At 36.0% G+C, this 71,773-nt stretch overlaps 4 protein-coding genes and 2 long non-coding RNA genes across 11 annotated transcripts; 3 read left to right on the forward strand and 3 right to left on the reverse strand.

Moving 5' to 3' along the window:
• Nucleotides 1-1,789: 1,789 nt before the first annotated feature.
• LOC115988094 (protein REVEILLE 5) lies at nt 1,790-8,019 on the reverse strand. The gene is made up of 9 exons (XM_031111731.1): nt 7,566-8,019; nt 7,241-7,298; nt 6,420-6,543; nt 6,144-6,323; nt 5,900-6,031; nt 4,728-4,837; nt 4,482-4,541; nt 2,256-2,373; nt 1,790-2,166 (listed from the first exon to the last, which is right to left on the reverse strand). Exons 1-8 carry the CDS (start codon nt 7,823-7,825, stop codon nt 2,266-2,268), a joined length of 1,032 nt encoding a protein of 343 aa, XP_030967591.1. The 5' UTR covers nt 7,826-8,019; the 3' UTR covers nt 1,790-2,166; nt 2,256-2,265.
• An 8,218-nt stretch (nt 8,020-16,237) lies between these two features.
• On the forward strand, nt 16,238-17,914 carry LOC115985472. Its single transcript, XM_031108414.1, has 2 exons — nt 16,238-16,909; nt 17,201-17,914. The coding sequence occupies exons 1-2, from the start codon at nt 16,238-16,240 to the stop codon at nt 17,912-17,914; spliced, it is 1,386 nt and encodes a 461-aa protein (XP_030964274.1).
• A 2,706-nt stretch (nt 17,915-20,620) lies between these two features.
• Nucleotides 20,621-22,553, forward strand: LOC115987378. The gene is made up of 4 exons (XR_004091070.1): nt 20,621-20,835; nt 21,468-21,507; nt 21,605-21,651; nt 21,987-22,553. It is a non-coding gene; the product is annotated as an uncharacterized LOC115987378 (long non-coding RNA).
• Nucleotides 22,554-23,011: 458 nt separating this feature from the next.
• Nucleotides 23,012-24,949, reverse strand: LOC115988038. Its single transcript, XR_004091299.1, has 2 exons — nt 24,725-24,949; nt 23,012-23,642 (listed from the first exon to the last, which is right to left on the reverse strand). It is a non-coding gene; the product is annotated as an uncharacterized LOC115988038 (long non-coding RNA).
• A 257-nt stretch (nt 24,950-25,206) lies between these two features.
• Nucleotides 25,207-32,645, forward strand: LOC115986716 (protein AE7-like). Of its 6 annotated transcripts, none has more exons than XM_031109979.1 (6): nt 25,207-25,383; nt 27,913-28,043; nt 28,693-28,798; nt 28,902-29,001; nt 30,364-30,409; nt 32,177-32,645. In XM_031109979.1, exons 2-6 carry the CDS (start codon nt 27,920-27,922, stop codon nt 32,302-32,304), a joined length of 504 nt encoding a protein of 167 aa, XP_030965839.1. In that variant the 5' UTR covers nt 25,207-25,383; nt 27,913-27,919; the 3' UTR covers nt 32,305-32,645. The 6 variants fall into 6 exon arrangements, with proteins under 6 accessions (XP_030965839.1, XP_030965844.1, XP_030965840.1 ...); XM_031109984.1 differs by having other exon boundaries at nt 25,211-25,383; nt 27,908-28,043; nt 32,204-32,645; XM_031109980.1 differs by lacking the exon at nt 25,207-25,383 and adding an exon at nt 25,542-25,622.
• Nucleotides 32,646-36,829: 4,184 nt separating this feature from the next.
• On the reverse strand, nt 36,830-51,437 carry LOC115983339 (C-terminal binding protein AN-like). Its single transcript, XM_031105984.1, has 9 exons — nt 50,422-51,437; nt 45,871-46,091; nt 42,809-43,415; nt 41,710-41,878; nt 41,485-41,615; nt 39,758-40,558; nt 39,559-39,606; nt 39,209-39,322; nt 36,830-37,210 (listed from the first exon to the last, which is right to left on the reverse strand). Exons 1-9 carry the CDS (start codon nt 51,127-51,129, stop codon nt 37,136-37,138), a joined length of 2,874 nt encoding a protein of 957 aa, XP_030961844.1. The 5' UTR covers nt 51,130-51,437; the 3' UTR covers nt 36,830-37,135.
• Between the last annotated feature and the right edge of the window lie 20,336 nt (nt 51,438-71,773).

The raw sequence follows: 71,773 nt of genomic DNA on the forward strand, positions 1-71,773 counted from the left end.
ATTTGAATCCAAAAAAAAAAAAAAAAAAAAAACACTCCAGGTATCAGCTATCTTACTCTCTCTCTCTCTCTCTCTAGTCTTTGTTCTCTGTCTATTGTCTACTAGATTTTTTTTTTTTTTTTTTTTTTAAAAAAAAAAAATTTCCAGCCTTTGCTTGATATTAGATTTTTGTTGTTTTGCAATTTCACTATTGCGTCAGTGTTCAATAATTGTTCAAGAAAGGTTTTTTTTAGGGCTACCCTTTGCCTGCAAGGTGTTTGATAATTGTTCAAGATAAGAAATAGATGAGACAAAGAAGATAATTGCACTAGTTTGTTACATTTATTATAATCTTAGACAAAGAGCAAGGCCACTATAACCAGAGAGAAGAAAAGAATGATTCTTATATTATGACCAATTTCATGGATGACCTGTAGTTTTTTAGTTTATGGTATGTGTTCTACTTATGCAGTAATAATGGTTTTTCTTGTGAAATTGATAAGGCGCTTGTAGTGGGTTATGTGATATTCATAGTTGGACCATTGCCACAGCCAGGGCGGTCAATGGCATTCTTTACAAGTTTTGGCAATTGGGACCCCTTTACTATTGTTATTTTTTAAAATTCTTAGTCTTTACTTTTGTGTTTGCCCCACTATGTTTATAATTAAAACCAATGTCTAATTACTAATTCTTATTACCCTTTATTTTCACTCAAATGATATTGATGCAACACAAAAATGTTGACTATAACACATATGAAATGTTAGGGGCCAAACCCCTAATTTATTTACCTTGTAGGGTATTACTAATACAGTCTATTAACTAAGTTTTAGGAAGTGGGTTACAGTTAGCTTAATTGATAAAATTTCTGATAGTTGAATAAGAGATCTGGGGTTCAATCTTTGTCTATACCAAAAACTGATTGGTGTTTTAGTCTGATGATAAAGAGCCATTATCAAAAGTGGATGTCATATGTTAAAACTATCTTTAAAAAAAAAAATAAAATAAAAAACTAAGTTTTAGGAAACTTTATCAATTAAAATTCTATTATTGAGAGGATAAAGGTTAGTTGTTTCAATAACCACTAAGAAAGTCTCAAAGTTAATTTTATAGTCCCTTTGCCTCATTACACGGTTTCCAACAAGGTTGTCAGCCTCTTCTTTTCCTTAATAGCACATACCATTAAAGTCATCCTCTTTTCCTTGATAGCATATACCATTAAAGTCGTAGCACATGTCATAACTCAACTGGTTCATATTTCTCAGAATTTCCAAGAAAGACATCCAATTATCGATCTATAAAAAAAAAAAAATTATTAAATTATAATTACTACCTTTTTAAGTTAGGGAATCAACATTTATGGTTACGGATAAGGTTTAGCTCCGATGCTATGGAGCACTGGAGCCAAAACAATACAAACACATGGCTAAAATTGGAAATATGTCCATATCGTATCGACTTTAGTGCACTGGAGCTAAGCCTTGTCCTACAGTTACTACTATTCACAGTTAGTACCTGGTGCTTTCATTGTCCAATGCCCCCACTCCCATGTTTCAAACCAATAATCCCTTTCCAAAGATGATTTATCTGCGTTGGCATTGCTCAAGTCCAAAAAGACATCGATGATACATCTGAACTGTTTTAAGTAATATCGCACTTCAAGGGCAATCTGTTCTGAATGGAATTACCTATAATCAGAAGAAATTGCCAGTTGAGGAGTTAATAACATCTAACAAACCAAGCTGTATTTTTTGCCAAATATTCTGTGTTACCTGCTCTAAAATAAGTCTTTTGAAGTGCAAGAGAAGAGTTCACACAAAAGCACCAGATATATTCATATCATCCAGTTCGATACAGAACATAACCCCTAGGAGGCTAGGACTAATTCAGTATGCAAAAACTTCAAAAGATATAACTTACAACTATACACAGTCATAACAGAATGACATAAAACACTCAGCACTCTATACAAGATAGCCCCTGAAATAAGCTTAAAGTGACTGAAATCTGGTTTATCCTACAACTCTGTATGTATGGTACATGCTCGACACTTGGACAGCAAGACAACATTGATCCACTGACAAGCTGTGCTATTAACTGATGGTCCTCTGAAGACTTTACATACATATATACATGCAAGTATCACTCCGCTGTAAGCAACAGGATATTAAACATGTCTTGTGCACCCTGCATTTACTGTTTATAGTCAGCAAGTGGCTGGGATAAATTGGGAGGGGAGAAATAATTAAGCCTGAATGTTTGAGAAGTCATTTTACCTTTCACTTCCTAAGCAGATAGAATGGCACTTTTTGTGTGATCAGTGTGGAAATTGGTGTGAGAGCTTCCAGATTTAGCCTTCTCAGTGTCAGCATCATATGATGAAAGTACCCTTCTCTGTTTCAAGTTCAAAAAAAGTTCACAAATGAGTATATTGCCTGAAGTCATTAATAATTACAAAATGCAAATAGTTTGATGCTTCTTGTTGCAAGAGAATGGGAAACTGCATACAGAGGTTGGCTTCGAGGTTTGACAAGATCAATAGTTTTGTCTAGATAATGACATCCAAATGTCAGATAAATATAGCATGCACAGAAAGATTATTCCCCCAAAATGCAGCCTCAAACCCTCCCTCCAAATGAAATCCCAACCCAAAGCCAAATCCCAGGAGATACAATTGAAGACATCATTTTAGAGGTGCTATCTTTCTTATGAAAAAGGAAAGTCTGATTTTATGAATAATTAATCTAGTAATAATCTTCAGGTACTACAAGGGTTATAATTTCACAAGATCAATTACAATCCCAATCAATGCAATCTAAGTAAGAACACCTTCTTTAGTCAGACGCAAAGCATAAACTTATTCTCAAAAGGCAAGGTGAAGAAATCAAGTGATGCCACATTATCATCTAATTGACACACTAATTATGCATTCTCCTCCACCCCCCCCTCCCCCTCTCTTCTTTTTTCTCAATTGATGCAGTGTCCTTGGGGAATGGATTAAACTAATAATTCTTAGGAAAAGTGTTTTGAGGAAAAAAAGAATGAACAAAAATTGTGTGCAACCAGTGTATTAGATAGATGATGATGTTGCATCATTTGTTTGTTTGACCAAAATATATCGATTTAATCTAAAACATAAGGAACTTTCATGTAATTTTTTATAAGTCGAGGATGTAAAGTGTAGCTAAGCCTAACAACAGAGAGGAAATTCTAATTTACCCAAAAAATGAAAAAAAAAAAAAAAAAAAAAACACCTTAGATCTTTTAAACTATAATGGTTCCACTGTTAATCTTAAGTGTATATAGGTAGTAATGTTTCTTTTAGAAACATTCCATTGATTAACAAATACAATTCAGGTTTATGTAAAAGCACCATGTAGACCACATGAGATTAACTCATTGATCTGAAAACAAAGTCAAGAAAAAAAAAAAGGTGTTTGTATGGCAAGAAAAAAGTATCGGATGTCTTGATACCAAACTCAAAGGTTTTTTTTTGATAAGTAAATAGTTATGTAAAAAGAGATGGGGATGCGGGGTATCGAACCCCAATACCAAACTCAAAGTTCAGTTTACCAGCTAGTCAACACTACAAAAATCCATGACATTTGAAGTTGGAAGCCTTAAACTCAATAGCAGAACTTTCAAATTATAAAAGAAAAGGGTGATACAATCAATAGTGTCAATGATGATGCCACAAACAAGTAAAAAAGTTTGGGAACAAAAATCCTGTACTATTCATATTAATATATTTATGAGGTATGAAAATTTTAAATAGATATGAAAGTTATAAACATTAAAAGCCTAGAAGCCAATATGACTTCACCTCCTTTGATTTCATATTCCCTACAGACAAACGTTGTGTATGTTATTCAATTGAAGATGTATTTAGAAGTTGAATTGTCTTATGTTCATTTGTTAATGAAATTGTATGTTCAACTGTTTTGATAGTGTTAACAAATAAAAATCTAAAGGTTGAACCACTTTGGTAAATTTTGTTATTAGGGATTTTTTGCATATTCCAATTATGAAGATATTTTATTTATTTATTTATTTCACTAGATTCATAATATTTGTTCCTCCATTGTTAGTCACATTAATGCCTCCAATATTGAGTTTTGTTATTGTGTTTTACAGGGAATAGCCAAACTTTTGGAAGGTTTCTCCTTAAAACTCATCCTCAATCATGAGGATTATCTGTAAATGTTTTTTTGAAAAACATTTTTGGCCTTCTAGAATTTTGAACAAAAAATTTATCTTGTCTAAAAGAAATCTCAAATTTTCAAAATTACTATCTTGGTATATCATGGATTTTTTACAGGACATTCTTTATAAAGAGAATGTGAACACCCTGTTGTCTAATTCCAGTATTCAAAGCTAAATCTTTATAGTTAAAATAAGCAAAAATTGTTTAGGGTTGAGAGATGTGTCATGGAAAGACATGGTACAAATGAAGAGAACGCCACAAAGAGAAAGAAATTCTGGGCATAGAAGTGACAACTTACATGATCCTCAAACTCGGGACTAGTCAAATTGACAGAGAGATTTCTCATCAACAGCAATACCTGGGATAATGCCCATATATTCCTTAAGCAAATCAGTAGCTTCAACAGAGATTATAGCAAGGTAGACAAATCTAAAGCATAAAATCTCTACAGAATAAGAAGGCGAACCATAATTCTTTTGCAGCTAAACATGATAACATGCCAATATGGTTCTATAAAGGTATTAAACTTTTAAATAGCACATACAGTTTCCAAATTTATTTGGTCCATCTGCTTCAGTCTTTGTAAGTGACCAGTGGAATTAGGATCGAAGACACTGCCAATGAAGCCGTAAACTTGAGCAAAATCTGGCATTACTGCAGCAAAAAACAGAGAAAATTTATCAGCAAAAGCAGGTCAAGAAAATAATAAACAGATGATAAACAAAGCTTCTAGAAAAAAGTATTGCATAGACGAAATTTTGGATGCATGAACACCAGAAAACAGAGGTATTTCTCGCATGCGCTCTAAAGTATCATTTGGACCTGTGGTTGACCAAGCTTTATGGTACAAAAGGATAGAAAGTCAAGAAATAACATGTTCTATGACCTCTGAAGCTAATATGCAATTTGGGAAGATTGACTAGACAAGAAAGGCTAAATTTTGTAGCCCATGCATTTATGAGTGCTAAATGGTAGAGGCACTTCTTGCATGTGTTCTAAAGTGATCCAATATGGTTCAAAGGGCAGTCAAGAAATGGCATGTGCTTCAAAGTGTGTAGCTAATATGGATTTTGGGAAGAGTGACCAGAAAATAATGTCTGAACTTCATAGCCCATGCATACATGAGTTAAGAAATGGTTACATGCAATGACATTTTAGGTAACAAACATTTAAGCCAAGTAAAAAATGATACAGTCCATTCAAGCCTATTAAAGCTGCTAAAACGATTTCTTCACACTTCTTCATTGAAAATCCTTAATGGGCTGACAGTCATGAGTGATGAAACAATGAGACGACATTCCTTCAAGAAGATTACAAGAAAATGATAAAAGCAGCGTACAACCTTGGATTGGGCAGTGAGAAAAGACTACAATCCAAGGTAAAGCAAACTGGTGAAAAAAGATTATAATTGAGACAAGGTGATGTCATGTATCACTTACAAATTTCTCAAGAAAAAGAAGAAGTGCATTAACTAATCAAGTTTACATCATCAATTTTTGTTTTGGGGATAATCTTGTTCCTATTCAACTGTATTGCACTCATGGAGATGCCACTATAACAGTGCTATTGCACCATTAGCAATTTTCAAATGTTAAGTAAACTGAGAGAATGCCAATCAATATATTCTCATACTAATGTAGTAGGAGACCTGGCACTCATTTTCTGATTATACCTGTGCAACAATTGTAAATTAGAATAAGGCACAGGAATACTAACCTCGTGCTGCTGTGTTGCCATGATCCTCTCGATTGATCTTTTCCCCTGTTGGCCACGTCTTTGGCATGCTTTCATTACTACTGCTATAGCAACAATTCTGTGCAATGGTTGGTCCAGCCAATCCTGCATCATCTAAAAACCCAGGCATATATGAAGTTAGCAGAATGGAGCTAATAATTATTTTAGAAGAAAGAAAACAAATCCGAGTTTCAACAGTCAAGACAGACTAGGAACAGCTCAAAACCTTTAGTTGCTTGTGAGACAGTAACCGGTGGCATTGAATTAAAACTCCAGGAAGACACAGCTGAACTGTTCATTGGATTCCCAAGAACTGATGATGAATCTGGCCTATAAACATACGATGCAGGCTCAAGCATAACAGATGAAGATTGATATTGCCCAGTAGCTTGGGATACAACTGGAACTGCAAGAATAAACAGATGAGCAAAGGAGTATTTCAAACTCTACTACTAGAAATTCCAACGAAAGGAAAAAAAAAAAGGGTCTTGAACATGCTAACCATTTTTAGGGGCTTTCTGAGGATACGGATGAGCTGCTTTTCTCTTTGGTCGAGGGGGTGGTACATGTTCACTCGCTCCACTTTTCTGAACCTTCAGAAAGTACTTCTGTGCATGGCTACGTATCTGACAAAAGAATATATATATAATAAGCAAAAGAATACAAGCAACCCTCAGATTTTGCACTCAAATATCTCCGGAAATGTGTAGTTCACAAGCTGTTAGAATGAGTATATATATATATATATATAGCACATGACAACATATGCAAGTCCGACCATGCCATGCCAACAATTACTAGGAGGAAAAAACTTAGATATAGTTCCTTAGATACAGAACCTTAGATTCCACAATTGAATTCAACCACGTGGTTACATTAACCACAACCACATGGTTGAATTTATTGTCCTAATATTGTTTGCATTGTAAGTCAATGCAGAATTTAATAAGAGAATGTAAAAAAGAACACCTAAAGAACTATGTACCTAACTTTACCATTACTTCGTAATTCATTTAACGACGATGGAGAAGAAATTACAAGTATCTCATAAATGCCGATAATCACAACTATTTAATTTCTCCAACAAATTGTCTTAGTTAATGACTTTCATCCTCATATTATAATTCCAGATGTATTAACTTCACTGATGATAATAATAATAATAATAAAGAAAGTTAACTACACACAGTGTTACTCCCAAAAGTTTTGTTGATGAGCGATTTTAGTTGTTGAAGTTTAAAAACTAAAAACTAACACGGTCTATCACTCCATCATAAAAAGGAATAAAAGATTAAAATGCAAATGGGCTAAAAGTGAAATTACCTGGATAACAGTTTTAGAGCCTACAAATGCTTCAATTTTCTTCCAGTCACGATCAAATCTGAAATGAGTCAACCAATAAGTACCAAAAAAAGGGTACGGAAACGACTCGAATATTGTCAAACTATAATAATTAATTAAATAAATAATAGTTTTCAATTCTGAATTTATGTGTTCAATTAATTATGATCTAGAATCTTCCATTAAAGACCCAAAAAAAAAAAAAAAAATTTATTAATTAAGGGGCATAGCTAATTGAATAAAAATAGAAGTAAAAAGTGAAAAAAAAGAAGTAGTAACACCGACACACACACACACACACACTTACAATTGGAGAGCTTCGAGAAACTTATCGTGCTCTTGCTCCGTCCAGCTTTCTCTAGACTTGGTAATCGTATACGGTTTTCGGATCTTCTTACTCGGATCATCCAACAACGACGCCGTATTATTATTATTATTATTATTATTACTAGTTGTAGTTGTAGTTGTAGTAGTAGAAGTTGGCGGTGGCAGAGAATTAAAACCCATATTCATTGGATCGAAGAAGTGAAACCCCTGAGCTGCTGGGTTTGGGTTTACAGACAACATATACGCTCTTTTTTTCTTTTTTCTTTTTTGGTAAAACAAAACGAAGTGTGTTTTTGCTGTGTTTCTGTTTTTTCTGGTTTGAAATGATGAAATTGAAAACAAACCGACCTGATGGTGGTGCCTTTTATAGAGAAAGAGGAGAGAGAACGGGTGGTATGGTTTTGGACGGAACTGTCTGTCCCTAGCAGCTTCGTAATGGCCGTACACGTGGCTGATTTAGGTTGACGATTAAGATACATGGTAACTGTGAGTAACGCAAGTGGCATCCTTGTATACCTATCTATGGCTTCAGTTCATTTTTAAATTATGAAAAATAAATATTGGCTTATTCAAGGATGCCACTTGCCTGAAGCCATAAATATTGGCTTCGGTATGTGTAAGTGTATGTTACGAGCATGTTATATTTGTTTTTTTTTAAATCGTAACAAAAATATGTAAATACTTACCATATAATTTTTTTAGATAAATACAATAATTTTTGTATCATAACTTTTTAACTCCTATCAAGTATGATTTAATCTTTAGAACATACAAATAAAATTTAAATTTTTTGAGAACAATGTCATAGAAATTACAAATTTTATTATATAGGTCATATAAATTGATGTCATGATGTGTCACTAATTATAAAAATAACTCAAACACTCATTATTATTTTGATAAAACGACACCAATCTTATTTATGTCCACAACAGACTTAGCACAAGAACAATGACAAAGAATTGGGATATGTGTTTTGTCATGTTTATTTTTTAAATATATTAGACATGACCTTTAGACTCATTTAGTGTGGGTTTGGATCCACGTTTGAGTTTTGCGTTTGCGTTTTTCTCCTCTTTTTTTTTTTTTTTTTTTTTTTGTTGCTGCACACGTTTCAAAGGGGACAAAATTCACTATTCACGTACTGTTTAACACTGTTCACTCACTATTCCGATACTGTTCACGCACTGTTCATAGGACCCATAGTCACTTTATTCGAAAAAAAATAAAAATAAAAATGGATTCCCATGGTACTATTCACACATTTAAAAATTGTTTTGCTACAGTGTTTTTAGTTTTCAGTTTCAGCAAAAATAAGTTGTATCCAAATGAACCCTTGGTATTTGACATGTATTTGTTTTATTGAGATTTTTTAATATTTTATATTCCTAATCTGACGCAACAACCAACAAGTTTCAATAAAAAGTTTTTTTTTTTTTTTAATCTGAATATAATGAGCCAATTTTAACATTGTTCGTATTTAACGCTTGTTATATGTTTAAACTTAAAGTAATGCGTTTAGTTACGTAACTTTGCAAACAGTTACATAACTATCAATGGCATGGATGATGTAAATATCAAGCGCACTTTCCTCAACTCTCCTTCCAGAACCATTGGGAGACGAAACCCTCAGAATGATGAAAATCCAAAGAATAACTTTGCAACAAGCCTTCTTAGGAGAGATCTATCAACATATGCTCATTGCCCTTGAGAAACTCTGCAATCAAAGAAAATTTCTTTCAGAAATGGAAAAGGTCCATAACAAACTTAAGGACAATGACCAAAGAAAAGATTTATAGGTAAAATGCAGTGAGAAAGGCTATGACTATTCGGTGAAAAAAAGAAGTCACTTCAAGAAGTATCCTTTGAGAAAGAAATACCATGCAGAACCAAAAAAGAGAATTTTCAAGAAAATAAAATGGAAATTCCTCAAAAGAAGGCAATTCAAAGGAAAAACTTTAAAAGTGTGTTTCATGTGTTGAAAGCCAGGCCACTTTGCCAAAAATTGCCCAAAAAAAGAAAAGGCAGCAAAGCTTCTTGAACAAGCCCATATTCTTGCATAAGACTCTCCCTTCTCTAATGTAGAATCACTATTTTCACTTGATGATGAATACTCTCTTCAAGCTCTAGTAGTTATGGGATATTCTACAACAGAAGAAGACTTAGATTCACTTAGTTCAGACATCTCAGACCCAGAAATTCAAACCATCTATACTTCCCAGCCTATTGTAACCCCCTTAATCAGTCCTACTCCCATAGCCCAAGTATGTCCTTCCTGACACTTATTCTAGACTCATTCCAATTATAGCCCTTTTTGACACTGGAGTTGCAACAACAATTCTTCATCCCAAAATCTTAAGCAAGTGATCCAGAAGTAGATCTCCTTGGAGAATCCTCTGGGAAATTTGTGGGCAGTTCGCAAGGGTTTTCATGTGGTCATTGTTGCCTATAGGCTTTTGCAGTACTTGGGCCTGTTTTAGATAAAGTTCTTGTATTAAGAGCTTCTGTCCTTTTGAGAGCTTTCTGACAACATAACTAGGAGGGGTCCATATGTACATGGAGGGAGTCATCTGGGTTAGTGAGCCAATGAACGTCTGGCGGGTGAAAGATTTCTTCTGTTTGGATGTCATTTTTCTAGTTGAGCTTGACAATCATTGATCTTGCAGTGATTTTGTGTTCAAATCTTAGATGATCTATGGTAGGATATTGCTTCCAATTTCCATTATGAGCATCATTTTTCAAAATTTCAAACCAGAATTTTCGAAAATATTTGTTTTCATTGGGGAAGAGAAGCTTGTAAAATCTTTGTTCACAATGAACACATAAGTAATACTCATTCCTAAGTATCACATGTAAAGATAATGTAATACTGTCCAGTTGGCTATCCAAAAAGCAAAATGGGTTTTCCATGGCTGGTCTAGGTCAGGATAAAGGGCAAGAAAATGGTTGTGGTATTGTTTATGGTAATCATGAAGGACTTTGATGATTTTTTTGGATCTAGCTTCAAGGATCAGGGTTTTTATTTGGTCTTTTATTTCGGGGGGAAGGCTTTCTATCATATTGAATAGAACGGAGAATTAAATATAACAAACTGACTGATATTATTAAATTGAAAAATGTTTTTACATATGACATAAGGACTTTACATATCATAGGGGAAATGTTTCAGAGGCTGATTTATGCCTCATCTTAACAATGCATGCTCCTTTTTATAGCCTACGAAATTCAAACAAGATTCAAATACAGTTTTGGCTGTCTGCACAGTGGGTGGTAGGGGGGCTGGTTGCTGGTGGGCAAATGTCTACGAAGTACAGCATGTCCTTCTAAGCAAGATAAAATCTTCTGACGGTTGTGGATAAGGTTGATAGGTAGGGGCTGCTTCAAGACGTTTTTGGGACCTTTTTTTTTTTTGGGAAAACTCTTAGTTCCACCCGTCTCTTCCTTGGAACCATTCTTCGTCGACGTCAGCATTTGGGTCATGGTTATCATAATAGGAGTCATGGTGGTCAACTAGAGGATTGGGCAGTTCCCAAGGGTCTTTAAGTGGCCATTGTTGCCTATAGGCTTCTAGAGTACTTGGGCATGTTTCACATAGAGTTCCTGTGTGTGTGGGGGCAAGTTTCACGTAGAGTTCGTGTGTGTGTGTGTGTGTGTGTGTGTAAAAGATTATGGATAAAATCAATTTCACATCTAAGAGTAATTATCAGGTACTTATGGATAAGGGTGAAGTGAAATTGGGTGTATATGTTGGATTATTAAAATACTGCGAGTGGAACTCATAGTTAAACTGAGGTCATATAGAGGCACTTCTTAGTTAAATTGATAAGAATGTATTTAAAAATTTAAACGAAATTCTTATAAAAAAATAAATTTATAAAAATTATACAAAAATGAGTAACAAATCTACTCATATGCAAAACACTCACGCATTATCGAAAATTTAATCAATTCTATAAATATTTAGTAAAATCTATAAAGCTAGCTGTTGATGGATTTGATTTGGAAAAAAAAAATTATATATATATATATATATATATATAAATGGATTTTTAGAAAATAAGTCAATTCAAACTCATGCTTAGAATAAGTCAAACTTAAATATAATAATGTGTTTCTAAACAAAGTCAAAAGAATGGGTAGAACTTAGGTACAATACTTAGGTGTTATTCCTTAGGTTTTTCTCTTAAAATTCAGCCATATAGTTACTTAATTAAAAATACACTTCCATCCCATAAGAAAAAAGCTATATGGCTAAATTTTAAAATGGAAACCTAAAGAACAATACGTAAAATATTGTACTTAAGTTTTGTTCCAAAAGAATAAGCTTTAAGTATATATAATATTATATGTTGATATGTATACGTGTGTTAAAATATAGTTATATAGTTTGTGTCTTGTAATTAGATTGTATAAGTTTGTAAATAAGTTCATAACATTTTAAATTATTTTTTGTAATCAATTGATGATAGAAATAGTTCATTTTGTAATAAAAGTTATATATAATTTTTAAAAATTAAAGGTTTGTGAATATAATCTTTATAAGTTCATAAATGTAAATCATTCTATCTAATTATTTCAAATAATCTAATCTTGATTATAATATAGTTATTAATTATTAGCACATATTCCCTTAAAAAAACAATTATTAGCACATATTTGTGAAAGACTAAAATTTATAATCATAGTGTTTATTATATTTGGGAAAAATAAATTAAATTTGAACACATAATCGAACTCGGTGATGATCACAAGCTTGAATCGGGTTCAAAATAAATTAAGTGAAAAAATCATAAACTTTTAATACTTGCCTAAGGTCAACTTGTTTACAATTGTTTTATGAGAGAGTTCTTCTACGGTCACAAGAAGATCTTACAATATTTTCAGAAGAAATTAAGATATTAGCTCACCATAAATCAACATTAAATAAAATAAAATATTTACACGGATTCACACAACTCAAACAAGGTGGTTGTGTAATATTGTGAGAGTTTGTTGTACCCATAGATTCCATATGACAAGTACATTTAGAGGGAGATTTGATTATCATCTTTTATTGAAATTATTTATTTATTTTAATAATTCAATGGTTATAATAGAGGAGAGAGGGGAGAATTTAAATCCTGAACGTCTCTATTGAAAAAAACCATAAAATACCAATTGAGCTAAGACTCTTGGCTTTACTAAACTTATATTTCAAGTTTCAAATCATGTGTAAGTTGAAAAATTATAACTTAAATTGGTCTTAACTCATAAGTCCATACTAGTGGACCCTTAAAAAAGGTTGAACTAACTACATTAATGGTCTATTAAAAAGGTTGAACTCTCAAATAAAAGAACAAAATCTTAACTAAAATTAGATATGATCTTTTGACCATTTAGAAGGCTTGCTTAGGTTTTTTTTTTGGTTCTATCTTTTAATCTTGCACGCGAAGCATAGTCACATTCCTTAATCTCTTCTAAATCAATTTTATCGAGAGAGAAATTTATTTGAATAAAAAATAGTATAATTTAGTAATTTACAAATTTTCAGAACAGATTTTGGGAGGCTTTACAATCTCAAAGACCAGAGCTATATGCATTGATTATGATGCATATCCTATCACTGATATTACTGAACCCTTATAAATCTGAAATCAAACTAAGAATATGCATCATGTACCATGGTTACAACTTACAACTTACAAGTTCGATCTCAATCTCTCACTCTTTTTTTTTTTTTCTTGGTTTAAAAAGAAATATAAAACCTTTTGCAGGTTAGATATGTTTGTTTACCTATATTGATTTTGTTGGTAGTCTATTGCCCAATCGCATTATTAACATGTTAAACAAGTGATATCAGTCAAAACACGGTTTATATGTGTAGACCACATGTTCTTGATTAGTGCATTTTTTATTGGCTATGTTGAAATTAAATTTGCAGTTAACACTTCTATATGAAAAATACTGCTATTTTGTTTTAAATATTCGGTTACCCAACCAAACGGGCAACATCTTAAAAGACAAATTAACTGAAAGCCACGAAGGTGCTAGAACCCTACAACTTTCCCACTGCACGATTTATTCGGTGTATCCTGGTAAGGTTGCAGAGCAATGTACCTGTCATTCTCAAAAGAGATAATTTATAAAGCTATAGGTTAGTTTTAAATTTTCTATTATAAGAAAAGGCACCTTTTGACTCTTCTTACCTATAAAAAAACAGTGGGTTATAAAAAACAAAAATAGGAGAGGACATGGAAAAGTCTGATAAAACTGATTTTGTCAAAGATTAAATAATGTTTTTGTGCTATGGTGAGAGAGAATGAGATCAATGAGTGAGTGTAAGACTTTTTTTTTTTGATGAAAGAGTGAGTGTATGACTTCTTCTTTTTTAATTTTTTTATTATTTTTTATGAAGTAACCAGTGTATATAGCTCTGGCCTTCGATTTGAAAATTTCAAGAATCCAATGTTACTGAACGTGAGTAGTGGAGAAAAAATGGTAGATCTATGTGAAAATAATAAGTAGCTAATTGCAGTCTATCATATAAAATAACTCAAATTGATTTTGTCACCTAATAAGCAAAAGAATACAAGCAACCCTCAGATTTTGCACTCAAATATCTTCAGAAATGTGTAGTTCACAAGCTGTTAGAATGAGCCAAAAGAATATATATATATATATATATATATAGAGAGAGAGAGAGAGAGGCATATATCACATGACAACATATGCAAGACCGACCATGCCATGCCAACAATTACTAAGAGGACAAAATTTAGATATAGCTCCTTAGATACAGAACCTTAGATTTCCCAATTGAATTCAACCATGTAGTTACATTAACCACAACCACATGGTTGAATTTATTGTCCTAATATTGTTTGCATTGTAAGTCAATATTGAATTTAATTAGAGAATGTAAAAAAGAGCACCTAAAGAACTATACCTAACTTTACCATTACTTTGTAATTCATTTAACGACAATGGAGAAGAAATTACAAGTATCTCATAAATGCCGATAATCACAACTATTTCTCCATCGAATTGGCTTAGTTAAAGACTTTCATCCTCATATTATTCCAGATGTATTAACTTCATTGATGATAATAATAAAGAAAGTTAACTACATACACTGTTACAATGTTACTCCCAAAAGTTTTGTTCATGATCGATTTTAGTTGTTGAAGTTTAAAGTTTAGATAAGGTGGCCGAACTAAAAATTGATATTGACACTGACTCGGTCTATCACTCCATAAGGAATAAAAGCAAAATCAGTTTAAAATGCAAATGGGCTAAAATTGAAGCAGTGAAATTACCTGGATAACAGTTTTAGATTCAACAAATGCTTCAATTTTCTTCCAGTCACAATCAAATCTGAAATGAGTCAATAACCAATAAGAACCACAAAAATGGTATGGAAATGACTCGAATTGTCAAACTATAATAATTAAATAAATAATAGTTTTCAATTCTGAATTTATGTGTTCAATTAATTATGATCTAGAATCTTCCATTAAAGACCCAAAAAAACAAGAACAAAAACAAAAACTTATTTTATTAATTAAGGCATAGCTAATTGAATAAAAATAGAAGTAAAAAGTGAAAAAAAGAAGAAGAAGAAGAAGAAGAAGAAGAAGAAGAAGAAGAAGTAGTAACACACACACACTTACAATTGGAGAGCTTCAAGAAACTTATCATGCTCTTGCTCTGTCTAGCTTTCTCTAGACTTGGTAATCGTATACGGTTTTCGGATCTTCTTACTCGGATCATCCAACAACGACGCCGTATTATTATTATTATTATTATTATTATTAGTAGTAGTAGTAGTAGTAGTAGTAGTAGTTGTTGTTGTTGTTGTAGTAGTAGTAGTAGTAATAGTAGTTGGCAGTGGCAGAGAATTAAAACCCATATTCATTGGATCGAAGAAGTGAAACCCCTGAGCTGCAGGTACCTCCTTCGTCATTGAGAATTAAAACCCATCTTCCTCCGTCATTGCAATCATTTTCCCTCTATCATGATCATCGCTGAAACTCGTGTGGGTGGTGATAGGGCTGCCAAGATTATTGAGGGTCTCCCTTATGATGCCTTCTTCGTTACTGAAACCATTGGTTATGCGGGGGGACTTTGGTTACTTTGGAAAAAAGAGGAGGTGGAAGTGATTGTGCTGGCTGCCACTGAACAAGAGATTCATGCAACTATTAAGGTATGTAATTTTGACCTTACTTGGCTTATTTCTTCTATCTATGCTAGTCCTCGTTTAGCTGAAAGAAAAATTTTATGGGAAAATCTATCTCAAGTAGCTTTGTTGCACACCCTTCCTTGGTTTCTGTTGGGTGACTTTAATGAGATTTTGTGCGGAAATGACAAAATGGGGGGTAGGCAGATCAATCTAAATACAGCATTAGAATTTAAATCCTATTTGGATGATTGCAATTTTTTGGACCTTGGTTTTTCGGGACCAAAGTACACTTGGACAATTGGTAGACAAGTGTCTGACCTTATTCTCGAGCGCATTGATAGATGTTTTGTAAATCCTGCTTGGAGAATTCTTTTCCCTGAAGCCTCGGTGACTCATTTTCCTAGGGTGTTTTATGATCACTGCCATGTTCTCTTTGAATTATCTCGACACCCCCCCCCCCTACTACAGCTGATAAACCATTTAGATTCCACACAATGTGGATTCACCACCCTGAGTTTCCTAACATTGTTAGAAAAGCCCGGGAGTCTAGTCCTAATCTTCACACGGCTATTGAGAATTTTGTGGACAAAGGTAAAATATGGAACATAACGGTTTTTGGGAATGTGTTTGCTCGTAAGAAAAGAGTTCTAGCCAGGTTTAATGAGGCCCAAAAAGCTCTGTCCAATGGCCCAAGTCAGTTTCTGATCCAACTGGAAAGGAACCTCATTGAAGAATACAACCTAATTTTGCGGCAAGAACAAGAATATTGGGCCTTAAAATCCCGGCTTAATTGGGCTGCTTTTGGTGACTCAAATACCTCCTTCTTTCATGTTTCTACTTTGGTCAGGAGGCATAGGAATAAGATTCAGAGTTTAAAAAATTTTGTTGGTGAGTGGATAACCAATGATGAAGGGGTTGAGAACCTTATCCTCTCGGGGTTTAAAGAGATCTTCCAAACAGAATGTTTAGCCTCTTCCCGGGCTTCTAAGATACAAGAGTTTTGCTGCTGCACCTTCACTGAAGAAGAGCGAGCCACTTTGGATGCCCTTGTTCTGGATGAAGAAATTAGGCAGGGCCTTTGGGCCTTGAAGCCTTTTAAAGCTCTTGGGCCTGATGGCTTGCATGCGGGGTTTTTCCAATATTTTTGGAATGATGTTAAAGATTTGGTTTGTAAAGAAGTTTCAAGCATTTTTTACTCAAGGGTGATACTTGATTTTTTGAATGAAACTTTAATCTCCCTTATTCCGAAATGCCCTAACCCATAAAGCCTAAACAATTTTAGACCCATTAGTTTATGTAATTCCATCTATAAAGTTGTCACAAAAATCATTGTTGGCCGCATTAGACCTCTCTTGGATAAGTTAATCCCTCCCAATCAGACTGCTTTTGTGCCAGGCGGAAGAGGGTTGGACAATGTTATTGTCGCTTAAGAGCTTATTCATTCTCTTGAAAAAAAGAAGGGTAAAGCGGGCTTTATGGCTATCAAGGTTGATCTTGTCAAGGCTTATGATCGCCTCGAGTGGTCATTCATTCACAAGGTCCTTAAAGCATTTCGGTTCCCGGAGGAGTTGATTAAGCTCATTATAAGCTGTGTTTCGTCAACATCTATCTCTATCCTTCTCAATGGAGGTAAGCTTACCCCCTTTAAGCCCACGAGAGGAATACGTCAAGGTGACCCCCTTTCGCCGTACTTATTTATTCTGTGTATGGAATACCTTGGGTTCCTCATTAATGAAAGTTGTAGAAAAGAAGAATGGGCACTGCTGAAAGCCTCAAAGCAAAACTTGGGCATCTCACACATTTTCTTCGAAGATGACCTCATGCTTTTTGCCAAATCCAATAAGGCAGAAGCTGATTCTATAAAGAAGGTGTTAAGCAAATTTTGCAAGGAATCTGATCAATTGATTAGTGTTGAAAAATCCCGCATCTATTTCTCGCCTAATGTCCCTCCAAACGTTAGAGATGATATTTGTGGGCTGCTAAACATTGCTGAAACTTCATGTTTAGGAAAGTATTTGGGCTTCCCCCTAAATCATAGAGGTGCTGGCCGAAATAGATACAACTTCATAAAAGGCACCACAATTAAAATAGCAGTTTTTTATTTTAACCCAGGGGGTTGGCCGAGTTGGTTGGGCTCTTGGTCTCAAAGTGCTTGCATTGTGCTCGACTAGGTGTACTCCCTAGTTCGAGTCCTGCTACCTGCACTTTGAAAAGAATTTCCTAGGCCAGTGCTTTACCCCTTCGTAGGCCCACCCGATACGAATAGTGATTAGTTTTTGGTTGAAAACCTTAAGAAAACACTATAGGAAACCAAAAAAAAAAAAAAAAAAAGAGAGAAAGAGGAGAGAGAATGGGTGCTATGGTTTTGGACGGAACTGTCTGTCCCTAGCAGCTTTGTAATGGCCGTACACGTGGCTGATTTTGGTTGACGATTAAGATATATGGTAACTGTGAGTAAGGCAAGTGGCATCCTTGTATACCTATGCTATGGGTTCAGTTCATTTTTAAATTTTGAAAAATAAATATTGGATTCTCTTTTTCAAATTTTAACTAGACTATATATATGACACTTCCTAGATACAGTTTAATACATCAAGTGGGTCATTCCACCTAGGGGTGACAAATGGGCGGGTTGGGTGTGTAATTATCCATTTATGACCCATTTATATATAAATAAATTATCCATTACCAACCCAACCCATCTATATATATATAAAACTGAAGCCTTTGAAGGTCTCACAATTTTTCACGTCACCACTGTTTTAATTTTCTTTTTATTTTAGGTTTTATATCTTATATATTTATTATTTTTTTAAACAAAACTACTCTATATAAAACCCTACTACAAGACCATACGCAGTAAAACCTGTCTACAAGACCATACGCAAGAAACCTAAAAACTGAAAACCCTAGACCATTTGTGGTTCAATTTCTTCCTTCTCTACTCCAGTCTCTATCTTTACACTTTGTTTCTATAGTCAGTACCATCTAAGACTTGGCTTTAAGTTGCAAATGGTTTGTGTTTGCGTCTAAATTGTGGTTTGTTAAGGCTTGAGTTTAACTTGATCTAATATGTCTTTCATCTTTGAAATTTCAAAATATATCAAAAAATCCAGAAGGGAATCTCACCAGAGTGGGAATTATCTTAGAAAGCCACGTAAGGAAGAGGAAGTCAGCGAGAAGAAAAGATAAGGCATGGGGCTTCTTTGGGAAGTTTGTTTACTCACAGCCACCTTTTATTCGACTTATAAGTTGTAATCCTACGTTTAGAAAGAGAAAAACAAAACTCTAAATCGGAAAAGCTAAAAAAAATTTCAGCAATTTAATTTGAGATTTTTTGATTTGTAGGTGGTTGCAAACCATTATGGAGTGAGCCAAGCTTCTTAGAGAGCAACCTTACTGCAAGGCTGAAGGTGATAAAATTTTTTGACCCTTATGTTTTTTTCAATACTTTTTTTTAATTGGTTTTCCCTACTCTCTTGCATTTTGGGGTTTATTGCATTGATTAGCAATGTTGATGATTTTTTTAAGGGAATGCCTTAATGAAGATATATAGAGAGAGAGATTAAAGATTGGGGAGCTCTAGTTTTATTTTTCCCTTCACCACTAATTTGAAAAGGAATTAAAATCTTTTGAATATTTTTTTGTTAGTTTATTTGTTTTTCATGATTTCAAATCCTGATGAGAATCACTTTTGCTATGGAATACTAGACATATTAGACATATTTCACCATTAATCTGTTACGAATATATTTGTATTTTAGCGTTCATATACAATGATGCTAGGTGTAATCAAGAAACAATAATAATTTATAATAAAAAAACTAACACATAAAACAATTGTAAACTTTGATTTATAACTTTGTTTTATTTTTTTTTATTGTTGGTATGTAAAGAAAAGGTCGGCTAGAGTCATGAAATACATCTTTATAGATTTGAATTTGAATTTAAATTATTAAATATGTTATTAGTAGCTCATCTTCAGCTTGAATTTAATGTCTCACCCTTTTTTTTTTCATATATATGATCAATTTATATTTTTACTCGATTAATGCTCTTTTTTGCCATTCAATTGGCACCTTTTCTTCTTTTTTACATTCATATATTTCAACATTTATTCTTTTCAAATTTGTGTAATGAGTGTTTGTTTTGCTTATTGGCTTACAAGTGTCCAAAGCAATTTTTTTAAAAATAGTTCTACTATTTAAGCCAGATGACTAAAGCAATCTTTACTCAAAATTTGATACATTTATTTGTTTTTGCTTCCTAACAATATCATTTTATTCATTTGAAGGTTGAGACTATACAACATTATTGGTGTTAGAGTTTCACTTTTGGTCTTAGTATTTTATTTTTCCTCTTAAGTTGTAACTTTTATAAGTGAAAATTTACAACTTTTGTTCGACTCTTCCGTGCAATTTATTTCAGCAATTGTGTAAATTGGCATTATATTTCTTTTTCAATCCCATTGAGGTTTAGCATCTTTGTTTACTGACAATGTTAGAATTTAGATACATCTTAAATATCAAGAATGATTAATATAATTTATGAAAAATATTTGATTGAATGAGTATGGAATTAACTATATTTGTGTAATTAATTGTATTAGAGTGTACTTATATTAGTTATATATTTTCTAAACATTATCTCAAGCTCTTGGTTATCAAGATATCTCATTGTATGTGATAGATTTTATTATTTTGTAAGTGATAGATTTTATTGGTTTGGTATATAATTTAGGGCAAAACTTAGATACAGTTCCTTAGATACAGTACTTTAGGTACCCCTTTTAAAATTAAAACACCTGTCCACTTACTTAACAGTGATACTGCCGTTTCCTTCTCCGTTTATTTATTTTCCTTTTTTTTTTTTTTTTTTTTCCCTGTTTCAGACTGAAGACTTCCAACGAGAAAACTGAAAACCCCAAAACCCCAAGCTCCTACCGTTCTCTCTCTCCCTCCCTGTTCTTCTCTTTCTCTCTTTCTTTCCTTCTCTCTCAGTCAGATTAGATGAAATAGACGAATCCAGCTCTGAATTCTCTATCTCGCTCTGTTTTCGCAGATTGGTTGGCTGGCACTAAGAAAATTCGTTGGTATGTATTGGCTAAATCTCATTATAGGTTTTCAATTCTAGTTGCTGGGTTTGTGTTATTTTGAGGTTTGGTAGAGTTTTTCTTTGTTGATTATGATCTGGGTATCAATTTTTGTTATTGGGTCTACGTTATTATTGCTTTGGTTTGTTTTGATTTGAGTTTTCAATTATGGCTGCTGAGTTTGAGTTATTTTGAGGTTTGGAAGAGTTTTCCTTTGGCTATTTCTGATGAAGGTTTCAATTTTGGTTAATGGGTTTGTCTTAGTATTGCTTTGGTTAATTTTAATTTGGGGTTTCAATTATCGTTTCTGGGTAAGAGCAACCTTAAACAATTTACATCGACCAGAATTTTTTTATATATACAGTGAGGTAAACCAGAGGAACATAGCTTTAGCAATATTGCTACAATTTGGTCCAAACATGATATACCTGTTAATGTAAAATTCAAGATTCCAAATGCAGTTGCGTTTGTTAGAAATCAACTTCGACAGCATGGAGATGTTCAGGTGTAGTGTTAGTACTTAGTAAATTGGTCCCATACAACCTTAAAGCCAGTATAAATTGCATATTCTTTTCTTTTCATTTATATTTTAAACATGGGCAGTGTTAACTTTCCTCTTGTTCTGATTTCAGCTAGCTTGTGATTCGTGAAGCACTGGCTCAGGCAGTTCTGGTAATGAATTAAGTGATCATTTTTTTTAATCTACACAGATTGGTTAGGTATTTTACTTGGGAAGTTATAATGACCTAAAAATGCATATGCCTTGTAGGACCAACGATTAGAAGATAATGTAAGCATTGTCATTGCTGATTTAGGGTATGCACCTATTCGTTCATATAGAACTTTTATATTTTATTGGTGAAGCCAATTTGAGTTGGCTAAATAAATCTAATTCATCCTCTTACCAAAAATTAAAGAATGACAATGGATCTCAAGATTCACATTTATGTGTTCTTTTCCAACTGGAGGTTTAATTGTTTACAAGCTAAAGTTCAAAACATGGTTCAAAATTTTTGTTGGCACTTATTATTCTTGAAATATTGTGTGTATAGTTATTCACTTTGTTTGATTATTTAGAAATGAAATTTTACCATCTTTTGACTATTTTTGTTAATATTTCTCATTTTGCCTTGGTTCTGACTTGTGCATAGGCAGACGGATTGGCAAAGTTTGCCACTTCAGGATTTATGAGGGATGCATCTCAAGGATTGACCATTCATTCCTGGTCTATTAAAGTCTGCCCAGAAAATCTATTCTCATTCACCAAAATGAGTTGATCGAGTTCATTAATCGGACTGATCTTGTTATATCTCCTCACTGATTGGAAAGAATATCTTAGTATCAAGATGCATCAGTGTTAAGCCCAGTAGGAGAACTGAAAGAAACAATTATAATATCCAAAAATATATGCATTGTTTGGATGAAAGATTTATACAACATGGAGACATAAAGTGATTGGCAGCTCAACCATTTCAAGCGTCTTGAGACATAAAGTGATTTGCAGCTCAATCATTTCAAACAGCAAAAAGACATGTTAGATTGAATAGGCAGTAGGACTTAAGATGTTGAATACATTCAAATTATTTTGTACAATTGCAAGTTATTTAAAAATTGCACAATAAGCATTGTATTTAATTAGTGAATTCTGATTTTACTTTAGTGTACTCTCTTTTGCAATATGCCATGTGATATTTGTAATGTGAGTTCACAATAATAAAACACTGTTTACTTTATTTCATTATCAAAACTAAGTTTTTTTTTTTTTTTTTTTTTTTTGGAGTTAAAAGTGGGGCTTTTACGCCATTTCGTTTGAATTTATTGTGAGCTTTGGCTCTATGTTCACCACAGGTTGCCTCATCCTTTATAAAAAGAGTCCACCGGCCTTCATTTTCGTGCACTTAAAGAAAATGGTGGGAACTAAGAGCTATGTGTATAAATGTGCAGTACATTTGTGTGGAAGTGCATATTTGTGTATTTGAGAAAAATTTTCTGTGATGTGAAATGATATTGTTAGTTTAGTATTGACTAGACATGTTGTTAAGCTGAGAAATATATTGGTGCAAATTTTACTTGATGAATGAAAAAATCAATGCTTTCTTTCAAGTTTTTGACATCCAAAATACCAAAGTAGGTACTATTTTTCCAAGCGGGTCTTGCATGAAGTGGAGATATGATCTTGAAGGCAAAGCATATAACCACTAAAGCAATTGGCTACATTCATTTATGATCCAATAAGTACAGCCCTCATCCAAAACCAAGAAGACCCTAAGATTTTCAAGTACACTAATTAAATAATCCACACAAAAAATTGTACACGTACAACAATTGGCAATATTCAGCTCAAAAGAAATGAATGATGCAATCTGTAATATTATGTACACATGTATTTATTACCACTTTCAACATCAGATACACAAGCAAGCCTATTCAATGAGTGCAATTGATGCAATTGCATTAAGAAAACAGCAGCCCACACGCTGCAGGCAGCAGCTATCCAGTGCAAAAATCCAGCAGTACCCAGTGCAGAGTGCAGAAATCCAGCAGTACCTAGTGAATACTTGTGGGATATGATAGTTGTTTTATTTGCCTTACTTCTGTTCAGCCAATCTCTACGAATGCTGAATCCAACATATCTAGCATATATATTATAATATAGATATGCCTCATCCTCTGAATCAAACTCCATTCCGATTTTTGGAGTTATATCTTCTTTAGTGTCTTCATTTTCTCCAATTTTTGGAGTTGTATCTTCCTCTGAATCAATAGACACAACTTCTTCAAGGTTGCTCTTCCCATCGCTCCATAACCTGTAAATTAACAAACACAAGTTATTAGGTTCCACATATTCTAAAATTAACAACTCTGTAAAATGAGTACTAAACACGACAACCACTGGTGTGGGACAATATTGATAAAGGGTTACACAACTTTTCACCAGATTTTGGTTAAAAAAATTTTATAGCACCACACCCTTTTCTTCCCTTTTTTTCCCCCCTCATTGTATGATTAATATGTTTTTGCAATATTTTTGAGCTAGTTCTTAGCTTGGCTTAGAAAAACAATGTGGCATTCAATTTACTCAAATAATTTTATACTTTAATAGCTGAAGCAAATAATTCAACATTTAAGAACCTTAAAAGAATCATAAAAGAACCATTTAATTTATCCTTGGCTCTCTGTTTGCTCCCATAAAAACCATTAATTCTCAAACTGGAGATATGTTTCCAAGAACTCAAAAAGTAGCAGAACATCATTACATTAGCATTGGTCAAATTTTCTACAATTGCCCATCACTTCAAGTATAAAGTATAGTGCTTAAAATAATCAGATAATAGGCGCATCCAAGGTGAAACTTGGCACAAATTAACTAGCTGGCCCCTCCTTTGCGGCTTATATATATTATATTCCCTTCGTTAGTTGATACAGAAAATCACTTTGGAACTTGAATTTTACATTAACAGGTATATCATGTTTGGACCAAATTGTAGCAATATTGCTAAAGCTATGTTCCTCTGGTTTACCTCACTGTATATATAAAAAAATTCTGGTCGATGTAAATTGTTTAAGGTTGCTCTTACCCAGAAACTATAATTGAAACCCCAAATTAAAATTAACCAAAGTAATACTAAGACAAACCCATTAACCAAAATTGAAACCTTCATCAGAAATAGCCAAAGGAAAACTCTTCCAAACCTCAAAATGACTCAAACTCAGTAGCCATAATTGAAAACCCAAATCAAAACAAACCAAAGCAATAATAACAAAGACCCAATAACAAAAATTGATACCCAGATCATAATCAACAAAGAAAAACTCTACCAAACCTCAAAATAACACAAACCCAGCAACTAGAATTGAAAATCTATAATAAGATTTAGCCAATACATACCAACGAATTTTCTTAGTGCCAGCCAACCAATCTGCGAAAACAGAGCGAGATAGAGAATTCAGAGCTGGATTCGTCTATTTCATCTAATCTGACTGAGAGAGAAGGAAAGAAAGAGAGAAAGAGAAGAACAGGTAGGGAGAGAGAGAACGGTAGGAGCTTGGGGTTTTGGGGTTTTCAGTTTTCTCGTTGGAAGTCTTCAGTCTGAAATAGGGAAAAAAAAAAAAAGAAGGAAAAGAAATAAACGGAGAAGGAAACGGCAGTATTACTGTTAAGTAGGTGGACAGGTGTTTTAATTTTAAAAGGGTACCTGAAGTACTGTACCTAAGGAACTGTATCTAAGTTTTACCCTATAATTTATACCATGATCTTGATTTTTTTTTCATATTGGGGAAGTTATCAGTTTTTCCGTGCATCGCACGGGTTAACGACTAGGTTAATTAGTAACCCATCCAATTAACCCATTTAACCCAACCAAAAAAAAAAAAACAATAACCCAACGAGTGGAAGAAAAATTACAGAGACACAGAGAATTTGGACAAAGAGAGCACCTTGCCTCTCTTCCCAAACCCTTTTCTCAACACTTCCCCTTTTTGATTCTGAAACTAATTTTCTCAGATCTCAAATTTTCACGGAAAATCTTCGCGGGAGCCATTTGCTAGGTGAGAAAATATGCTCCAATTGCTTCGGTCCCTGTTTGGCAACGCATTTACTGTTAATTATGTTAGTTTTTAAGGTAGCTCTGTTTGGATTTCAAAATCTTTCATGCTTTCTTAGACCCGTGTTAGTTTTAGTTTAGAAAGATAATTGAATTGGAGCTGCAATAAGTGATTAGTTTTGAATTGGAGCTGATTCCGTCTTCGCTCACCTCGTTCGCGCTCCCGAAGATCCTATCCTCGGCGTAATCTCTTTCTCTCTCTCTACTCTCTGTTTTATCTATCTATGTATATGTATGTTGGTAGATACGTGTTAGCCTCTGTTTGGTTGCAAAGAAAACTGAGAGAAAAAGAAAATCTGATTCTGCAAAAAAACTCAAAAACAGAATTCTCTCTATCACGCTTCGGACTCTATAAATATCACGCTTCCGATTCGGTTTATCTAAAGAACCCAGAATTGGGCTTCTTCTGTATTAGCTTCTTCTATTACTAATCAACCACAAGGTCAAGAACCCAGGGCAGCTAAACAAAACCCAAAGAAGAAACAGTATATATTTGAAATAGGTTTCTCTTTCTCTTTCTCTCACACGAACTTGATTTTACTACTAATATACAGATTAGTAAAGTTTCTTTTGACTATCACCGCATGATTTGTCTTTAGTTTTATTCATTGCTAGTAATCCCTAATGCTATTAATTGATTTGGGTTTTTATTTTTATTATTTTGATGATAGGAGATTTGGGTGTTGTTTGTTAACTTTGTTTCGAAAGTTGATTTGGAATTTCCGAAACAAAATTTCAATACCCATGATTGCTTTACCATAATTCTCCCCCACCACCAAATAAATAATATAAAAAAGCATAATAATAAAAAATAAAATTTGCTGTAATGGGAGGGTCTGTCTGTCAACTATGCTTGTAACAAAATGTAATAGTTGCAGACTGGGCTGGTAGAGTAAATGAGTTTCATGTCTGGCTAGAGGAAGGCTCTCCTCTGACTTCTTCAAACATTTGTACAACAAGAACTAGCCGTCTTGTTCCTTAATACAACATTTGAACTGGTAACTTTCAATTATTGTATCTCGGTGCCCAATCCCATATTATTGGGCTGATTAGCACTTTGATTCTTACTTGTGTCTGTAAAGAAATAACATTGTACTACATTAGTGAAGACTTAAGTTTCTATAATGTTCACCTTGATTCTAATGGCTTCTGTTGTTCTCCATGTCTGGCTGCCCCTTTACCCTTTATTTCAGGGGGGGAAAAAGGTGCTTAACTTTATTTTAATGGTTTCTATTTAGGAGTTTCATACCCGTGACAAGAAAAAATATTTGTTTCGCGTGTGTGTGTGTGTTTATACTATCTTATTGTTGGTATGCCACTTTTTTATTTTGTGTTTAGGTCTTAATGACAAAATGATTTACTCAATAATATTGTTCTATGGATATATTGCTCTTATCTATGAGTAAAGGTTGTTGTTTACCTCTCTTTAATATTCTTAGAAGCTCAAATTTGGAAATTCAGATGCTAAGAGGTTATTAACACTATTTTTAGAGGATTGAAGGATAGACAAGATTTAATCTCTTTTGCTTTGCCATATGTGGACCCTTGGCAAGAAAGGAATAGTTGACCTTCAATACAATGAGGTTGCTCCGGATATGTTGAAGTCTTTGTTGTTAAGTTAGCTGTATGATTGGATGATATCTTTTCTTCCTCCTTTCTATTGATACTTGTTCTTTTTGTTTTAATGTCATTGTGTCTGTGTACACAACTTGTGTACATGGTGTACTTTGAGATTTTTTTTTTATTAACGTTTATTACTTATCAAAATAAAAATAGTTTGTTTGATTTTTAGGTTGAATTGAATGTGTAGGTTGTTCTCTTTCCTAGAAAATTTGATCATTTTGTCTACTAAGCCCATCAAGAGAAAATGCCTCTCGATTACCTGCTAATTGATTTTAGCAGGTGGGGTCAGTTGCCTTTTACTAGTTAGAGGCAAGTCCAAAGGGGTCTTCTTTAGAAAGGTTTCCTGCTTTATCAAAAACAAATGTTGTGCCTATTGTGTAGGTTTGAAGTAACATGAACCACTGTGATATCCACAGTGGGATCAAATAAGATATAAAAAGTAAAAGATGATAAATTGAGGATTATACTGGAAGGGACACAGTGTTCTGTTTTAGGACTCTTGCTGAGTTCATGAACATTTATGTTAGCAACTCAGTTACTTTCATGAATATTATGTATGCATTATGTGATACTATTGGTATTTATTTGGCTTGGTAAAAAGGTTTTTAATACATTATGTGATTGAGTGTGACTACTGAAATAAATTATATGTTTGGCTTGGTAAATTTACATTTTTCATGATTCATTAGCGTACTCCTAGAATATGTAACTAAAAGGGAGTGTATTTAATTAAGTAAAGTGTCGATAATATAATATTGAAATTGATTTCTGATCATGAATTTATAGTTTACATTTTTTGTAATGCTCTGTAAATGAGAAGTTGATTAAAGGTTATTGTTAATCAGAGTAGTGGGAAAATGGTTTCTGAATTAATAAATGCAAACCCAATTGTGTATGAGAAGAAAGAGCGTCGAGCACGAAGCGTGCCAACTGCTGTGGAAGAGTATGTTGTCGAACCCATTGACCAACAAGAAGTTTTTGATATCCTTTCTCTTCAATTATTTTGGTATGGTCTATGTACTTTTAAAAGTACTTATTATAGAGGAATATCAAAAGTTGTGTTTAGGGAATTGGGATTGGATGGACACAATTTTTTTTTTTGCTTTTTGAGTTGTTTTGAGCTTACTTTGGGAATTAGTTCCTCTACTTTTGACATGGAAATGAAATGAAAGAAATAATTCTTGGTTTTTGACTCTCTCACACACATGCACGCCCACACTCATGCATGTTGGTGCAAACAAATAATACTTGATTTTAGTTCCATGTGTCTTTTTTTTTTTGTTTTTCATACAATCATCTTTAGGTTTACAGCCATATAGATTTGTGTATGTAAGCTGATACTTAACAAGTAAATAAAATATGGTTTCAGCATCAGCTAAACATGTTATTATTGGATGCTTGACATCTTAAGTTAAAATTTAAGTTCTGAATTAATATATGCTGAAATTAAAAATAAATATGTTTATATTCCATTTTCTTTTGAACATCGTAGTTCCTAAGATGCTTTCTGAAGTTGATCACTCATTTCTGGTTATGATATGGAAGAGAATGTACAAGTTCACTTTGCATCTAATTATGTGTGGGTAGTTATTCCTTCTTCTTCTTCTTCTTTTCTCCTTAACATTCTTAAATCATGTAAGAGATATAAAAGACCCAGAGCATCCATACTCTTTGGAGGAGCTCAAAGTAATAACAGAAGATGCAATCGAAGTAGATGACCAACAAAGTTATGTTAGGTAGTGACAATATTCTCTCTAACTTATTCTTGATCCTATAATGCATTCTTTGTTGATTGTGTTCTTTTCTCCTCATTCTAATAAAAAGGGTGCTTTGCTTCAGGATCACATTTACTCCCACAGTTGAACATTGTAGTATGGCAACAATTATTGGTCTTTGCTTGCGAGTAAAACTTTTGAGGAGCTTGCCCTCTCGTTACAAGGTATCGACCTTATTTCCTTATTATGAACTTTGTTGACAAATTATTCATTTATCAGACAAGTGAATGTATTTTGGAATATTAGGACTTCATACCTGCATTTTCATTTTTAAAATTCCTTAAGTTATTTTGCATGAACATGTAGAACCAGCATTCAGTTTAACAAATCACAGACCAGTAATAGAGAATCAGTACATTAGAGATTTTACACTTGTAAGCTTCCTTTGGGCCAAACGTTTTTTATTTGGGTGTGGGGAGAAAGGGGGGGGGGGGGTTGGTAAGAGTTTGACAGGTTTGTACACTGCTCTAAATAAGCTGATTAATGTATAAGATTGATAGACTTTGCCTATGTTTGGGCCAAAGGTTGTGTTTAATGTTGTGCATTTGGAGGGAACGCAATAACCGCATGTTTGAAGATGTGGAGAGTGGCAAATCAGCTTCTTGCCTCTTTTGCTGGCTCTTTATTTGACTAGTCTTGGGCTTGGGGACTCACAACTAGTGATTCCCTCCTGATGTTTATAGACTCTCTTCTTTCTTATACATAGTTTTGTTATTTTCCTTTTTTCTTTCTTTTGTACTCTTTGGCTGCTTTGTTTTTTTCTGCATGAAGTAGTCTTTTTTCAATAAATTTTTCTTACCTATCAAAAAAAAAAAAAATTTTTTTTGTTGGTCTTTTGTCTTTGATGAATGGGTTGTTGGCTCTTTCTAAGTAGAAATATATGGATAACAAATGCATGCATAGTGTAAAAATCACCTTAGAAACAGTGTAAGATCTGCAGTGTTAGCTTTAAACAATGGACAGTCTGCAAGCATGTTAGCTTTGCACATTTAACTGCAAAATGCCTGATATTTTTCCAATAAGCTCTAGCACAAATGGCACTTCTTTCTCCCATAAAAATGGCTGGAGAGTTAAGTCATGGGATCAAAGCCACAAGTGTGTGTAACTAAGATTTTGTTTTACTATTTTTGGATACATGTATGTAATTTATGTTAGATGTTATAGATTTAAATGATATGAGGACCAATGTCTTAAAACATACATGGAGTGAGATAAGTTCAAGGACTATGATGTGTAACACATGAGGCGATATCTCATGAGCCCACTCCACTCATAGACCGTGGGTCCTACAGGTGTTGTTGTTTGACTTGTATACCCTCAGGTGAGCATTTACCCACAATTATCATTTAGTGATACACTGATGCCACTTAATGGTTTATATTGGAATTTGGAACATGATTTATGTAAACCGTGTCTTTGTTACTTTTTTTTTTTTTTTGTTTATATGAAATTTGAACTGGGCTTGGAATCTCCTGTGTTACATGTAAGATTTACCCCATTACAACTCTTTCTAAATTTTTGTTTAGGTTGATATTAGGGTTGCCCCTGGATCTCATGCATCCGAGTCTGCAGGTAATCACTCTCTCTCTGTGGCTAGCATGTGCATGATTATCTACATGTGGTTCTTAGATTATGGATCTATTACTTATCAAGTTAATGCATGGTATGTAGAGCCACGTTTGCCAAGCTAACATGCTATTCAGCTTATCTAAATCCCAGTCATGTCTACTTTCTTGAAGTGCTTTTTTAAATCCTTACCTATAAAGAAATACTAGTCTATTGCGCAGGCCCTTTATGTCAATATCATATAATTTAAAGACGCAATATACCAATATTGCTATTGAAGTTCACTTGTATGCCTGCTCATTATATAGCATTTCATAGACTTGGAAACAAGGACTTACTCGATGGTTTAGAGATTTCAGGCCGATCATCTTCATTCTATTATGTTTAGATATGCTTATTTTTGAGTCTTAGAATGCTTTTGTGGGTGGTAGACAGATTCTGGATTCAGTTCTCATTGCTAATGACTGTGTAGACTGTCATGTGTGTGTGAGGAGCAAAATCCCAGGAGTGATATGCAAATTGGACATTGAAAAAGCTTATGATCATATAAATTGGGAGGCTCTTATCTACTTATTAGGGAGGATGGGTTTGGCAATAATATATGCTCCCCGCTCTATGGTAACAAAACATTTTTGTATTACTACTCTTCTAGAAAGAACAATGGTATCATCAATTGACCATGAATAACTTCTGGAAAAAAAAAAGTTTAAAAAATTAAACAATCTTTTAGAAGTGACTTATCTGTATACTTGTACACTTAAAAGCAAAATCTCTTGAAATTCTAATTCTTACACAAAAGAAATTAAATATAAACTACAAAACAACCAAAAACTTATTGTTTGCTGAGATGAACTTATTGCAAAGTTGGTTGTTACCTCATATTTGCAGGATCAATTACATCTTTCTATTTTTAGCTCTTTAAAGAGCAATACTTGTTAAGTTAAAACTATACTCTATAGTCAAATTGTCCAATATTTTAAGTCATGTTAACGGGTGCTCTTAGGGCAATTTGTTAACAAACCATTTTAGGAAAGTTTTGACACCACTTTTATTGGAAATAGAAAAAGCTATCAAAACATTAATTGCTTTTTTTTCTTTTCCCATAAAAACATTCTTAAAATGGTTCACTAACAAATTCCCTTAGGGCATTCGTTAACATTTTTCTATTTTAAAAGGTCTCCACTGTAGACCTTCATTTTGTGACAGAAAGGCTGGATTGGTTAAATCATCACTGTTGGGTAGTCAAGAACCATCATAGAATGAAGATGATCATTTCATATAAGCAACAAATAGACACATTTATTTTCCACATGGAAAACTGTTTTTTGATGAAAACTAAACCCCCCGTATTAAAACACAAATGATAATTAATACTTTAACAACTTATTGAAGTATAAGTGGACTGACTATAAAGACAATTACTTCTATAACCACCAAGGGCTGACCCACGTTAGGGGCCAAGGGGGTCCATACAATATAGATATGTTTGAACCTTTAGTGATCCAAAGTTCCATGGTCCTTGGAAGACTTTCTCTGCTAATTTGTAGATTTGTTATGAAGAAGAGGAGTTTGAGAGCAGGGTTATAAATCGTGGTGTTCTAAAATGCTTAAACCTAAAAATTTTGGGGGAAAATCAAGGCAAAAAAAAAAAAAGCCGTAAGAATAGAATCTAGGACTATTGTTATTGATGTTGCTAAAATATGTTAGCATTTTCTTGTATGCTCACTCAATATGTTGTAGAAATTATGACACTACGAAATGACATTCATGTAGGGTTTTTTTCCCTCTTGGTATATGCAGTTAACAAACAACTAAATGATAAAGAACGGGTGGCAGCAGCACTTGAAAATCCAAATCTTGTGGATATGGTTGATGAATGCCTGGCTCCATCCTACGATTGAACTGTTGTACATCCATGCAATGTACTTAGATTAATAGTCTGTCTAAGCCTTTGGTCCATGGCTGCTATAAGATTTTCTTACTTATCAAAAAAAAAAAAAAAGATTTTATTTTCCTGTCTCATTCATGCAGTTTTGTCATTTCAGCTTTGTAATCTGAATTAGATGCAATTTGGATGTCTTGTATTTTTTTGTTTAGTCTGTTAATGTAGGTGATTATGTTAAAGAATTTTTTCTTACCAAGTAATCATAGATTATTCTGGTCTCTTAGATGCAAATGTGAAAACATTGTATATTTATAGTTTCTCTTATTTGACACAGGAGATGATTTTACAGGTGTGCCACATTGTTAGTGAAATTCTATCAATTCAAAGTGTTGTTTTGTTGGTAAATACTGACATTATTTGTAGTTCTCAAATCATAAGTTGCATGATGAGGTTTTAGCTTACAGCAAATTGAGGCTTTTGGTGCCCAATTTTATGTTAGGATTACATGTCACTGTCCTTGATTGTGGCAGTGAGGTTGAGGTAGGTTTTATGATCAAATCTTAGAAAGAATTAGAGCTTTTTATTATATATATATATATAGACAAATAATATCCGATTGATATAAAATTTAACATGTGTATTAAGAGAGTAAAAAACATGAAATTCAACGGTAAAATTTTCAAAATATGAAATAATATTTATTTTATTAAGTGAAATTGTAGCCTTAGGTTACAACCAATTTTGTAGCTAAATTTTGTCTTATGTGTATGTATATGAAAAATATAGATATAACCACATTAAACAAGTGTCCTTTTTATTTTTTGATGGAATCTTATTTTCTTATTATTTATATTAGAAAGAAACACTCGGTTTTGTTAGGATTGAGAGTGAGACAAGCCCTCTTTTTTTTTTTTTTTTTTTTTTTTTTTTTTTATTTTTTTATTTTTTTTATTTTTTTTTTATTTTTTAACACAATTTGGTTTCTGATCTGATTCCAATCACTTCTAATAATCATCAAATTTCATCTTCAAATTTTTAATTTGACTACGAGGTTTAGCTTGTCTTGTTTTTTTTTTACGGAAAATTCTAGTGTCATTACTTTGTGCACAACTAGCCCATGTGGCGAGTTGTAGTTGGTGGAGGGTGATCGACCATCACCCCTCCACCAACCACAACTCGTCACATGGGCAAGTTGTGCACAAAGTAGTGGCACTAGAACCACTCTTTTTTTACTTACATGTCCTTGAAGGACTCATTGCGATTTCTCACTCTACGACACTCCATCCACTCTCTGATTCTCTCTCCACACAAGCTCACTTTCCCATACAAACTCTCTTTCTCTCCTCTTTCAGGTTTCAATGATTTATCAAAACACTCTCTGTTTGGTCACTGTATCTAAGTTTTGTCTCAAAAGAATAAGCTTCAATTGAAGTATATATAATATTATATGTTGTAAAAATATAGTTATATAGTTTGTGTCTTGTAATTGGATTGTGTAAGTTTGTAAATAAGTTCATAAAATTTTAAATTATTTTTTGTAATCAATTGATGATAGAAATAGTTCATTTTGTAATAAAAGTTATATATAATTTTTAATAATTATAGGTTTGTGAATATAATCTTTATAAGTTCATAAATGTAAATCATTCTATCTAATTATTTCAAATAATCTAATCTCAATTATAATATAGTTATTAATTATTAGCACATATTCCCTTAAAAAAAAAAAATTAGCACATATTTGTGAAAGACTAAAATTTATAATCTTAGTGTTTATTATATTTGGGAAAAATAAATTAAATTTGAACACATAATCGAACTCGGTGATGATCACAAGCTTGAATCGGGTTCAAAATAAATTAAGTGAAAAAAAATCATAAACTTTTAATACTTGCCTTAGGTCAACTTGTTTACAACTGTTTTATGAGAGAGTTCTTCTACGGTCACAAGAAGATCTTACAACATTTTCACAAGAAATTAAGATATTAGCTCACCATAAATCAACATAAAATAAAATAAAATAAAATATTAACATGGATTCACACAACTCAAACAAGGTGGTTGTGTAATATTGTGAGAGTTTGTTGTACCCATAGATTCTGTATGAGAAGTACATTTAGATGGAGATTTGATTATCATCTTTTATTGAAATTATTTATTTATTTATTTTAATAATTCAATGGTTATAATAGAGGAGAGAGAGGGGAGAATTTAAATCATGAACGTCTCTATTGAAAAAACCATAAAATACCAATTGAGCTAAGACTTTGACTTTACAAAACTTATATTTCATGTTTCAAATCATGTGTAAGTTGAAAAATTATAACTTAAATTGGTCTTAACTCATAAGTCCATACTAGTGGACCCTTAAAAAAGGTTGAACTAACTACATTAATTGTCTATTAAAAAGGTTGAACTCTCAAATAAAAGAACAAAATCTTAACTAAAATTAGATATGATCTTTTGACCATTTAGAAGGCTTGCTTAAAATTTCTTGGTTCTATCTTTTAATCTTGCACGCGAAGCATAGTCACATTCCTTAATCTCTTCTAAATCAATTTTATCGAGAGAGAAATTTATTTGAATAAAAAATAATATAATTTAGTAATTTACAAATTTTCAGAACAGATTTTGGGAGGCTTTACAATCTCAAAGACCAGAGCTATATGCATTGATTATGATGCATATCCTATCACTGATATTACTGAACCCTTATAAATCTGAAATCAAACTAAGAATATGCATCATGTACCATGGTTACAACTTACAACTTACAAGTTCGATCTCACTCTCTCACTCTTTTTTTTGGTTTAAAAAGAAATAAAAACTTTTTGCAGGTTAGATATGTTTACCTATATTGATTTTGTTGGTAGTCTATTGCCCAATCACATTATTAACATGTTAAACAGGTGGTGTAAGTCAAAACACGGTTTATATGTGTAGACCGCATGTTCTTGATTAGTGCATTTTTTATTGGCTATGTTGAAATTAAATTTGCAGTTAACACTTTATATGAAAAATACTACTACTTTGTTTTAAATATTCGGTTACCCAACCAAACGGGCAACATCTTAAAAGACAAATTAACTGAAAGCCACGAAGGTGCTAGAACCCTACAACTTTCCCACTGCACGATTTATTCGGTGTTTCCTAGTAAGGTTGCAGAGCAATGTACCTGTCATTCTCAAAAGAGAATTTATAAAGCTACAGGTTAGTTTTTATTTTTCTATTATAAGAAAAGGCTCCTTTTGACTCTTTTTACCTATAAAAAAACAGTGGGTTATAAAAAACAAAAATAGGAGCGGACATGGAAAAGTCCGATAATACTGATTTTGTCAAAGATTAGATAATGTTTTTGTGCTATGGTGAGAAAGAATGAGATCAATGAGTGAGTGTACGATTTTTTTTTTTTTTTTTTTTTCTCTTAAGTAACCAGTGTCTATAGCTCTGGCCTTTGATTTGAAAAATTCAAGAATCCAATATTACTGAATATAAGTAATGGAGAAAAAAATGGTAGATACATGTGAAAATAATAAATAACATTGCAGTCTGTCTTATAAAATAACTCGATTTGATTTTGTAACCTAATATTTTCACAGCATAGATAATGTTCTTGTGCTATATTTGTTTTCTCTGAAATAATATGGCCTTTGATTTGAAAATTATAGAATCACAAGATATTCATTTTGCTTGTTCATTTTCACAACTATCTAATATGGCTAATTGTGAGGGGTGAAGAAAAGTAGTAAATCACAGCTTGCCACATAGAATAGTTGTAAAAATGAACTTGGTGGAATAGATTGTGAGATAACCCAGAACAAAAATTTACTTGAAACAAGTTAAATAAATCAGTTTACACGACACATTGCCTGATCCTAAAGGATGGCCAGTGGGAATGGGACCATAACTAGTTGAACTGTAGGCTATGTACAGTGTATCTTTAATTTCTTGGTGCCGAGGGACCATTCAGTTTGCTAATTTATGGGCCACAGTTCATGTCTCATGCTCAGATAAATGCACTAGATTGCCTTCTCAATCCTCTACGTTATGTTTCTTTTCTACTAAAGCAACATATAATTTATTACTACTATAATTATATTCTTTCTTTTTTATGTTCCTATAAAATAGGGGTAAGAATATAATTTGCTCTCAATGAGGGAAATGAAACAATCCACATAAAACAAATGAGAAAATGGAAAAGAATCAATTCTTTTTATCTCAGCCAAACAAAGGAATGACTGGTTTCACTTTTTATTCGTTTCCTCTCAGAATGCCCCAATGCAAATGAGATGTCATTTTGATTTGATCTAACATTGGTGAAAGGATGGGGGAATTCCTGAATCCAGTGTGCTTGAAGCTTAAGCTCATAGAAAGAAAGAAAGAAAGCAATACTAGACTGCTTTTTTTTTTTTGTCCACTAAATTAAAGCATTATAGAGGAATAAGCTTTTTATATGAATCATGTCATGGAAAGAGCACTTCTACAAGTATCTAGGAAAGAATTGAGAGGTTTTTAGTTGCAACATCACAAGTCTAATGATATAAGTGAATAAAAGAAGACATTCCCACAGAATAACTCTCATATGTTCAAACGGAATATCTCTTGTATGTTACAAAGTACATTCATTTCATACGAGGCCGAATAACCCAGAAAACAGAAGGCAATACAAGGCTCATAACATCTCAAAAATAAAAAAGAAGAGAGGGAGAACCAAAAAAAAAAAAAAAAAAAAAAAAAAAAAAAAAAAAAAAAAAGAAAAGGAAAGAATGATTTACAACTTTAAAACTGTAATAAACTAATACAAACCTCATGGGCAGGAAAAAGTTAGCATTCTTAATTCTCAGAATTTAATCAAGCCAGCGAGTAACCCCATCATCTTCCCCTATAGCTGCTAAAACTTCAATGCGCACATCCAAAACAGCCTACAGTTTGCAAAAATAAAAACACTTTCATACAAGTAACACGCAAAAAGGAAAAATTGGATGAGCTTAAGAGCAGCTCGTTATAGCAATGTTAAAAACTGACTCAAGCATACAGATATATATTTTTTCTTTTTTGAGAAAGAAGCATACAGATATACATGTATCAGAAAGACTAAAGAATGACAGATAACATCAATAGATATTATGCATTCTTTGAATTTGAACAGCACTCAATCACAACAGATCAGACTGCCTGCAAATTATAGCAATCAAGTCTTAAACAAGATCGCAAACTTTTGCCAAGGAGCTCCTCCATGAGGAAGGATGGAGGGTAAGGTTATGAATTAAAACCCAATGGGCGGGTGTGAAACATACCAAAGGTTGGTTGGGGGTGGGGTGAATTTTAAGACCCCTCCTATCCAAATAATGCCGTAATCTAAGAATGTGGACCCAACAAGAACCCTGGTTTGTGACAAGCCCGGAAACGTTAAAATTTAAGAATCCCTACATATCTGGGTTTTTTTTTTTTTTTTTTTTTTTTTGGTGTTTTTAAAAGGATAGTATTGAAACCTGTGATGATTTAAGAAATTAATTAGTTTTTAATGTAAAGATGGACCTACAAAAACCCCGGCATGTCTGTGTTGGACATGCCAGGACAAGACTACATGCATGTCTAACGAAGAAAATAGTTTTATTTATTAAATTTTTTTTTTCAGACTCAATCAAGCAACCTAGAGACATTATCTCATGACACAGTGAACAATAAAATTTTAAGAGGTAAATAATGGATTTTGATTACGTGCACAATGCACATTGCTAATGACCCCTCAAATCATATATGCTCTCTCTCTATATCCCTCTCACTCAACCATTTGACACTCTCCCTGCTTAGCTTAGCTGCAGCTCAAAGCTCTTTGGAAGTTTTCTCTCTCTCGGCCCAGTACTACTGGTTCAAAACTCATCTATGTTTTGGCCCCAAGTGAGGGGACAATACTAGATTTGAATTAGTAACCTCTGTTTCATGAGATATGGTAGTCCAAGCCAATTGTTCTACCCCTTGAGGTTAACAAAGAAACGTTTCTTATAATAAAAAAAATCCATTGCTATTAATGACTACTGAAAATTTGACTGCTACCAATAATTTTTTTATTTATTATTGTTCTCAGTTTTGATGTAGGTGGTAGTTTATTTGTACTCTAAGAATCATGTTATGGGTATGAATATACTTCTTTGTTTTCAATGATTGCTTTTAAATTACTTTTATATATGTTTTTAAACATTTTGATGGCTTCTAAAACCTAAAATAAGCATAAAAATATGCCCACAAATATATAGCCAATATTAGTTTATTGGGAAAATTACAATTTACCTCCATGTGATTTGACCTTGTCACAATTTTGTTCATAAACTTTTAATTGCTACATTTAACCCCCTAAGGTTTGAATTCAAATGAAATCATTAGTAGTCCTTTAAATGGAACCCTAATGATTTTAATTTAGTCCAAACCTTAAGAGGTCATAATATAGAAATTCAAAAAACTTGTGGGACTAAAGTGAGATTAGACCAAACCATAATGGGGTAATCGTTGGTCCATAAAATTCAAAATCTGTTAATTTGGACAGAGCCCAAACAGTTTCATTTTAATCCAAACCTTAGGGGGTCAAATGTAACAATTGAAAGATTGTGAACTAAATTATTATATAGCCAAACCACAATGGGGTAAATTGTAAGTTACCCTAATTGATTGTTATGTATCCCATTGTGTTTAAATGTTTCAAGAACTGCCGTGTCATATCATTTCCATGCTTCTTAGGTTGTAACGCCTCATTATCACGGATTCACATGGAAAAGTTATTCTTTTAATTATTTAAAAAAATAAAAAAGGGTCCAATCCAATGTTGGAGGACAGAAATAACAGTAGCTTTTGCGTGTGTCAAGAAGTAGCAGCCAAACTAGTTGACAGCATATGCAATTATATGGAGCAACAACTGAACTTACCGAGTGATTTCTACAGTTCACCAGCCGACATTCCTCCAAAGGACCTTCCAACATCCAAGTCTCCCAAACATCAAAGCTGTGACTAGCAAAAACAAATTCCATTCTTCTATTGATCTGCCATGTCAAAATAGAAACATAAGTAGAATTTGATAGTGGAAGTGCATTTAAATTGTCAGGAAGGCAGTATAGTATATGTTTTCAGATACACAGATCCCACTGACAGCTAAGAGGTTCATTTTGGAATTTGAATCCATGATGCATTAAAAATTAAATATTAACAAGCAAGGCTTTTAAATGCTCCAATAACAATTCCAGGACCACATGCTCCACCTAGAAGAGTTTCATAATACCTGCAATAATTTTCCACCAGCAGCAAATGATCGCAAACCAATTGTATCCTGAAGAAGCGGCATTCATATAATGATATATCAGCTAATCAGGATTGCAGTTAATATATCTAATTTAATCTACCTATCATTAACTGAGAATAGGCAGGAACTTAGTCCCAGCATAAAGAGTTAAGTTCCAGTTAAGTTCCAGTTAACAAACCTTGTTTCTGAAAACAACAAGGAACTGTGCTGCAGGATCTCTTTTTGTTACATTTGACATGGTATCTAGGAACCAGCCACCACCTTTAACTCTTTGCCTTGAAAGATGGAGAATAGGACGATCTCTAGCATATAAAGCTACAACATACCCATCTTTCAACAAACCATCAGACTTTCCACTAAGTTTCTTGCTTGACCTTAAAAGCTGGTCAGAAGTTGATTCTTGCATTGATTCTATAGTTGTTTTCCTACTTCTTGAGTCTTCAGGGGAAGCAAACCGTGAACTGGAACTTAATGCTTGATCTGTGCCACTCATAGCAGTATCATCTTCTCTAAGCAGGGTACTTTCCTTTTCTATTGCTGAGGGTTCATCTGATTTTTGCTGGGATTTTTGACGTGTATGCCTCTTCTTGGCCTTCTTACCTGATCTGCTGCGCCTTCCTTCAGATCGAGTAACAGTACTTTGTGACAAACCTGAAACCTGGTGCTGGCTAGGAGACTCTTTAGATTTATCACCACCTTTTTTTTGGGAGCTTTCTGGACTTGCAAGAACATCATCTATCAATCGCTCACCAACTGAACCCTGCAGAGCACTTTCTTTGTCTTGCTTATCAGATTGTTCATTTTCATCACCTATGTCACTTTCCAATTCTTCCTCATCAGAGATGGCATTCTTTGGAACAACCCCATCAAAGAAGAATGTCTGCAAGATAGACATTGCTTTCTCCCTTATCTCCATCCATACTTCTTCACTATAGTCAGCACTTCGTGGAAGAATCAATACATTGGGCATCTCTTTTATCTGAGGCAAGGCATGAAAAGATACATTAGCTACTATATTCTTAGTGGCTCTATGTGCAGCCATATGCAATAATGTCTACAGCTGTACAGCATATGAAAAACTTCAATAAGAAAATTTAGCAGATTTCCTCCCATTTCTTCTTTCTGCATTTGTGTATTACTAAAATAATCTACACCCAACCTGAAGCAGGTAACCCTATTCGCATTATCAATTCTTTATTACAAATATTTTTCTCGGATGAAAAATCTCATATCGTTTAGGAGTAAGTTTAATGTTTGAAAACCTTGACTTTGCAACAGCACCACCTAGCACTGCATGGTTTCTTAGTTGGGATTAAAGGGACACTTATCAGCTCAAAGACAGTTTCATGGTTTGCTAAAGAAGTATATGCAGATATAGAGATCAAGACAATTGCACTTCAACAGAGAAGCATTGAATGAACTAATGAAGACATGGGTGATTCAAGACTAGGGCCAGTCAAGGGTATAAGCTTCAGCAAGTGATGAAATAGCCAAAAAAAAGTCGTGTGCACAGAGGATGCTATATTTAAATAAAGCCTCACAAAATTAGCAGACCATAGGAGATAGAGCATACAGCATGCAACATTTTAGTCTATTACGTTATGCCATTCCTCAAACCCTCTCTATTTCTATTAGGCTGGATAGTAATAGCATTTTACTCGTCTCCCTGCAAAGAGCATGAACATCCCCTATATCAGGCAAGAGATGAAGCAGCACACCTTACTCTCTCTATTGCACATGCACTCATGGAATGTGGGACTGGACTGGACACTATAGGCATTTTAGTTATTCTCAGCATAATGATAACCCAGGAGACAAGCTGAGATTGTCAGGCAACCATGCACATGAGTGTGTGTGGGAGTGCATGCCTCTGTATAAATTCACATCCGCACACTAGTTACATACCCAGGCTTCCATCCATTGAGGCCCTTCAGCGCCATCCAGAGCACAGCCAGCTAAGGTGCCATCAATCAAAAGCTGCTTCACTGCACAATCATCCAACAGCTGACTACTACCCGTATTCACAAGAAATGCCCCTGTGCATTAAAACAAAATCCACATTTTTTTTAATAAAAAGAAGATGACAAAAGTGAATCACAAAGCTTTTTATAAAGAAGGATCCCTTAATACCAGGCTTTATATGCTGCAAGGTTTCTGCATTAATAATCTGAATTGTTTCGTTTGTTAGAGCACAGTGAAGTGAAATAAGGTCACTTGCAGCAAGTAAATCATTAAGAGTATCCATTCTGCGGGCAGCAGAAGGAAAATTTTTGGAAGACCCGCTTAATTTTCCTTTTCCCTGAGAAAATATTAAGGAAAATGTTTCAGAACAAATCCAATTCATTTAACAAAGTAGACAAGGACAAATTTCAACAATGAACCATGAACACAAAGTGATACAAACAAGTCACTTTATTTTAGAAAAGTCAAAACTTCGATACAGTTCTTTAGGTGCTATACATTAGGTTCCCCAAACTAAATTCAAACATGCAACTCTAGAAGCTATATCTATACACAAGGAAACACATTGCCCAATAAGCCACATGGTTGTGCTGCATAGCTTGAGATACAACACCTAAAGAACTATAACTAAGTTTTTCCATAGAACTCAACAGTCAGTAGAGTAAATCATTCTTTAGTTTTCTTTGCCATTTAAACTCAACCAATTATAACCCAACATTGTTCTATCAAAAATTTGTACCTCCTCAACATCTAAAATAAGCACATTTTTAGCAACCAAAAATACATCGATTTGAACTCGAAAAAAACAAAAGCTTATCTGATTCTTACTTCATAAAAAATACAATATAAAGCACATTTCAAGCTGCAAAGATAAATTTGATACGAACAAAATGTACTCATTTCTATCAGATTCACAGTGCATTCACGCATTCCTATCATTACTCAAATCCTACTCACAAAAAATATAAACAATTCACATTTATACAGTAAAAAAAAAAAAGTCAACTCGGAAAAAAATGCCTTAAACATAAAAGATAAACAAATTTTGAGCTGCAAATAAATTCGATTCAAGCAAAATGTACTCACTAATATCAAAGCGAAGCACATTTTTTCACCCACACATCACCTCAGTACTCAATTGCTAATCATGAAATCCAAAAAAAAAGCAACAATGTGCTCAAATCCAACTCTCACAAAAATCATAGACAAATCACAGTAAAAAAGAGGAGTGAATAATAGGAAATTTGAAAAAAAAAAAAAAAAAAACCTCGTGAACATCAAAATAGAGCACGCTGATCTTGAAGGCTAAGCTTCTCGTAGCCAAAGACCTAGCCGAAGCAGATCTACCAATAATCCCCAAAACCAAGCCACGGCACCGTCGCATTCCTCTACAAAGCGGCTGAACGGACCCGAGCCAACCCGCGGCGGAGAGAGCATGCCGCGAGAGCAGATGAGTCCTTCTCAACAACCCAAGGAAGAGAGCCATAACCGTATCGGCGATCTCCTCCGCTCTCGAGGCATCCACGTGGAGGAGGCGGAGACCGAGGTCGGCGGCGAGGGTGGAGTCGACGGAGCGGTCAGCGGAGCCAAGGCAAAGGATGAGTTGGTAAGGGCGGAGGCGGCGCTGAGCGGCGCGTGGGAGGTAGGCGAGGGAGTGTAGGACGACGGCGGCGGCGGACTCGATTTTGCCATCGGATAAGCGGCTGAGAGGGACGTGTTCGACGGCGGCGACGCCGGACAAGCAGTCTTGTTCTAGAGCGCAGTCTTCGATGCAGTTTAGGGTTACTACTAAGGGGAGAGGTGTAGGGGAGTTACGGTGTGGCATTGTTGTAGAGGATCTTTGGTTTTGGTTTTGGTTTTGGTTTTGATTGCTGCTGCTGCTGCTGCTCAACATTCTTCTTCTTCTTCTTCTTCTACTTTGTTTGTTTTGGTTTAGGGGTTTAGGATTGTGAATTTTGGGGATTTAATGAGGGTAAGAGTGTAAAAGGACATTTTGTTTTTCCGGTGAGGGGTCGTTTTTTTGGTTGCTCTCTCTCTGTCTGTCTCTTCTGTGGTCTTGGAGTCACAGTGGAGAGAGGTTCAAATTCTTCAGTGTGTGTGTGTGTGTGTGTCCCCTGCTTCGTAAGTGAGAGAGTGTGAGAGAGATCGTAGCCAGCCTAGTCGTCTTTCATTTCACCTTTTTGCTTGGCTTGGAGTGGTTTAATTAACTCCATCCATTTATATGCTAAATAAAAAATATCGCTTTCATGAGTTTTGCTTTTGCTACAACTTTTGGACATTTTATTTGAATTACATCACTTTTGTACATGAGACCATCACTGATTTTCGGTGAAACAATCCAATTACCACTTTATGCTATGCATGCACAAAATTTGTGGTCAGCACTTGGGAGCGTTCAAATTCTAAGCCACTAGCACTGTGTAAAGTGTCTGTGGATACCCACACCCAACCTCCCAAAATATTTCTAGCTAACGACAACAAATGATAGAGGGATCTAGCCTAAAATTGCATGGTTTCAATGTCAAAATATAATTATAATAATTAATAATAGAATGGTTTCGTTATCTACTACTTGGATGTCTCACCAAGTGTTTTGAAATTTACAAAACAAGACCAATCAAAAAGAGAAACTGTATAGAGCTGTTAGGTTAGTACTAAGGACATCATAGAATGACTTTTATCATATGGGGGAAGCAATAGCATGCTGTATGCCGTATTTTCATTATTAGTTCAATTCAAGTCTTGCTAAAACAATACGTTCCATTTTCAAGTATTGCTAAAACATTACGCAATTAGCATGTTGTTGAGATGTAACTATCCTCTAATATAATTGCAATGTTGATTACCAAACCAATAATAGGTTATCTTGGACGTTCCTTTGTGTCTGCTTGTGGTTCAAACCTCAACTTTTCCCTTTTTTTTTTTTTTTTTTTTTTTTTGTTAAGATAAAAATTTTATTCTAACTTAATTTAAGTGTATAAGTGTGTGAAACTTCCTCCTAAAAACTTAATCTTCAGTCCTTGCTCCCACACCCTCAACCTTTCCCCTTACTTACCTTAAAAAAAAAATTAAAAAAAAAAAAAAAAAAGTATCAATCATAGCTAATTATGGCATGAGAAGGAGAAGGCATCCAGTCTGGCAAGTGGCGAGGGTAATTCAATAGGTTGACTGATCCCATCAAGAATAATAGTTAACAATCCTTCGCCTAGGCTCTTGGCTAATGATGTGGAAATGTAATGGGGCCAGCATTGGCCCTGATTTGAATTGAGGTGCCATCAATAAGATGAATCCCTGGCGCATGAGATGAGAGTGCTAGAATTATAAATAACCATGGTCAACCACTTGGGACAACACTGGCCCTTGGAAGCCTTTCAAAAGATAAAAAAGACCCATATATATTTGCCTTCACATTCATCCGAAAGCATTGAATGAGAAAGCAAAAGCGGTTTTGAAATTTGAATAGGATTTTCCAGCAAACTGTTTCCCTTCAAAGGGTACAGCAATTTTCAAAAACCACGTTTCCAGGCTATGAATGGCCTACCTACAAGAACATAGCAATTAGATCATTATCAAAGATCCCAACCAGCCAGATATGCGTTTGCTCAGTACAGTAACTAAATTGCTAAAACCCATATAAACATTTTACTTATTTCAAAACATAACCTGCTAATTACAACTAATGAATGGAATAGAATGGTAAGAACCATCAAAGTTTTTTATTACAAACAAAGAGAACAATCTAACATTTCCTACAAAAAAAAATAATCATAACTTTAGACTTCCCAGAAATACGTAAAACAACCCAAAATTTCTACATGACACGAGCATATAGATACATCTTCATAGAAACAAAGTCATACTTCACAGGCTTATGCTGACAGCTGAACAAGTCTTTCTTTATTTTTTACTTTTGTTGGCATATTTATCAAAACTGTTGTATGTTCCCGTCTCTGAAGGCTGTATTTTACCACAGTACTGGTCAAAGGGACTGAAGCATCAGACATTACATCCACCTTCATGTTTCATCTGAGACAACAAATTCATGGCACCGAACGCAGCCATAGATGTAATAAGTGAGATTAGCGTCTCTCAGTGCTTTATGTAAACAGAAAAACTACTCAACAAAGAGCCTATACAGATTCCTTCTCAACTACAAAAAAGCTCATGCTTAACACTTAACAGGTTGATGCTACTAATTAATGTCTCTTGCTTCCTCACCCACAATCTTGAAATCCTTGAAGATTTCGTTTAAAATCTCAAAAGGATACCTCCCTTTTATTAAAACCAGAATAACAAATTTCCATTTGAAATGATCCGGATCAGAGAAACCTCCTCCTAAAATTACTAGTTGTGGCTTGATATGAACGCATGAGAAGTCCGACACCAATCCCAATGCCAAGACACATCCCAAGACCAATCCCAACGCCAACTCGAACACCAGCATTAAACCACGAGAGTTGGCCATCCTCACCAGGGTACATTTCTTCAGAGTAAAAGCCATGATTAATCTTCCCATTGGGCTCATAATCATCAACTTCTGATTCTGTGAACTGCAAAAGCCCCAGAGAGGATCATAGATCAGTTAATATAAAAGAGAGTATTTTTTTCCCTGGTACAAAAGCTTAGAGAAGATTCAATTATTTCTTTCCCTTAACTGGTAACAAAAATTGGAATGTTCTCTAAAAATAGGATGTTTCATGATCAATTTTTCAAGAGAAGTTCCTAAAACAGGTTCCACATTGTACTTTTTGTGAATCTAAAAACAAAAGCCATTATCAGAAAACAGAAATGAAGCAGATCACATCAATGCAATATAAGTTTAACATTTTCCTTCCCCAAAAAAAAAAAGGCAAAGGCTCTAGATATGAATGGGCTTAAAATGCACTATATTACATTGAATTTGCAAAATTTTCATTGCCCGGTTAAGCTCTTGAAAGTTAGATAGCTGCATTGTATTTGTTAAAAATGAATTTCTGTGAACAGAGAGGTAGGTGAGATAATCACAAAAGAAATAATCATTGGCTTCCAAAACCAGATAGAGCAAACAGGGAAATTGGATGATTCTTTACACTTTGTAGTTTGTACACAGAACAGAATGAACTCAGAGGTTCATGATTGAGTAACATACATGTAGCTGACCATGAGTGGCTAGATTTAGAACCAACAGCTAGGTCAACATCCCCAACCCCCCACCCACAACCACACCCCCACACAAAAAGAAGAAAAGAAATTCTAGACACTACACAGTAACAATCTGTCACATTAATATTTTCACATAAACACTAATATCAATTTTATTTTTTTCATGCTAAAAGACTATAGTTGCTAGAAAATGACCTTTGATCACTCATTTGCTCATATTTTTAACCATAACAAATTTCTGAGTGAGACTTGTTTCATTCGAAAGTAGATATATAGGGCTTCAAAATGGACACATATTTGACCCAATTTCGATTAAAATGCGTGAGATATGACTGTATGAAGTTAGGGAAATTGGGTTGTCTACATGTCGTAGGATGCATATGTGCTCCCTAAATTGGTGCTTAAAAAACCATACTTTCAACTTTGCATATTTAAACCCAATAAGATTTCAAACTCTTTGTAGGGGCATGTCCGATCATCGAAGAGGCTCTAGAACACTTAGGAACACCCCTCCCCCCACCCCCCAAAAAAAAGCCCTAGGTTGGCCAATAACTAGTTAACCACCCACCTATACCTCAATCCAAGCATTGGCAGTAACCTTAAAACAACATTATTTTTTTCATTAATTCTCTTTACACCAATACTCTAAGCAAGAGATATTAGTCTTTTAAACCCTCTCTCTGGGAGTCCATTCCAATGTTTTGAACTCCATTATGTTCTGAGTTCCGACTGAAATATTCTGATATTGTACATGAACTGATGCAATAAACCCCCACATTCCATTTTGGTCAAAATTTCGACTAGTAGCAACTTGCACCGGTCATTCTAGCAAAATTCCAGCATTTTGAGCGAAAAATGCATTTTGGACCAAAATTTTTCTTATGGCTTTCTTATATATATATTTTAACAAAGAAGCCAACTTTTATGAGATTTTATGAACTTTTTACATTTGTTTGATTATGTTATGAACTTTTATAGTTTTTCTAAATGATATCTTTTATAAATTTATGTGGGTTAATTAGATGGCATGACTTATAAGTATGGACTTATTTTTCCTTGGAAGAGTACCTGGTGTGTAAAGGCGCCTAAAAGGGTGTCTTTCTTTTTATGGACAACAGACCATTGATAATCTTGTTAAGAGAGGTTTGCCCCTAGTTAATTGGTATAGCTTGTGTTGTTGTGATGGGGAAATTGTGGACCATCGTTTGCTCCACTATAAGTTTGCTCATGCTTGATGGAGTGAAGTTTTTCTGATGTTTGGTATCCAGAGGGTGATGCTGAAGATGGTTGCTTCTCATCTTTTTGCATGGAGGAATTGGTTGGAGAAACACCTTTCAACTATTAGGAATATGGTTCCAGCTTGTCTAATGTTGTTAATTTGGCAGGAATGCAATATCCATACCCTTGAAGATAATGAGACCTTTAAATCTCTTAAAATCTCTAGTTTTTGGTACTTTTTTCAGTTGGCTTGTATCTTGAGTTGTATGCAATGTGTTTCCATTTCTGACTTTCTATAATTTGTAGTTTTACTTCTTGAGTTATATGTATTTTCTTCAAGTATAAAGTGTTCACCATAGTGAAAACGATGTTCTTTTTTTTCAATAAAACTTCTATATATGTTGGCAATCTCAAAATAGTACACTGGTACCTAAATATTCCATTTTATTAGCCAATCCAAAACGGAATTCAAAAGTTTGATCCATTCTATACATAATTTGTTTTCAATCTTGCTCTAAAACCTTTCAAAGGTCTTTCTTCTTTTGAATTGTGATCATTATGTTTTAAAGAGAAGTTCTCAAAATCCCTTTCAATTTCAATTGGTGTTGTAGGTGCTAAGGGGCCAATAAGATCAAGAATCAACCAATCTACAAGTAGCCAAGAGCCTTGTAGCTAAACCCACACCTTGTGGTGTTTCCAACAGAAACGTCCAAGACTCAAATCCCCTCTTCCCAAATATCAATTTATCAACAAAACAATAATAATAATAATAATACAAAAGCAAGTAGATCCCATCTCATGATCTTTTCTTTTTCTTAGTTGGATTAAAGTTTTCATTCTTTTCCTTTCACTTATTTTCATATTCTGTTTTGTTTTAATTTTAGTATGTCATGATTTTTTATTTGCGTAATTGGTGAGATAATGATTTTCTAGTATGTGTTGATTCAACTATGAGTTTAGTGGGTTTAGATTAAGATTTTAGAAAGACAATGTAAACCCCTGCTTCACATGTAAATAAGCACCCTTAGATATACACAACTTGAATCATGATCAATTTACGATTTTCTTGCTATTGATTGAATTCTTGATTAGTAATTCCCCATGTGCATTTACTATTGTGATTACTGATTAGCCAATTTTGAGCCCTAACCCTTTCACCTGCAACTCTAAATCCTGTATCTACAAATCCTCCTAAACACCTCAAGCGCACATAGAAAATTTACCCAATTTATTCTACCTGATATATATAGACTATAATCTATATAAAACCAAAGTCTTTTGACTTTTCATTGAACTTCTGATATTGTGCTTATTTTTTAGGCCTGACAATTTTATACTTTCATTTTATATATATATATATATATATATATTTGTTATTCTATATTCACACCCTCCATTAGAATCTTACCTCATCATATTTTCTTTAAAGAATAGAATATATAGTTTCATAACACAATTATAATAAATGGCTATTAACAACTACCATAATTATCAAATTTCATATTTAGACAAAATCGTTGAATTGTAGAATACATATTTTCATATACAAACACAATCATAATAAATGACAATTAATAAATTCCATAATTATACTAATAAAAAACAACTGTCATAATGATCAAATTTCATATTTAAACAAATTTTAAGGAGAGGGAAAATTATATTTTGCTAAACTTTCTTGTGCATTGAACAGGTTACTAACTAGTCACATATTAAAAGCATAGTTCAAAGTAGGTGACAAGATCAGCTTCGCACAAGATCATACATTGCCACTTTGTTACAACATTTCCTATCTAAAATCACCAATGCCCTATGAAAACCCAAGTCTAGTTTCTCATTACATAAAACACCTCGAACTTAAAATAAAGCTTTCGATGTATTATTGGCATATAAAAACTACCCATATTGCCAACAACATAACGCAAGGAGCCCTGTAGCTCAACTAGTTGGCACCTCCCGATGTTTCCATCCAAGGTTCAAATCTCCTCTTCCCATTATAACTATCGAATTATCAAAAAGTATTGCCAACACCATAACATTTCTACAAAAAATATCAGTCGTCCCAATATTTCTTTCCACCCACATCACCAATAAACCAAATTATCCTACTACTTCACACTGTAACTCAACTTCTCACACTGCCATCATAACTTGCAACACTTTCCCAATTAATCAAAAATATTTTACAATGTAATGCATTAATAGACTAAAACCATACTTCAAAGTAGATAACAAAACCAGCTTTTACACACAATCATACGTTTGCAACAAAATCTTCATTCTAACCCGATGAAAATATAGAGTTTCCAATACATCACTGGCCAGAAAACAAAACATGTTTCTATCAACTAACATTACTCCAATGGAAATGATCAATCAAATTCACACAAAATTTATTCTTCTACTTCCATCACCAATGTACCAAATTACCAAACCATTTCACAATGTGACTTAATTTTTAACCAAAAAAAACCCATAGAAATCAATAAAATGAATGAAACAATATGTCAATATCAATACCTGAACTTTCCGGTGGCGAACCAATCCATTACCATTCCTCTGCTCCTTTCCGATTTCCTCGTCCTCCGGAATCGCGTCGAGGACGGCGTGCCTCAACACCTTCCGCCGCGGGCTAATCTGAATCGTCTTCGTCAAGATCACAGGCACTCCCGAGCAGCAGCCGGCGATATAGACCTCGAAGGAGGGCGCCGAAACCCCGAGCTTCGGCTGGAAAAACGCCGAAGAGCCCGAACCGATCGACGCAGCCATATAACAGTCCATGGTCCAGCCGGTTTTCGCGTCATTGTCGGAGCTGACGCTCCCGTTAAGCCAATTGGCTACCACCGGCTCCAAAGACCCGCAGAGAACCAACTCCTGGTTCTCGTAGACCTCGAATTCGACACCGCCGGTGACGCGGACGGTATCGGTGCTGACGTAGGTGACCTCGGACGACTCCTTATCGAGGCGGTCGCGGCGGAGGGTCAGAGAGGCCGATTCGGAGGCCGGAATGCGCGAATTGTTGATCTCAAGCGATACGCCGATCTCGCGGCGGAGGTGGCGGAGCGTGAGGTGGTCGGGGACGCTGTCGATCACGCACGGCGCGATCCGAACGTAGAAGAGCCGGATTTCGAACCACGACGAGTGGTTAGGACTCCGAGGCGAATGTCCGTTTGAGAAACCGTACTGTTTGGATGTCGCCATTGACGATTCCTTCTCTGAATTTTCCATTTTTGAGGCTTTTGATTTGGGTTGCGAAATTGGGAGAAATGAAAGGAAAGGAAAGGGAAAAAGAATTCACATGGTGAGAATTTGGGGAAATCTTTCTTTCTTTCTTTGTTTCTCAGGGTTTTGGAAATGAAATTGTGATGGATGGGATGGGATGGGATGGGATGGGTTTTGGAATTTTGTGTTGTGCAAGGGAGGAAGGGAGGGAGAGTGACGTTGGCCCTTCTTGCCCTTGGCTTTGTTGGTTGGGATAATTGCTGAAACAAAGAGGACACAGTCAACAACCACTGGAAATGTGGGGGAATCTTCAAGACACGCGTCATCTTAGGCATTTTGAGAGGGACTTAACGACACCCTTTTTTTAACGCCGTTATCTTTCTGTTTCTGTTTGGGCTTGCTACTACTAGTAGTGGTCTTTTTGTGTTAAGGAAAATGGGCACATGATAAATAGTTTTGGGCTACTTCTTGGTGTTACCATGCCAACCTCAGTCCGCTCAGACTTGTTATTCCGTGTAAGAGCAACTGCATCGGTAGTTGCATAAATTAGTAAAAAAGAAAAAAAAGAAAAAGAAGTATATTTAAAATTGCTATAATAATTGTGCATGTATGCATAGTTATTGTAGCTATGTATATCAATAATTTATTATTTTTTTCTCTCACCTTCCAAGTTCTCCTTTTCTTTCCCATCGGCCATAGCAACCCAGCAAAGAAGAAGAAGATGACAAACATCCAACCACCAACTCAGCACCACCCAACCATCACCACTGCAACCCAACTCAAATCAAGCCAAACAAAAATCAAGCTAAACGCACCGAAAAACCCAACTCATAATCAACCCAAATCCGAAGAAAAACTCATCCCAAACCCAAACCAAAATCAATAAAAACTAAATCCAACCCAACGGAAAACCCATATGAAAAATCCAACAAAAACCCACGTGAAAAACCCACAAAAAATCAGTTGGATCTGCCGTAGCCAAGTTGTTGCCGCTCTGCCACCGGTTTGCCTTGCTACCGTCGCTAGATCTTTTGCATGTGTGAATTCTGGGTTTGAGATATGAGTGAGGAAGAGAGTTTAGGGAGAAATAGAGGTAGAGAAGAATTGAGAGAGAGACACACACACAATTGGGACTTGGGATGGAAAAAAAATTAATGAAAGAGATATTTATTAATAAAATAATAATAATAAATATTATTTAAATAAATTAATAGATATTGTGATGTGGGTGTTTTGTAAAAGTGGTCTTATAAAATAGAAAAAGTAGGTTATTGGTGTAAAATAGACGAGAAAATTTAGTCGGACTGATGCGATTGCTTTAAAAAGTAAAAACCCTAACTCAGACTTCCATATGTCTAAACTCACACCCAATTTTACTAGTTTCAACTTGTGATTATATTTTAACACTGACAGCCAGAACTACCATGGTACTTTAGGGAAAAAAAAAATTAGGTGTACCAATTACATGGTAAGACTTAAACATGTTATGGATTTAGGTGTGTTTCTAGACTTATATTTCTTTTTTTTGGCCAAGTACATATATAATACTATAGTTAGGAGATGGGAAATTTTAATCTAGATGTCTTAGTTTAAAAAAAAAAAAAATTGTCAGTTAAGGTACAAGACTCTTGATAATATGAGGTACTGTTTATTTTTTGAGATAATTCAATAATTACAATAAAAGGAAGAGATTTCAACTGTAAACATCTTGGTTGAAAACAATAATAGGTATCAGTTGAGTTATAAATCTCTTGACAAGATGAAGTGGTGCTTCTTACTTTCAACTTATTATTACTACAATTATTTTGCATGGAAGACTAGAATCACACATTGTAATTGTGACAATTGGCAAATGTTGCGGAGGGTTGATATATTTTGATACATGACTTCTTATTTGGCACAAGAAGAGTTGGCCTTTTTTCCTTTGGTTTAATCATGCCAAGCTAGGCCACTTAGACTTGTTATTTGGCACAAAAACATGGGTAGGTACTCGTTATTTTCAAGTGATTACTACTCAACTATTTTGCAGGGGAACAAAAGAAAAAAAAAAAAAAAAAAAAAAAAAAAAAAAAAAAAAAAAAACAAACACTTCTCTTTCGATAAGGAATATAAAACACCTGGTCACAACTTATAATCATGAATTATAAGACAATATATGAAAAGCTAACAATAGGTACTATTATGAATAAAATATCTCTCCAAACTAGTTTTTAGATAAACCTTTCAAACTCCTTATATATCTTTATATTAAGTGTGAATTGTGAAAATCTAACTGTTGGATTGCATGTTCTTATTATATCTTTCATACTTACAAAATTTTAGGAACATCAAAGATAAATTGTTATGTCATCAAACAAATATTAAAATTTCAAGTTTTTATGATTTATAATTATGTATAAAATATAAGTTTGTTGATCAAATAGTAAATAAAATTTGATTTGAAAGAAATTTGATATGCATGTTGTGGGTCCGGGAAGTTTACAATCCGGCCCAAACTCTATCTAGGCCTAGGGCCCGTGCCGAGGAGGTCTTTTGCCGAGGACGAATGATCGATGGCCGGGGTGTCAAGGGGAATGACTGAGAAACTACCCTGTCCTCGGCACTCCAGAACTTCAATGGGAAGATCAACGTCTTGGTGAAGGCTACCCCCAAACAGCCCTCTGAAGGGGATGTGAGTGGAATGGGGCCCACAGGGGAGCAGGGTGTAAAATTGGATCAAGGAAAATGCGTCCCCTCCGCATTAAATGCACCTGCCAACGTCCAGATCCAGTTAATGAGAAAAGACGTTTGGATGGTGTAGCTTCGATCTTCGCAACTAGTAGAAAGTAAGAGGGGACGGTTGATGGGATGGATACAGAAATAAGCACCTACCTAACCAACAAGTGGAGGGTTAGGATCAACCAAGAAGGACTATATAATGAAAAGGTAGGTGCACCAAACAAGAGGCTGAGAAAAATGGCCAAAAACCAGAGCCTCCCAGCCCGCCTCCTGGAGAAAGACTCCTAGTGCGAAAATAACTTAGCTATGTATGAACATCACTAAAAGACTCACCGCCTGATGACTAAGGCCTAGCCTTTCAAACCCACGCTCTACAAATGATATTGTTTGGGTCTTTTTATGTGCGAACCCAACACTGTTGTGGTTCGATACGAATCGTGTCCTTACAATTGGCGCCGTCCGTGGGGAAGACTTGTGTGTTGGCATAGGCAGTGGGTCGAGAGAGTTCCTTTGCCATTTCTAACTGTTGATTATAGAGTTTTAGTGTAAAGTTCTGCTAGGGGCTATGATTCTTGACTAAGGGCTACGTTTGCTAGCGTCAGTCGCTTAGATGGCTCTAGGGGCTTGGCCGAGGATCTAATTCCCCTAAAACCAAGGTCCCACGCCAAAAACTGAGTTTTGGACAGAACCAAGGTATTGTATGGTCCTCGGACTCAAACCTATGGGGAAACCAACTACTTGGATGAGAGAAAACTGAGTTTTGGACAGAACCAAGGTATTGTATGGTCCTCGGACTCAAACCTATGGGGAAACCAACTACTTGGATGAGAAAACTGAGTTTTGGACAGAACCAAGGTATTGTATGGTCCTCGGAAACCAACTACTTGGATGAGAAAACTGAGTTTTGGACAGAACCAAGGTATTGTATGGTCCTCGGACTCAAACTACTACTGGGGAAACCAACTACTTGGATGGAGAGAAAACTGAGTTTTGGACAGAACCAAGGTATTGTATGGTCCTCGGACTCAAACCTATGGGGAAACCAACTACTTGGATGAGAAAACTGAGTTTTGGACAGAACCAAGGTATTGTATGGTCCTCGGACTCAAACCTATGGGGAAACCAACTACTTGGATGAGAAAACTGAGTTTTGGACAGAACCAAGGTATTGTATGGTCCTCGGACTCAAACCTATGGGGAAACCAACTACTTGGATGAGAAAACTGAGTTTTGGACAGAACCAAGGTATTGTATGGTCCTCGGACTCAAACCTATGAGAAAACCAACTACTTAGATGAGAAAACTGAGTTTTGGACAGAACCAAAGTATTATATGGTCCTCGGACTCAAACCTATGGGGAAACCAACTACTTGGATGAGAGAAAACTGAGTTTTGGACAGAACCAAGGTATTGTATGGTCCTCGGACTCAAACCTATGGGGAAACCAACTACTTGGATGAGAAAACTGAGTTTTGGACAGAACCAAGGTATTGTATGGTCCTCGGACTCAAACCTATGGGGAAACCAACTACTTGGATGAGAAAAACTGAGTTTTGGATAGAACCAAGGTATTGTATGGTCCTCGGACTCAAACCTATGGGGAAACCAACTACTTGGATGAGAAAAACTGAGTTTTGGACAGAACAAGGTATTGTATGGTCCTCGGACTCAAACCTATGGGGAAACCAACTACTTGGATGAGAAAACTGAGTTTTGGACAGAACCAAGGTATTGTATGGTCCTCGGACTCAAACCTATGGGAAAACCAACTACTTGGATGAGAAAACTGAGTTTTGGACAGAACCAAGGTATTGTATGGTCCTCGGACTCAAACCTATGGGAAAACCAACTACTTGGATGAGAAAACTGAGTTTTGGACAGAACCAAGGTATTGTATGGTCCTCGGACTCAAACCTATGGGGAAACCAACTGCTTGGATGAGAAAACTGAGTTTTGGACAGAATCAAGGTATTGTATGGTCCTCGGGCTCAATCCTATGGGGAAACCAACCACTTTCATGAAACCTAGGCACTAAGCAGGACGTGGCAGTTACACGTGATATCTAAAATGATGCCTATATCTTAGTTGAATGGGGGTTAGAAATGAGTCTAAAGGCTCTGCGGGTGCAAGTAAGTTAGGGTTTTGAAACATGATGTTAAATGTATTGCATGCATAAATATTCGTACATGTTAAGATGAATCAGTGTAGAATTCATAAACAAATATTACGTATCAACGAGGACAGCTAACAAGTAACCAGGAGGAAAAAGGAAAAACAAGATTTCATATATACATGTTCAAACGCTTTCAAATTATTAACAGATTAGAAAGTTTTCGAAATAAAAAGAAACAGGTTAATCGTTAAACTAAAAACAAATACAAAAGCCTAGCCAGGATTTCTACTTTTCTACTTCTGTGTCGGTCACGTCCTGAGAGGAAGGAACGGGATCAGCTTCGACGCCCTGGAGGATGGTCCCTTCTGGGGAAGGTTGAACAGGGTCAACATTGGTACTCTGGGGGACCACAACAAGGGGAATTGCCTGTGGCGGCTGGGCAAGTGTGGCTGGCTCCTCCGTACTAGACACCTGAATGCTAACCACGGGCTCAGTAACCTTTTTAGGTGCCTCAAGATCCATATGCTAGATATCACTATCACATCCTGAAGTTCTCCCTCTTTGAGCGCCTTGCCAGAAGAACCGCTGACCTGTAAGTCTTTCGACGGGGTGACCCCTTCCTCGGGTTGGTCATCCACAGCCACGGAGCTGGTGGAAGTGGCCCCGCGGATGGCCGTAGGGTAGAATATGTTCTCCGCCTTCCACAAATCAGATGAAGCATCCACCCCAGCTCATTTCAATGCCTCTTCCCAAACCTGGGAGCAATAAAACCTGCACACTCCAGGAATCTGGGCCTTAAGGGTGGCTTGGGTTTCAGCCACTCCCATATTATAACCGTCATCCTCGGCCGTTTCCTTAGCAGCCTCTGCGTCATTCCTGGCAAACTTGGCCTCCTGCTTGGCCCTTAGGGCTTCCTCACTGGCGTATTCCACCACCCCTTTGTCATGCACGGCCGCGGCCAGCTGCTTATTTAAACCCTTGATCAGGTCTTTGGCTATTCGCAACTAGTCCTCGGCTTCAAGTACGCGCTTTGTTTGGTCCTCGGCCTGTTTTTGGGCGCTAGCTAGGCCCGCCGAAACGTTATCCCTCTCACGGATAGTTATTGTTAAGTCAGCCTTGACTTTGGCAAGTTCATCCTCAGAGGCTTCGAGAGTCTTCGAGGCCGTTATGTGCCTTTTGCGTTCGTTCTCGGCCACCTTACTCCTGTTATTCACCTCTTCCTCCATCCTATAGGTTGCCTGGAGAGCCTGGCAAGGGAGATGAGCGTGTAGTTAGTGGCAAACCAATGGCAAGAGTTAATAAGGCTTTAGGTTTCAAGAAATCTTATCATGCCCAAGTACCTCTTAGTACTGAGGAAGACCTCCTGCATCTTCATTTTCCTCAGTTCATCCATTTCATTAGGGAGCAACATGGTTCTCCCTAATGCGTCTGCCACGTAGCCACCCTCGCCATCTCCAAGGTCCCTCAGGGATGCCGTTTCCAGTAGTGGACCCCCGTGAAGCATTGGGGCAGGAAGCCAGGCACTCGGTAAGGACTGGGCCTCAATCCCCTTTCCCTTGCCTTGAAAAGTTTGGACTTCAGTCTCTTTGCCCTTGCCCTGGTGTCCAATCTTCAGTTGTTTTGTGCGCGGAGCCTCATCCTTCTCCTTAGAAGGTTGGGATTTTCCCCCGTCCGTGACTTTCTTACTCTTGGGGCTCCTCTTTCTCTTTGAATCAAGCCTTCAGGTCGAGGAGGCTGAGCTGGTAGGGAGGAGGCAGGAAGTTCGGGGCGGGGGGATTGTTGTCGTGACTTGGTGGAAGATGACCTGGTCTGGATAGTAGGGGGCCGAGTTGGTGGAGGAGGAGTATCGGGTTGTGGCGTTTCCTGCGTATCCTTCCCAGGTTGGCCCTCGAGGAGTTGGAGAAGGGAGCTCAAGGGTTTTCTCTTGAGTCCCATTTCGGCTTGAGAAGAGGTGCCTATTGATGACAATTCCGCCTCGGACAAGGCTGGGTCACCTATATCACCAGAAGGATCCTCAGATTGGTAGACTAGGTCAAATACCCCAAAACCTTCCTCGGACCGATCTGGCTCGCCTTCGTCCTTTGCTACTTGATGAGACGAGGAGGGGCCCACCTGGCTCCTGGGAGATTAAAAATCCCGTTTCGACCACGGTAATTTTTGGAAGCCAAGGACGGCGGGCGCTGATCACATGCCTTGCGTCCGCAAATGACTTCTGAACAGGAGGGTACCCTAGTATTTTGTGAGCTGCTCGGACTTGACCATCTCTGTCATTCACAAAAACTGCCGTTTGTAAAACGGTCTCCAAGTCCGCCCGGTTGACTAAGTGAAAATGCCGTGTGTAGGCGTGTAGATCTACAAAAAGACAAACACGTATGCATGGTTAGTTACCAAACAACATTAGATTAGAATGGCGTAAAGGGTTATCCCCCTTCCATTCCCAGTACCCTACCTGGTTCTCCTTCTACTATGGGGCACGGATCGCCATCGTGCCATTCCCCAGAGATGATAAGGAAATCCTTGTTCAGTCCCTTGTTGGAGTCAGGGAGACACTGGATTAACTGAACCCTTTCGTCCCTCGACCTCATGTAGTAGGTTTTCCCCTTAAATTTTTGGAGGTTATAGCACCAGTTCACGTCATGGTGGGTCAGTCTTAACCCCATCTTCTCATTTAAAGCGTCCACGCAACCCAGAATTCTAAAAACGTTGCCGGCGCACTGGGTGGGGGCTAAACGGAAGTGTCTGAGGTAACCCCTCGTCATTGGCCCCATAGGAATTCTCATACCTCCCTCTACAAAGGTAAGGACGGGAATTACTTTCGCGCCCGTTTCCCTCTTATAGTGCCATTCCCCCATTTTATAGTGCTTCAGTGTTACGTTCGGGGGAATCCTATAATCAACGATGAACTTATTCATCGCCTCTTCAGTATCGACTAATTTCCTCAGTCTCAATTTAGTCATCTTTGTGATTTACTAAACAAACCCGACCCGCGACAGGAAAGGAAAGGGAGCCAAAGAGAAATAAACCCAGAAAAGAAAAAGCACGAGTTAATGGAGGTAGGGAACTTACATAAGAGAAGAATTACGCTTCGGACAGGCTTTATGTGCTTGAGATAGACTTGAATTTGGGCGGAAGTCCAGATGAACCCAGAATACACGCACTAAAACTCTTAAGTGCAGAACTGAAGAGACGGACCCATCCCCAAAAAATCTTTTATACTTTCTAGGGTAACTGTACACCTTTTCCCGCCCAAAGAGACCAGGATATCACCACCGTTCGATTTCCATCATACCGTAGAACGTGGGAAGCATAAAGCCGCCCGTATTTAATGAGGCCACGTTTCGCCTTCTAAGGGCTCTAGGAACGTGCCTTGGGCAGGTGAAAAGCCTCGGGAACTGATAGGTGACAAGCATTGGTAGATCTCTGATGTCATCAAAACCCTCCTATCCGTCCGAAGAGACGGATAGCAGGATTTTGAGGGGCTATTGTGGGTCCGGGAAGTTTACAATCCGGCCCAAACTCTATCTAGGCCCAGGGCCCGTGCCGAGGAGGTCTTTTGCCGAGGACGAATGATCGATGGCCGGGGTGTCAAGGGGAACGGCTGAGAAACTACCCTGTCCTCGGCACTCCAGAACTTCAATGGGAAGATCAACGTCTTGGTGAAGGCTACCCCCAAACAGCCCCCTGAAGGGGATGTGAGTGGAATGGGGCCCACATGGGAGCAGGGTGTAAAATTGGATCAAGGAAAATGCGTCCCCTCCGTATTAAATACACCTGCCAACGTCCAGATCCGGTTAATGAGAAAAGACGTTTGGACGGTGTAGTTTTGATCTTCGCAATTAGTAGAAAGTAAGAGGGGACGGTTGATGGAATGGATACAGAAATAAGCATCTGCCTAACCAACAAGTGGAGGGTTAGGATCAACCAAGAAGGACTATATAATGAAAAGGTAGGTGCACCAAACAAGAGACTGGGAAAAATGGCCAAAAACTAGAGCCTCCCAGCCCGCCTCCTGGAGAAAGACTCCTAGGGCGAAAATAACTTAGTTATGTATGAACATCACTAAAAGACTCACCACCTGGTGACTAAGGCCTAGCCTTTCAAACCCACGCTTTACAAATGATATTGTTTGGGCCTTTTTACGTGCGAACCCAACACTGTTGTGGTTCGATACGAATCGTGTCCTTACACATGTTATGAATATAAGAAACATAAAATTTAAAGTTTAGATTTTTTAAAATTCAAAAAAAAAAAAAAATACATGAAAAGTTTGATAAGTTTCATTGAAACTTTATTCGTATCATTATGGCTCTTAAAGAGGGCCATTTGGTATAATAGTTTAAGTAACACTTTTCTATTTTAAAATAATATTATATATATTTTTATACACTTTTTTACCTATATATACCTTCAAAAAATACAAATAAAGTCCAAGAACAACGTTAAAAAGACCCTAAAATTTTGAACACCCAACTTCCCTTTCTTTTTCTCCTCAAATTAAGCCTAGCGTATCCTACAGTGACCTCGTCCTATTGTACTGTCAATGAAAACTATATAGGCCGGCTACTCTACTCCCACTTGCTAGACAGGAAATGATTGCAAAAATCAATGTCACCCACTATTAAACAGAAATTGTAGTAGTAGAAGAGCTTTTGATTTGATCATCCTGGACCAACATCTTTATCTAAATTTTTGTCCAAATTTTAGTTGAGAGTCTAAAGACTCTTTTTTTCTTTTCTTTTTTGGGTGAACCATGAGATAACATTAAAATTAAGAATTCATAAGTCTGTTACCATGCATATTAACTTTATCAAAAATTAAAATAGTCTCCACCATAGACGGTAGGTTACAAAAAACAACAAAATAGGACAAGGACTACGCTCCTAGTTTAGCCAATGTATCAACACACTGGTTGGCTTCATGATAAGCATAGATCACGCGCTTATTTGGGAACTCCTTCAAGAGGTTCCTGCAATCAGTTAAGAGTGGCTCCATCAATAAATTTTCAAAGTCATTGTTAATAAGAATAACAACACTCAAAACATCAAGCTCAATAATTAAATGGTGGATTCCCATCTCCCTGAATAACAAGCTTTTCTATTTGATTTAACCATTTCTTCATAAGAAAAAAAATTATATTAACCATTTTTTAAATATATATATCCTCTGCCAGCCTCTCTATTTCATTTAAATAATTGTTTCTTAAAAAAAAATTATATATATATATATATATATATTTCATTTAAATAATCATTTTTCCCTTCTCAAAATCTTCCTTTTCCTTAATAATTTTAACTATAAGATCTTAATAATAATAAAGAGGTTATGTTATATGTCTAATATAGATTGTGATATAGAAATGAGGTAGATTTGTGTTCTACATATACTTTTCCCACACGGATGATTACAAAACTTTTGATTGATGTGTGTATTACCACAGAATGTTATTCCTTTAATTTCTGATTGCAGAAACCTTTTGGCAAGAACATGGACATTGTATCTATTTTGTTCGTGCATTTTAAATTAAATCATGTTAAAAATTAAATTAACTAAAGCTTAATAAAGGAATGAGTTATAGTGGAGTTTGTTAAAGAAAGAGTTAACTTGTATACAAGTTAACTTAAATAAATAAAGAGGAGTTATCTAAGCTAATAAATATTATGTAGGTTATAAGAGGTTCTTGATGATTATATATATATCTATGCTATATTTGTTGTACACATATTATTCATTTCTTGTACTAAATAGTAAATATGTATATGCTTAAAAAGATGTGGATAAGACATATGAAATTATGGACATTGTATGCACAAAGTGGATGCTAATTAACATGTAAAAAAATAATCAAGACTATTTTTCCTTATAATTATTTGAAACGTGAAACCTAGAGACAATATAGTATTTTTGTGATTTTGGCAGATTAACACTATTTAGGGATTTTTTAAAACCAAATTGCCCTCTTTTGAAATATCCAAATAGCCCTGTTTTGGAACTCCATGGCTGAGATGGCAGTGGATAATGATGAAGCCAAAAATGGTCGTCAGTTGATAACCTCATTGGAGCTTATGATGAGGTAACATTCCCTGCAAAGATGAGAGAGAAAGGCACCGGAGTGGTGTTAGCCAACAGTTCTCTAATGATTAAGTCAATAGAGTTTTCAATATCTCTCTAAGAATCATTATGTAATTGTGTATGTCTACCTTTCTCTTGGTGCTTGGTGGCTTATTTATAGCCTTAGTACAACTATTAGGAGGCTCATTCTAAGTGTAATTGATGGCAACCTCTTAATGGCTCTCTTGGCTGTCTTTTGTAATGTATACCTGAGCTTAAATGAGGCTTAATTGGCTTATGGTTGGCATTTCTGATAATTGGAGCTCGTCGATTACGAAACCATTAATGACAGCTCCATAAATGTTGTATGGTCGTCCTCTCATGGGCGACCCTGTGGATTGTGCTGTATGACAAACCTATAATTTTAGTACTCGTTAGATAAAATGGCTATTCTCACACTTTCAAAACCCTAAGTTTATGGTTGATTAGTGTTCCTTCTTTTATATATAATTTTTCATTATTTTTCCAATTCAATCTCTCAAACAATTAAAAACTCAACAGAGTCAAACGTTACATGTACATTACTAGATACATTGTGGATTGGTACCAGAATTCAAGGCCATTGGTGGCCATAAGAGATCAATGTTCCAATATTCTTGTTTGTTTGAGCTAGATCTAGACAGTGGCGGCTCCAGGAATTTTTCTTAGGGTATCTTTTAAGAAGTATAAATTATACAATCTAATAAAAAGAAAAATTCATATATTGATAACAACAACAATAAAAAAGCACAAAAATACATAAAGTTTACAACTGCTTTCTACTAGTTTTCATATTTTGAAATCGTTACATGATAGTCTCATTATCAATGCTACAAGCTACATCTCTTTCAATGTATATAACCAAACAATCATTCATCCACTGAATGTAGAACAAATTATGAAGCAAAATTTAATTTTATTAGCATAAAAAAAACTGAGGGTGTTCTCAAAATTTTTTTTTGAAGGGTAGACAAATAAAATTTTTTAAATTATTATATATAAAAAAATTCTAGTAAGGGTGGTCCTGGGACAACCTTGGCCTCAAGGTCGCGCCTCCCCTGGATCTAAATCGCAGAGATGGACTAAATTCTCCCCAAAAAAAAAAAAAAGTTTTGATGTACAACAAATTACTAACAAAGAGCCTTCCATCATTGAATGAATGAGATGTGGACCATATTATTGACAGTTAATTAATTTGGAGGACCACCCTGGTCTTAAGTTGGCGCCGCCCATGGATCTAGATCATAGAGATGGACTAAATTCTCCCCAAAAAAAAAAAAAGTTTTGATATACAACAAATTACTAACAAAGAGCCTTTCATCATTGAATGAATGATATGTGGACCATATTATTGACAGTTAATTAATTTGGAGGACCACTGTGCTCTTAAGGTGACGCTGCCCCTAGATCTAGATTACAGAGATGGACTAAATTCTCCCCAAAAAAATAAACAAAAAAGTTTTGATGCACAACAAATTACTAACAAAGAGCCTTCCATCATTGAATGAATGAGAATCGGACCATATTATTGACAGTTAATTAATTTGAAACTGATGTTTTCTAATTGACTTGTGCATGCAGGTTCTACGTTAGAGTTTAGACCCACGTGTATGGAAACATTTTCAACTATTGCTGATCACACGTTTCTGTTGAAGAGAACAAATCGGCCTTTTCAAAGTTAGCTAATGGTGATTCATGTGCACAAAAATACAAAAAAGTTATTACTATTTGTTAAAAGCAGTTAGAATTATATTAATTAGTAATTTAAAAACAATTGTTAGTTATGTTCTGATGAGAGGAATCATCAATAACATTATAGAATCCATTTTCCTCTTTCTTATGTATTGTTTATTTCTCAAAATAAAAAACCAATAACATTATAGTTTTCATTAAAAAAAATTCTAGTTAAAAAGCCATTTCTAACTGCTCAAACCTAACCTATCCGAACACCTGATTAAAAAAGAGCACGAGCAATTTCGATCAGATGGACAAATCAAAATTGAGCTTAGGCTTTAACAAATTAATATCATATTTCCAGTCGGGTCATAGATTTTTAAAAATTCATTTGAAAACTTTGACCCGGCCAAAACTAAAAATGAATATTTCTTTTTACCCATCAACTTTTCAGTGTATTATTAGGTTGTCGAAATCAGGATACTACGTAGGATCATTAGAGGTGAATGAGATCGTGAATCGTAGGATCGGACCGTGAATTATAAGATCTTACATTATTTGAGAAAAAAAAAAAAACACATTTATACGTTAAATAATCACATAAATTATAGATTCATTCATAAAAAACCAAAAATTTGCATTCATTTGATGTAATTACCATACATCACTACATCTACTTGTAAGCACCATTTAAAGAGGCCAAAAATCTCAAAACGTGGCACTCTATTGAAATGTTATTTTTTAGGGAAAATTATAACTTATACACTTGTGGTTTAGCTAAAATTTAAGTAGTCTATCTGTGGTTTGAAATTTGATACTTTACCCACCTGAGGTTAGTTCAGTTAGATTTCCTTAACCCACTTTTGTTAAAAACATGATTAAATATGTAATTTTGCTCCACTTTTATGTCTATCTCCTCCAAAAACACAAAAACATAAAAAAAAAAAAAAAAGATAAAAAAGAATCCAACGAAATACTTGTATCATGGGATTTCAAATTATAGGTGGGTAGCTTAAATTTCAGTCAAACCTCAGGTGGGTAAGTTGTAATTTTCCCTATTTTTTATTTGGGTCCAATTGATATTCTATCTCTTTACATTATAATAGCAAAACTTGGTCTATTGGGATGTTATTTTTCATTTGGGTTCAACTGAGTCTTCTGTCAAGTTAAAGAAGATAACAAGAAACCAGGATTGTTTAGGATTGTCAGAATCATATGATCCTACCGATCCTGAATGATCGCAAAAATTCTTGAAAAATCCAAATCATTTTGGACAGATGGGATCGTAAAATTATAGGATCGTAGGATTTAGACCGGAATTTTTACAAACATTAGTACATGTAACAAATGAGGCGATGGAATGTGGGTCAGAAATGGGTCGTCCTAAACAATGTTTTAACCAAAAACATCATTTCACTTCATGGTCATTCATGACATTTTAATTTTATTGCTAAGAACCAACGGACGAATCCTGGGAAGATTTCTACGCTTTCTATCTGTATGCATTGTCTTAATTAAACATTGTTTAATTGAAAATATCATTTCATTTGTACGGTCATTAATGACATATTTTATTGCTAAGAACTGGTGGACAAAATCTTTATATCCTATTTGTATACATTGTGATTGCCAATAAGTGATTGGTATGACACAGTTATGGTAAATGTCGAAAAATTCATCATAGACATAATACTATGAGGTAGTTGCTTTCAAATAAAATTATTTCCATGGACTACATAAAGTTGAAAAGATGATATAGAGGACTCATTAACCAAAGGTTTGAGTAGAGGGTAAGTAAATTGCTTACTGAGGGAGATGTGTTTATGACTTAATAGTTTTTGGGATGGCAACTCTACATAGTTGATTAGATATCCCAAGATCTAAGTTCAAAGGGGCAATAGAATCGTGGACACTACCCTTGTCAATATAGAGATAACTTCTCACACCCATTCCTATGTTAAAATAGTTAAGCCAGCAAGTGATCAAAGAGAGTGAAAGGGACACAATTTTGTTTGCTAAGCATTCATACTGTTGGTTTTTTTTTTTTTTGATCAATGTATCTATGATCAATGTATCCTTGGAGATAGACGTTTAAGAGTCTCAAAGCACTATCGATGAAATAGTGTGAGAGGTAAAATCCGTCATCGGGAGAAAATGTCAAACACTAGCGTTTAATCAGATTTGCATTTATCATTCTACGTTCATCTGACCAATGAGTGTATTTAAGTGATTTTAATTTTTTATACATTATACATATTTGTTTCGTTTGTTGTTTCTATTTACATAATCACATGAGTAAGTTATTTGAGAAATATATCCCACAAATATTGCCTTCTACAAGAATATTCAATTGAAATCATAAATATGCATTTTAGGCTGTAATGTTTTAGGGCCAAAATTGGGGGGAAATGTAAAATTGGGGCTAAAATAAATAGATTTCACATTAAAAAAAAAAAAAAAATCAAGTCACCTTATTACTCTGTTGTTTACATTTATAAGAAAATTAATGAAACATGATGAAAGGACCAACATAGCTCATTTTTAGAACTTTTTAGGGATTGAAATCCGATGATTTGAAACATTAAAGACTAAAAGAGGTTAAAAGGTTAATTTTATGGACCAACAATTTATTTTGACCAAAAGATTATGAAATATTATTAAATTAGTTGAAAACTAATAATAATTTATTTAAAAACCTTATAATGTTTTTGTAGTTGCACGATTTTCCTGGTCCAAACCCTATTGATCAGGCCTTGGCCCAAGGCGCAACACACAATAAATCTTTGTAGATGATGGGTCAAAGAACTTAGCCTCAGTGAACTTAGTCGGTCTGATGCATGGACAATATTATTGCAGAAACAAAAACACAAGAATGGATATCTAACAGAAGATTCTATTTCCTGAGTACCGAATACATTTTTCTCCCCCTCTCTTTGAGGGACTCCACTACATTATATAGCTCTCTCCTTCTTATCTGAACATTACACTTGTTGATCATCTAAGCCCCCACTTGAGCACCTGTCCTATCAGACACCCTTATCACTCCCTTGTGAGTTGCAGTGGCCAAGGTAGTACTCTTCAGGGGTCTTTTCCTCATTAATGCAGCCAAGAGGGTGGTTGTGACACATTTAATGTGGTGGTGGTAGCTTTCCATGAGATATTTTGGGTTTTATTCTTTTTTATATGCTCGGAGGATGAACTGCCATGGTTGGGGCGAGCTCTTGGTCCGGACTTCGTAATGTCCGAGGAGGAGTTACTCCTCGGACAGGTTTCTTTTACCGCAATTGGGCTTGAATAATGTTTTGGCTATGACTTCTCCTCGGACAGGATGCTTCTCGGACGGGCCCGTAGTTTAACTAGCCCATTATTTTGGGCCGGGCCCCACAATAGCCCCTCAAAACTCCGGTTTTTATCTCCTTTCGAGGAGAAAAGCGGGGTTTTGATGTTAGTGAGAGGATGGAAGTAAGGAGGGCTTGGGGCGCGCGTGCGGGCAGTTACTTTGGACGCGCTACAATTTACGAGGCGCGGCCATTTACTTCCGGAGGCTTTCTGTCCCCTTCATCCAACGGTGAGGCGTGGATCAAACGGCCATCATTTTTTCTCGAATTTTTAGGCAGGAGCGATCTTTTCTCTCTCCTCCCGGCTATATAAGATGTCAGAGAGGTTCAATTTTCTTTTTATCGGCATCTCATAAACTCCAGAGGATTCCAGAGAACTCCATCGAACTCCAGAGATCTATGAATACTTGCGTCCGCTAAGCCTCCATAGCCATTTTTCGTGAAGCGTCTCCTCCAAGAAAGATTTCCAGGCATCCCATTGAGCGTTTTGTGAAGGTATCAGTAAATTTCGTTCATTTCGCCATTTCGATTCCTTCCTCGGACTTTACTTTTCTCCTCGGTCTTTGTTTTCATTCCTCCAGTTCAGCTCAGATGGGTAGATTCGAAAAACTAGTAAAAACTCCGGCCGCTATGGAGGCCTTTAGGGCAAAATACCACATTCCTCCGGGGGTGGGGCTGCAGTACTGTCCTCTTGAAGGAGTATTGATAGATAGAGGCGAGGGAGAAGTTGTCATCCCCATGATTGCTTTCATAGAGGGAGGGATGACACTTCCCATGCGTAGGATTACAAGGGAATATCTATTCAACCATAGGTTGACGCCGCATCAGTATGCCCCAAACATGTTCAAGATACTAGGCTGTGTAGATGTCCTAGACAAGCGGATGAATCTAGGCCTTACCTGGCATGATATGGTTTATCTGTACGAGTGTCACCACATCGAGAACGGAGGGTATTATCTTAAATCCCGATCCGAGGTCGTTAGGTTGATCTCTTGTCTCCCAATATCCAATAAGACCATGAAGAACGATTTCCTTATTGCTTCGGGGGAGTGGTTCGATGGTATTCATTGTCCAACTCGGGCAGGAATCCCAGACGCGGCGTCTTTAGGGCCAATCCTTTTCGGGAAAGGGTTTAGTATTGGGGGGTTATTTTTCTCGCTTTCTTTACAATTGGAAAATTTCATGAACTAATCCCACTTTTCTTGGACGTTTGCAGATAAAGTTCATGTCGCTCCTCGGCTAAGCCTCGTGAACGTGCCGGCGTTGAACTACCTTCTAAGGTCGGAAATTTACGTTACTGAGGACGAACAGTTACGTGCGGCTCATCTAGTTCTAGGCTATCAACCTCTAAGCCGCTCTTTCCAAGCTATTGGTCACGCCATAAGGGCCGGCAGTCCGAGGTTGGCTAGGATTGACGTGTCTAAGACCGGGTTCCCAGCTCGACGTGATCTTCCACCAGTCGTACTACCCGGCGTTCAAGATCCCTATCTAGCAGAGCGACTACCTCCGCCAGACGAGCCTGGCGTTGCTGTTTCGGTTGAAGGGGAAACCGAATCATCTCGTCTTTCCCTTGAGGAAGAGATAGACGAGTTTTATTTTGAGGAGGAGGTTCAGCAAGCCCCCTTGGTTGAGCTTTCTGATCCTGAAGGAGAGTAGGACCAACACTCCACAGTTGGTGCTCCTTTAATCACAACCTGCTCGGACGACCCCTCGGACGAAGAGATAGAACCCATGGCCGGGAAGGGAAAAACTTTACGGGAGTTGATGGCCTCCCGAGGGAAAGGTCAATCATCAAAAGGTCAATCATCAAAAGGACCAACTTAGTCACAGGCCCAGACCCTTCCCCCTGTGGTCTCTCAGATTCCCTCGGACCTAGGCCTTAAGGTTAATCCGGACCTAAAGAAGAAAAGGCCGGTTGACACTCCTGAGGAGGGTGAGGTGGTTGCCCAGCCGACTAAGCAGCAAAAGACCACCTGGACGCCAAGGAGCAGAAGGGGTGACTCCGTGGAAAGCTGGGATGAGGAGAACCGTGCTGAGGTGCGCACCACCCCGCGTACATGGAGCCCCAAGTTGGAGCTAGATGGGGTTGCCATTCCCTACAATGCGTCAATCCGAGAGTATAACCGGGGCCGAGCAGGGTACGTAGCTGATGCCTTGGAGCAGCCCCTACTCCTTCCTCGGGATATGGAGGCGTACAGGCAGTTTTCTCAGCCCGAGATTTTCCTAGCCCTCAAAAGGGATCTCGTGATGGTAAGTGACCCTTTTACTATTTTATTAATTTATTTAACCCCGTCAAATTTTAAACCAATCTTGTTTCGTTCGCAGATTACTCAGCAGGTATTTGTGGCGGAGGAGTTTTGTCATGATAATCGCAGTCGGGCTAAGGCTGAGACCCAGTCTCGGACGGAGATGGAGAAAGCCTTGGGGTCCCTCAAGCACGATCATCTTGAACTCACGGAGAAGTTCAAGGAGTCGGAGAAATGGTGCAAGAGTGTAGAGGCCGGTTTGAAAAGTGCTGAAACCCAGGCGGAGGATCAGCGCAAAGAGCTGTACGCAACCCAGATCAACCTTGCCACCGAGAAATAAGCAGTACTGGATCTCAAGATCGCCCTGCAAAAAGTTGAGGATGAGCTGCGGCGGGTTAAAGAGGAGGCTCAGCTGATCCGAGAGGCTGCAGAGGCTGAAAAGAGTGCTTCTCGCCAGCTCGGGGTCCAAGAAACGGAGGCCAGGCTATCCGAGGAGATCCCCGAGGTGTGCAAGGACTACTGCAGCATCTCATGGGCTCATGCCCTTGATGCTGCAGGAATTCCTGCGGATTCGGCGCTGAGACTGCCCGAGAACATCTTCTATCCTCAGGAGATCCGAGAGAATCCTGATGGCGCCCAAGCGTCTTCGGAGCAGGATCTGGCGGTGCCTGATGTTGTCCCTGTGTCTGATAAAGCGAAGGATCCTGCCACGGACCCTACCATCGAGGCTCCTCCTCCTCAGCCAGAGCAGAAAGAAGATCCTCCTACTAAGGCTTAGCTTTTAGGCTTTTAATTTTTGTATTCCTTTCCCCTTTTTTTTTTTTTTTTAATTTTTTTTTATGAGAGTTGTCCTGTTTTTGCGCTCTTTTGTAAGGACCTCTCTTTGTATTGACCTCGGAATATTAATATAGAATGTTTGCCTTGCTTTCTATGAATGTATGCTAGTACCGCTCCTTCTTTTTTTTTTAAACGCTTGCAACGACATAAATAAATGTAAACGGTCAAGATAAAAAGGACGCTGGGCAGCGAATTTGAATGAGGGTTGCAATGGTGCTAGACTGCGCGCACGCCTTAAAATGATTTCCCTTAAGTAATAATTTCCCAATCTGTCATAAGTAATAATTTCCCCTAAGTCTGTGGCCCGAGGAGCCATGCAGGACTTAGGTTCTGTTTAAAACTATGAATAGTTGCCATAAGTAATAATTTCCCCCAAGTCTGTGGTCCGAGGAGCCATGCAGGACTTAGGTTCTGTTTAAAACTTGTATAAATTGTCATGAGTAATAATTTCCCCTAAGTCTGTGGTCCGAGGAGCCATGCAGGACTTAGGTCCTGTTTAAAACTATGAATAGTTGCCATAAGTAATAATTTTCCCTAAGTCTGTGGTCCGAGGAGCCATGCAGGACTTAGGTTCTGTTTAAAACTTGTATAAATTGTCATGAGTAATAATTTCCCCTAAGTCTGTGGTCCGAGGAGCCATGCAGGACTTAGGTTCTGTTTAAAACTATGAATAGTTGTAAATAGACCAGTAGGGAGAGGATAATCACGAAACAAAACATGGGCTAAGCCATTTTCATTAATAATAATATCTTCTAAGGTTATTTACAATCCATGGTCGAGGTACAATTTTTTCATCCAAATCTTCTAGATAGTAGGCGCCTATCCCGGCCATGGATGTGACACGGTATGGTCCTTCCCAACTGGGCCCCAACTTGCCCCAAGAGGGGTTTTTTGCGCTGCCGAGAATCTTCCTCATCACGAGATCACCCGGACCTAGAGGTCGCAGTTTAACATTGGCATCATACCCTTGTCTCAGCTTCTGGTGATAATAGGCCATATGGATCATTGCTTTTTCCCTTCTTTCCTCGACTAGGTCTAGACTTCTTCCCAATAACTCGTCGTTACCGTTTGGGGTAAACGAGTTAGACCTCAGTGTGGGAAAGTTGTTCTCGATTGGGAGCACGGCCTCAGCCCCATAAGTCATCGAAAAGGGGGTCCCACCGGTTGACCGTCGTGGCGTTGTCCGATAGGTCCATAAGACGTGAGGGAGCTCTTCTACCCATCTCCCCTTTGCCTCATCCAATCTTTTCTTCAGTCCGTTCATTATGACCTTGTTCACGGCCTCGACTTGCCCATTTCCTTGGGGGTAGGCGGGAGTGGAATATCGGTTAATGATCCCAAACTCGCGGCAATACTCCCTAAAGCTCTTACTATCGAATTGAAGACCATTGTCGGAAATGAGTGTAAGTCGAGTTCCGAAGCGGGTGATAATGTTCTTCCAGATGAATTTCTGGGCATCCACGTCCCTAATGTTGGCCAAAGGTTCAGCCTCTACCCATTTAGTGAAGTAATCGGTTCCGACTATTATGTATCGCTTGTTCCCCGCAGCTTTGGGGAAAGGTCCGACAATATCAAGACCCCATTGTGCGAACGGCCATGGGCTAGAGAGGGGGTTGAGAACCCCTCCGGGTTGGTGG

This window comes from Quercus lobata, chromosome 4, assembly GCF_001633185.2.
Source record: "Quercus lobata isolate SW786 chromosome 4, ValleyOak3.0 Primary Assembly, whole genome shotgun sequence".
Taxonomy (NCBI): Eukaryota; Viridiplantae; Streptophyta; class Magnoliopsida; order Fagales; family Fagaceae; genus Quercus; species Quercus lobata.

Coding starts and splice junctions, on each gene's coding strand:
- LOC115988094 (XM_031111731.1), bottom strand. CDS start 7,825: ATGTTGTCTGTAAACCCAAACCCAGCAGCTCAGGGGTTTCACTTCTTC. Junction 6,544..7,240: donor GCTCTAAAACTGTTATCCAG/GTAATTTCACTT, acceptor TTCTTTTGTCAG/ATACGTAGCCATGCACAGAA. Junction 4,542..4,727: donor ACCAAATAAATTTGGAAACT/GTATGTGCTATT, acceptor GCATTATCCCAG/GTATTGCTGTTGATGAGAAA.
- LOC115985472 (XM_031108414.1), top strand. CDS start 16,238: ATGTGGATTCACCACCCTGAGTTTCCTAACATTGTTAGAAAAGCCCGG. Junction 16,910..17,200: donor GGAATGATGTTAAAGATTTG/GTTTGTAAAGAA, acceptor CTTGAAAAAAAG/AAGGGTAAAGCGGGCTTTAT.
- LOC115986716 (XM_031109979.1), top strand. CDS start 27,920: ATGGTTTCTGAATTAATAAATGCAAACCCAATTGTGTATGAGAAGAAA. Junction 29,002..30,363: donor GCTTGCCCTCTCGTTACAAG/GTATCGACCTTA, acceptor ATTTTTGTTTAG/GTTGATATTAGGGTTGCCCC. Junction 30,410..32,176: donor TCATGCATCCGAGTCTGCAG/GTAATCACTCTC, acceptor ACATTCATGTAG/GGTTTTTTTCCCTCTTGGTA.
- LOC115983339 (XM_031105984.1), bottom strand. CDS start 51,129: ATGGAAAATTCAGAGAAGGAATCGTCAATGGCGACATCCAAACAGTAC. Junction 39,323..39,558: donor CTGGTGGAAAATTATTGCAG/GTATTATGAAAC, acceptor TTGACATGGCAG/ATCAATAGAAGAATGGAATT. Junction 37,211..39,208: donor TGAACTGTAGAAATCACTCG/GTAAGTTCAGTT, acceptor TGCAAACTGTAG/GCTGTTTTGGATGTGCGCAT.